This window comes from Harpegnathos saltator, unplaced genomic scaffold (assembly GCF_003227715.2).
Source record: "Harpegnathos saltator strain DR-91 unplaced genomic scaffold, Hsal_v8.6 scaffold607, whole genome shotgun sequence".
Taxonomy (NCBI): Eukaryota; Metazoa; Arthropoda; class Insecta; order Hymenoptera; family Formicidae; genus Harpegnathos; species Harpegnathos saltator.
The window spans coordinates 765-72,853 of record NW_020230435.1 but is presented as its reverse complement, the minus strand read 5'-3'; the positions used below and the strand labels follow the sequence as shown (position 1 = coordinate 72,853).

The 72,089-nt window shown below is 40.1% G+C and overlaps 2 protein-coding genes across 4 annotated transcripts; both read left to right on the top strand.

The window, feature by feature from the left end:
* The first annotated feature begins 54,454 nt into the window (after positions 1 to 54,454).
* On the top strand, positions 54,455 to 55,920 carry LOC109503735 (THAP domain-containing protein 4-like). Of its 2 annotated transcripts, none has more exons than XR_002162712.2 (2): positions 54,455 to 54,919; positions 54,994 to 55,920. XR_002162712.2 is itself a non-coding variant. In XM_019840842.2 (2 exons), exons 1-2 carry the CDS (start codon positions 54,747 to 54,749, stop codon positions 55,144 to 55,146), a joined length of 300 nt encoding a protein of 99 aa, XP_019696401.1. In that variant the 5' UTR covers positions 54,455 to 54,746; the 3' UTR covers positions 55,147 to 55,920. The 2 variants fall into 2 exon arrangements, 1 of the variants encoding a protein (XP_019696401.1); XM_019840842.2 differs by having other exon boundaries at positions 54,455 to 54,893.
* Positions 55,921 to 58,715: 2,795 nt separating this feature from the next.
* Positions 58,716 to 62,556, top strand: LOC112589802 (uncharacterized). Of its 2 annotated transcripts, XR_003113802.1 has the most exons (3): positions 58,716 to 59,308; positions 59,712 to 60,216; positions 61,432 to 62,556. XR_003113802.1 is itself a non-coding variant. In XM_025304409.1 (2 exons), the coding sequence occupies exon 2, from the start codon at positions 61,607 to 61,609 to the stop codon at positions 62,291 to 62,293; it is 687 nt and encodes a 228-aa protein (XP_025160194.1). In that variant the 5' UTR covers positions 59,650 to 60,216; positions 61,432 to 61,606; the 3' UTR covers positions 62,294 to 62,556. The 2 variants fall into 2 exon arrangements, 1 of the variants encoding a protein (XP_025160194.1); XM_025304409.1 differs by lacking the exon at positions 58,716 to 59,308 and having other exon boundaries at positions 59,650 to 60,216.
* Positions 62,557 to 72,089: the final 9,533 nt, after the last annotated feature.

Genomic DNA, 72,089 nt, shown 5'->3' with positions numbered 1-72,089 from the left:
TGTTAATTCACATCCTTCTATAAAATATTCTACAGGAAGATTTTGACCATCAAAAAAGGGAACGGCTTCTACGGCATATCGTAGAGTAGCGAAAGAATTATTGGCTGCTACGTTATCGTTCATTGTTTCTGTGGTTATAATAAGTTCTAAATTAGATTGTTCTTTTAGACTGCCTTGTTCCGTATGATGTTTTACCGTAAGTTTACTGCTAGGATCAAATTCGCTTTCTATGACAACCAGACGGAAGGAATATAAGCAATTATCAAAAGATTTATACTGCGTAGGTTCGGCGCAAAAACTAATTTCTTCGACAGATACTTCTGCGATAGGAGTCGGGGGTTTATTAGTTCTTTGAAGTGAATCGGTTATACCAAATGCGCTAAGAGAGAGTGGGCTATCACTCAAAATTTTTCGGATGGTTGGAGTATCGATGTCAGATGTAGGTGCGGGAAATGTTTCAGGGGTATTAGAGGTAGTTTGTTGGTTGTGTGGCACGAATGGTGTAGATGTATGTTGAGGTTGTTCCGATGATTCCAACTCGCGAGGACGACGAAGTGGTGTGTTCTTGACAACTCCGCGGAAAGATTTTTCCACCTCGTCTTTATTAGATTTAGACCGCGTATTCATACCCTTTTCCAACAGTCACTCTTATCATCCCGGCTGAGCCCCCAAAATTTTGATGTGTTACGTCCTAAAGGAGAAGCGCAACCTTTTCGTTTGCAGGAAAGGCAAAGCTCGTTCGTACACGCGTGTTAGGGAACGGGTCAGGAACCCGACGGGGGTCCCTTTACTCGGTCACTGACATACGACGAGCGGTCCGTTTTTCGGTCAAGGCCGCGAATCCTTTTACCGGGGATAAGACCATGAGTCAACTGTTGGAAGGTGGAGTGATTTTGGAATCAATTGGATGAAAATTAGACTATTAACAGATTTATTAAAATAAAGATGTTAACAAAATGATATTACGGCGTGGTTTAGAATATTACAATTTACTTGAATGTGTGTGATCCCCCTTCGGCGCGTTGCAAAACGTGTCCAAGCGCCCGGGGGCAGCCAAAATATGGCGTCGACCCCGGGGCTTATTTCTATTATTTGCACCGGATAAGGAGGGGCAACGGTGGAGGCCGGCATACATGGACAGCAGGTCTTAAAAGGATAGCAACCTTTGACTTTGAGAGACTGTCAGCTTGTACCACCAGGTACAAGTAACAATGCCTCTCTCTGTAGTCGCCGTGCGCTCGGGATAGCACTAGAGATGTCGCTTCCGAACGACATCTCTTAATGTTATCTGGGGAGGGGAGAGTGTCGTGAGCGTGGAGCGTCAGATAGCTCAGTGGTCTAGAGCAGTCGCCCGGCAAGCGAAAGACCCGGGTTCGATTCCCGGTCTAGCGACTACCGCGCTCTCGATATTTTTCTCTCCTCGGGACGAAAAATGAGATGCAGGTCCCGAACGCACGGCGTCCCGTCGCCACCTAGTACGCCCTCCTTCTTTCACGCATGAAAGAAGAAGGGCGTACTAGGTGGCGACGGGACGCCGTGCGTTCGGGACCTGCATCTCATTTTTCGTTCCGAGGAGAGAAAAATATCGAGAGCGCGGTAGTCGCTAGACCGGGAATCGAACCCGGGTCTTTCGCTTGCCGGGCGACTGCTCTAGACCACTGAACTATCTGACGCTCCACGCTCACGACACTCTCCCCTTCCCAGATACACACTTGATGGTGTGTATATGTATGTGTGAGTGTGTGAAGTGGAAGAAGAAAGAATGAAAAAGGAGAGGAATATGAGTAGAAAGTTAGTCGGGTGAGGGGGAACGAGAGCGGTCAGGTGAATTTAAGGGAGTGGATAATTGGGAAAAAGAGACAGGAGAATACGATATCGTAGGGATAGAAGGAGTGGAAGCGCGTGTAGGAAAAGAGTAAGGAGTACCGGGGGGAAAATGAGGGAGAAGGTAAAGGGGTAGGAGTGTAGGATCTGGGTGATAATCTATTCTTAGCACTATGTTGACTATGGCTCGGAGATAATAAACCTGAGACGCTAGGTGGTCGGGATCGCTGGTGTCAAAAACCGACTCGAGTGTTTGGAAAACGTGGTCGAGGGTTATCCCGATATTATGACAATGGCCCACTAAAACCGGATTTCAATAATAAGGGGGATTAATAAAATGGTGGTAGAAAAGGTAGAAGTAAAGAAAATGAAACTTACTGCTGATTCCTGATGAGTTGACACAAGCAAAAGTGAGAATGGCGCAGATCTGCGTAGGTGTTCTCGTTTCCAATATTTGTATTCCGATTGAGGCACCAAATAATCGTTCACTTGTATGAAGAGGAAGCCCGCACTTTTCTCAAAATCCGAATGCTTGAATACTTGAATATTGAATATTTGAATAACCTGGAATTCTGAAGATTTGAATCTGAGTCCTAGTGCTCAAGATCTGAATATCTGAGTTCTGAATATCTAAGTAAGTGTGTGCCTGCCTTTTTTTCTGAGAGTCTGAGTACGAGTTTGACTTTTTTGTGTCTCTTGCGGAGGCGGATTATCGCGGTTTTTATACCGATGATCGGAGACAGAAGCTATCAGGGTGGGTAGAGAGATGGTCTTTGAGGAAGGGGTGAATTGGTCTTAGTAGGAAAAAGTCTCAGCCATTAGAAATTAAGGATGAGTTTGAAAAATCTCATGGGAGACATGAATATAGAAGGGCTAAGGGGTGGAGCGTGGATGTCTCTTATTTAGGTGGATTGGTTTGATTGGCGGAATTGATTAGGCATGACAAGTGCGATGGTGGTGGATTCCTGAGAGAGAGAGAGAGATGTATACAAGTGGCCGGCTGGAAAAGATAGAATGCCGTAAATCAAGGGTTAGGATAAGATTTTATGACCGTCAATGAAGTAGGCTTTGTTGGTTGACTGATAGGGCACGTATGGTTTTGGATTGGGAAGATGTAAGTTTCAAGTTTTAGAGCAGGAATGCTTTGAGTTGCTTTGTTTTACTGAAGGTTTGTTAGCGCAGAGTTCCAAATTTTATAGCTAGGCTGACGGACACACTTGGCGAACACTACCCAGATATAAACCTTCAACGAAGACGTGTAGATTTTTACAACAGGGCACTGTTTCCAGTTATGAAATTTTCCTAGATCGCCTTTCATTTGGCGCAACGGCTGTTTGCTAGATGTGTCTGTTTCCTATTTTATATATATATATAGATATATATATATATCAGGTGTAGTAAAAAGAAATCCATTATTTTTCCAATAGATGGCTTTAGTTATTTGTATCTCGCGTTGTATAAGTCCGATCGGGTTCCACTAGATGGCGTTAGAAAGATGAGATTTCGTACTAAAAAAATTTTTCTGACAGTTTTGTGATTAGTTGACTCAGTTTTATTTGAGCGCGCGTCAAAGATGGACACTAGCAAAGAGAAAATACGCTATATTTTACAGTTTTTCTTCGATAAAGGCGAAAACGCAAGCCAGGCGGCTGAAAATGTGAATAGTGTTTATGGTCCTGATACTGTAACAGCCAATCACGCGCAATTTTGGTTTCGTCGATTCCGTTCCGGTTTTTTTTCGATGTCAAAGATGCACCACGCACTGGAAGGTCAATTGTCGAAAATATCGATAAAATCATGGATATTGTCGAGTCCGACCGTCATGTAAGCACTGTTTCGATTGCCCAAGAGCTAAAGATTGCACAAAAAACCGTTTGGAACCATTTGAATAAGGCTGGATACAAAAAGAAGCTCGATGAATGGGTGCCACACGAGTTAACGCAAAAAAACCTCATGGACCGAATTTCCATCTGCGAATCGCTGCTGAATCGCAACAAAATCGACCCATTTCTGAAGCGGTTGGTCATTGGTGATGAAAAGTGGATCACTTACGACAACGTCAAGCGAAAACGGTCGTGGTCGAATCGCGGTGAGCCGGCGGAAACGGTGGCCAAGCCAGGATTGACGGCCAGGAAGGTTTTGCTGTGTGTTTGGTGGGATTGGCAGGGAATTATCTACTATGAGCTGCTCCCCTACGGCAAAACTCTTACCTCGGAACTGTACTGTCAACAATTGGACCGTCTGAAGGAAGCAATCGCCCAGAAGCGGCCAGCTTTGGCCAATAGGAGAGGAATTGTGTTCCATCAGGACAACGCCAGGCCACACACATCGATAGTGACTCGCCAGAAGCTCCGGGAGCTTGGTTGGGAGGTTCTTATGCATCCACCTTATAGTCCGGACCTGGCACCAAGTGATTACCATCTGTTCCTGTACATGGCGAACAATTTTGCTGGTGAAAAATTCGCTTCAAGAGAGGCTTGTGAAAATCGACTGTCTCAATTTTTTGCCAATAGGGACGAGGGCTTCTATGAGAGAGGCATAATGAAATTACCTTAAAAATGGCAACAAGTTATCGAACAAAACGGCGCATATTTGACCTAAATCGGATTATTCTAACTATGGTAATTAAAGCCTTCAATTTCATGCAAAAGTAATGGATTTCTTTTTACTACACCTGATATATTCCTATTATATAGTTATATTAGGAGAATGGAAGTTCGAAAGGAGAGGGATAAAAGAAGAAATGATTTTTTAAATAATTATCCGGAGTTCGCAGGACGTAACAATACATATATATGGTTTTCAAAATCGTTTAATATTTACAATTATAGGAAACTTTATATTAACAAATTCCATTTTCTTTGGTATTTACTAGGTGCGCAACTAAGTTTCCGGGTTTTTTTGATCAATGAAAAATGGAAAATTTCAAGAGAAATACAAAAAATGGTTTATTCAAAGTATCGTCCCTCGCTAGCTGCACATTTTTGTCATCTCTCTGGCAATACATGAATACCGCGACAATAAAACGACGCGTCTTTGGACCGAAACCATTCATCCAACCAATTTTGCACTTCTTCGAAATTGGCCAAGTGTTGCTTAGCCAAGCCATGCGCCATCGACCGGAACAAGTGATAATCGGAAGGAGCCAGGTCTGGCGAATACGGCGGGTACGGTAGCAGATTCCATTTCAGCATTTTGATGGTGTCCTGGACGATGGAAGTGCGATGGCACGGAGCGTTGTGCTGCAATATCACTCGTGTCTCGTGTCCTATTCTGGCCGTTTTTCGAGCAATGCATGGTTCAAATTGATCATTTGTTGTCGGTAGCGATGTCCATTGACAGTTTCACCCGGTTTCAGCAGCTCATAGTACACGATTCCTTTCTGGTCCCACCAAACGCAGAGCATTGTCTTCTTTCCGAAGCGATTAGGCCGTGCCGTCGATGTTGATGTTTCGCCAGGTGAAAGCCACGATTTTTTGCGTTTGGGATTCTCGAAATATATCCACTTCTCATCGCCAGCAACAATTCGATGCAGGAAACTCTTTCTTTCATGCCACAAAAGCAAAATTTCAGAAGTGGCTCTTCGATTTTCCATCTGTCTCTCAGTCAACTTATGCGGCACCCATTTTCCCTCCTTTTGAATTTTTCCCATGGCATGTAAACGTTTGGAAATACCTTCGCGAGTCATGTTTAATGCCTCCGCAAGTTGATCTTGTGTTTGCGTATCATCATTCAATAACGTTTGCAGATCGACGTCCTCAATTGTTTTTGGTCTTTCGGAGCGCTCCTTGTCCTCAGTGTCGAAATCGCCACTTCTGAAGCGTTTAAACCAATCTTCACAGATAGTTTTCGATGGTGCATGTTCGCCGTAGGCCTCCTCAAACAAACGACGTGCTTCATCTGCACTTTTTTTCAAGTTAAAGCAGAAAAGCAAAGCTTCCCGTAAATGCTGTTTATTTGGCACAAAACTCGACATCTTCGTTGTTAGAAAAAATATTTTTGTGTTGCGATATGTGTTGGTATTACGACTGGTTGTATTGTTAACAGATGTCCAAGCTATAAATAAACACAGCTTCAGACATGTATGTCGACTACATGTGTCGTTAGCGCCATCCATGTGTGAAACCCGGAAACTTAGTTGTGCACCTAGTAAGCATTGAACGTTTCATCAGATCGATTTTCTCAGAACTCTCTATCAAAAGGTTTTTCGGGTCACTGATTACGAATTTAAATTCAAAATTTATATTTTTAAAATGGCAGATCAAATATGGCGGCCCGAGAATAAAGAAATCGTTATAATTTTGCTAATAATCACTATTAAGGGGTTTTTTGGGTCACTGATTACGACTTTGAAGTTAAAATTCGGAAATTCAAAGTGGTGGATCTAATATGGTGGGTAGGATGATGAGATAGAGCATGATTCAGCCAACTAAAGCAAGATCAATCAGTAATCCAGCCAACTAAGGCAAGAATTGAACAAGATGTCTAGTAACATTCAAAGTGATTTGTAGAATCTTTTCTCTTCGAAGCTTCGAGAATTGGAACGTCTTTATGAGTGACATTAGTTTTATCTCTTTTCAAACACCAGCAATAGTCAGTTAGCATGGTTGCATTCTATCTTCCTTGATATCATTGTTCCATTTCTTTGATATTCTGAAAACGTTCACCTTGCTCCTCACTTACGTCTCTAAGATTATCAGGGAAGAAGTCAAGGTAGGAATGCAAAAAGTGAAGTTTAAGGCTTATGTTGCATCCCAAATTCTTAAAGTGATTCAACATATTTGTAACAAGAATCTTGTAATTTTTCTCTTACATTTCCTAAGAAGCTTTCGATCACTTTCTTGAAACTCATCCATGCTTTTTTCTTAAGGTCTGTCATCGTTTTTACAAAATCATCATCCTTCATAAGCCTTCTAATATCAGCATCAGTAAAAACTCCTTTAATGTTAGCTTCATTTAGAGATGCGAATTTTTTAAGGAGGTACTGGAAACATTTACTGTCTTTCTTTAGTGCTTTAACAAACTGCTTCATTCATTCTAGTTTTATGTGCAAGGGTGGTAGCAATACGTCTCTCGGATCAATCAATGTTTTGTTCACAATATTTCGTGAACCTGGTTTTAATGACTTTTTGGCCAATTTTTCTGTTTCCAATGCAACTCATGCGCTCTGCTATCCCACTCAGACAAGAAACAAGGAAATTTTATGTAACCGCCTTGCTGCTCAAGAATCATGCCAATTGCTTTTAGATCACCACAAAGTTTCCACTTATGATTTTCATACTGCACTAATTAAAAAATGAGTTTCATATTAGTGTAAGACTCGCGTAGGTGCACCGAGTGAAATATGGGAATTGAGGCATATTTATTTCCATTGTGTAAAAGGATACCCTTTAAACTTATTTTAGAAGCATCTATGAAAAATATCTAACTTTTAGGATAATATACTACTCCTAATTCTTATAATAAATCGGATACGTCATTGCAAAATACCACGGAATCTTGCTCAGAAAAAGATTTCAAATATTTTTTTTCACGAAACTTATGTCAATAGGTGGTTGTTCCAGTGGTTTGAAGGAGATTTCTTTCTTGTAACCGAGATCCTAATAGTTCGGCCTTTTCTTTCGATAAATCTAAATCCCTGATTAAATCATTCAGTGCAGCTTGGTCGATCAATTGTGGAGTAGTATCATCACAGTCATACGCAATGAAGTCCTCATTATCAGATGCTTTTTCAGATGTAAGTTCTTCTTCACATTCATTTATTATTAGGAGAAGTTGGAAGAAGATTTGCTGAGGCTACGGGAATAGGTTTCATAACAGATGGATGCTACATCCGAATATTTTATAAGATGTTTATTTTTACTATTAAAACTATTTTTTACTATTAAAACCATGCAAGTTACATAAACAAAAATAACATTCTTCATGACTGGTAGGTTCTCGCCAAACCATTGGTACACTGAAAAGCATATATTCTGGTTTACCTTTACTTCAATATCTCAGAACTATACAGGGTGGGGGGTTATAAGTTTACAACCCGAAGTGTGAAGGTAGATTGAGTTAAGACAAACATAAAAGTCCCATACCGTTTTGCAAGATTCGCAATAATTGTCGAGTTATTAATGACAGAAATTTGAGGAGTGGGAGCGCGCTGGCATAGATGATTGGAGAAGCGTTGCAGCTGCTTAAGCCGCAGCGCGGCCCAGTTGATCCAGCAACTGTTGCCGGTGCGCGGCGAGGGGAAAGACAATGCACTGCTATTCGTTGTTTCATCTCGCCGGATCTACGTCTCGCCGCACGCCGCAGTTGCTAGGTCGAGTGTGGCCTGAGTATCTGCAACGCTTCTCCAATCTTCTATGTCGGCGTGCTCCCATTCTTCAGATTTCTGTCATTAATAACTCGATAATTATTGCGAATTTCGCAAAACGCTATGGGACTTTTATGTTTATCTTAACCCAATTTACCTTCACATTTCGGATTGTAAACTTATAACCCCCCACCCTATATAACAGTTTGTGCACACTTTATGCGGAACCCAATTTTTATCTTGGTGTTGAATTTCACGATTGAAATATTGGTAGTACAACACTTTAATAGTATTATTAATCACATCTTTGTTTCTCAAGGATATACTGACCGCAAATGTAACAGAATTTATTCAGATAGTTTATACAAACTCTGTTAGACATTGTGACATATAACGAAAATACTAAAGATGAATGATGACGATACAAGAAACTAAATAGTGATGCAGTTATTTGTCTGTGAGATGGAATGACTAGTGCACTCCAGAAGTCTGGATTGCCATTTGTAAAACAGAAGATCGCCGCGTGCAGTTAGTCAGGTGTAATTAATTAGCATTTGTTTTGGATGTCGATGCAAGCGAACAGTTTTTCTTCTCTTAAAATATTTGAATTGTGATAAGTGAAAGAATATTAAAAATAAATCATGAGCGTCAGTACAAAACTGGATAAGAATAGTTTATGCAGTTTATTATTTGTTTGTGAAACGAAATTATTAGTTCATTCCAGAAGTGTAGATTGTAATTTGTGAAACAGAAGATCTCTGCGTAAAGTTAGTCCAGTGAATTTTGTCCTAGTTGACTGGCTCATTGGCTTATTTTACCTTATTTGGCTGAATCATGCTCTATCTCGACCTCCTATCTGCCATATTTGATCCGCCATTTTGAAAATCCAAATTCAGACTTTAAATTTGTAATCAGTGATCTGAAAAACCTATTGATAGAGAGTTCTAAGAAAATCGATCTAATGAAGCGTTCGGTGCTTAGGTACCAAAGAAAATAGAATTTGTTAATATAACATGTCCTATAAATATAAAGTGTCCTAGAGTTGTAAATATTTAACCATTTTGAAAACCACGCATATGCATTTCCATAGATTTTGTTATGAGGAATTCAAATCTGTTGATCAAATTAACGAGTATCATCGCGTTTCAATATTATTTCCATCTGAAAATGTCAAAAAACGATCTTTTTTGCATTTTTAGGTTAGAATATCTTAAAATCTTGACGTGCTAGACAAATTCTGCAGCCAGATTCGGATTCAACGCAAAAAGATTACGTAGGGAAACACCTTCAGATCTCCGTGGGGAAAGTCTCGTAGGCCTGTGTTATATGCTGTTTTTATACATATATTTTTTATACATATAAATCTCATAAGTGTGAAACGTACAAGAAAAAGGGCGTGATTGTATGTTATCTGATGTATTTATATGATATAATATTTTAATGTATGCAGTTGCAGTTTTTGTACTTACGGAAGAAATGAGTCAATATATTAAAATAGACTTCGTTAATTTCTATTTAACTTTAGTTTCTACTTTTTTTTTTCAACGAAACATACTAACAAGGAGATGGCAAGACATGTAAAATCGATAATTGAATGAGTCATATTTCATTCGAATGGGGAGTTGAATACATAAAAACCCTAAAAGGGTTTGCGTGTATGGGTATGCGTGTATTCCTTTATTTGCGAGAAATTTGCAATTAAAAAAACAGCTACATGTTTAGTGTAGTAACTTAGAATCAATAAGCGTGAAGCGCGGTAGCTGCGGAAACTAAGGCGCGTGCTACTATTTTGTCGTCTACGTCCGAGAAGTGTTCGAGTCCTTGCAGTAACAACTTTTTTTTTAATGATATTATGTATTACTATATTAGGTGTACAACTTTGCTTCCGCCGTTTTTTTCCGAAATTCGAGGCTTTATTGTAAAAAACTGGTTATACATTTATGATTCAAAGTATTGTCCATCGTTGGCCACTACTTTCTCCCATCTTTCGGGCAGCATACGAATCCCGCGTTGAAAAAACTAGTCATCTTTTGAAGCGATACACGAATCGATCCAATTTCTTACTTCTTCATAAGACCGGAAGTGCTGGTCAACCAGGCCGTGTGCCATTGATCGAAACAAGTGATAGTCAGAGGGAGCAACGTCTGGAGAATACGGCGGGTGGGATAGGACTTCCCATTTAAACATTTCGAAGTATGTCTTGACCACTTTCGCAACATGGGGTCGAGCATTGTCATGCTGCAAAATCACTTTATCGTGTCTCTCGTTGTATTGCGGCCGTTTGTCTTTCAATGCTCGGCTCAAACATATTAATTGTGTTCGATAACGATCGCCTATGATTGTTTCAGTCGGTTTCAACAGTTCATAATACACTACGCCGAGCTGGTCCCACCAAATACAGAGCATGACTTTGGAGCCGTGAATATTTGGTTTGGCCGTCGACGTGGAAGCATGGCCGGGATATGCCCATGATTTTCTGCGCTTGGAGTTATCGTAATGAACCCATTTTTCGTCCCCAGTTACAATGCGATGCAGAAATCCCTTCCGTCTTTGCCTTTCAAGCAACTGTTCACAATCAAACAAACGCCGTTCAACATCTCTCGGTTTCAACTCGTACGGCATCCAATTTCCTTGCTTCTTAATCATTCCCATGTCTTTGAGGCGTTTTGAAATTGCTTGTTGAGTCACTCCCAATGATTGTGCCAGTTCTTCGTGACTTTGACACGAGTTTTCATTAAGTAATGCCTCCAATTCTGCATCTTCGAAAACCTTCCCTCTTCCACCGCTATGCCGGTCTTCGACGTGAAAATCACCGTTCTTGAAGCGTTGAAACCACTCACGACACGACTCACGTTCTTCCACTAATAGCGGCCTGATCATAAGTATTTGAGAGCATTCGATGAGCCTCAGCCGCAGATTTCTTCATATTGAAGCAGAAAATTAAAACCTCCCGCAAATAACGAGAATTTGGCTCGTAAACTGACATTTTCAATCGAGAATAACTTTATGATGCATACACAAATCGATTAATGTTTCTATGGGGTTATGTTGACAGATACCCAAGTTTATTGCATGACATATATGATCTATTTATTTCGACCATTACTGACCGCTAAAGCCATCTAAAGGGTTTTTCAATAAGGGCGGGTTGATGTTGCAATGGAATAAAACAAGCTGTATGTGAGGTATTAACGAAATTCTTTTTTTATTTGAAAGGCCCATGTATGCCATTATGTGTGGAATATAACATCGTTCAAATATCCGCCGCGGCTTCTCACGGTGGCACGGATCCGAGTGGTCCAATTTTCAATGATTCTGCCGCATAGATCCGGTTGAATTTGAGCGATGGCCTAGGTTATGTTGACTTTAAGGGCATCGGTCGATTGCGGCTTATTGGCATAAACCTGCGACTTCAGAAAACCCCACAAGAAAAAGTCTAGCGGGGTCAAATCGCACGATCTTGGTGGCCAATTCACGTCACCTCTGCGAGAGATAACCATACCCTCAAATCGTTCATGCAGAATGTCCATCGTGGCGTCCGCTGTGTGGCACGTAGCGCCGTCCTGCTGGAACCACATGTCGTCCACGTCCATATCGTTCAATTTGGGCCAAAAGAAATTGGTTATCATCGTTTTGTAGCGCTCGCCATTGACGGTGATGGCTTCACCAACGTCGTTTTCGAAAAAGTATAGACCAATGACGCCGCCAGCCCAAAATCCGCACCAAACTAACTAACCAAAGTAACTTTTTGTGGATGCATTGCTACCTGTTGAACCTCGTGTGGGTTGGCGTCGTGCCATATACGGCAATTATGCTTTCTTTGACGTACGGGTGTTGGCTGATCGTTTATCGAACCGGTCATCTCGAATTTGGCCACCAAACATTGGAGAGTCGACTTTGAACGGCCACCGCGTCTGCCGTAAAATGGGCGCAACGCGCGCAACGTTTGCACTAACGAATACTCATTTTGATAATAAAGTTTTATCATTTGGACGTGCTGCTCAATCGTGTAACTTGTCATGGTGATTTGGCATCAGTGACTGAATAATAAACAACAGGTTAGACAGACGCCGCCAAAACAACATGTCCGTCACAGGCTGCCAACATCGACCCGCACCAATTGAAAAACCCTGTATAAGAAAACGACGGAAGCAAAGTTGTACACCTAATATTTTATAATATTTCTATAATATTTTTATTATTTTTTATAGAACAAAAATATAATGCATACATATACAATAATATCTGTCTCATTATATAAAAAATAACAATAATAAACGTTTTAATTATTTATTATAAAATTCATTTTTATAATAAAATTCATTCTTATAATAAATAATTAAAACGTTTAGTATTGTTATTTTTTATATAATAAGACAGATATTATTGTATATGTATGCATTATATTTTTATCCTATAAAAAATAATATAAATATTAAAAATATAGAAATATTAAAATATAGTAATACATAATATTATTAAAAAACAAAGTTGGCATTGCGAGGGTTTTATGCCCTTTTAGGGTTTTTATGTATTCAATTCCCTCCCATTTGATGAAATATGACTCATTCAATTATCGATTTTACATGTCTTGCCATTTCCTTGTAAGACCACTCTTAATTGCATGATACTCTTTATATCATGTATTAATTCTACATTGTAATGTGTATTTTGAGTTTCATTAGTCTATTTAGTTACATTATTAATTTAATTATATACTTTTCTTTATATACAAAATTTTATATACGATGAAATATTTGAGTAATTTAAAAACAATATAAATGAAAATTTTTTAGGCTCAGTGGAGTTGGTCACAGCAATATGGAAGATGCAGAAATGATCGAGATAGGTTAACCATTATGTTGATTTAGTAGATGATTAATGTTTTAATCTAACTTAATTGCTGGATATTCATGATAAATCCTTGTTGTGTCTCAGGGAAGGATTTTATAACATAGAAATATTAGTGTTAGACGATGATGATGAATATGACCCACTTTTGCGTTATTGAATATCCAGTAGTTATATTTAGCTAATTTTCTTCTATTTTATTCTATACATTGTATATAATATTATTTAATATTATGTTTCAACGGTAACGCAGCAATTATCTACTAATGTTTAAGAAGATCGAGTAGTTACAATTAAGATGAACATATTGAAAGATAATTTGCAACAAAATATATTTTTTATTTGAATTAATTATAATATAGATTACTTTAACTCTAAGTAATAGATTCATTAGAAAAATACGTATATACATACATAAATGTGTGTGTGTGTGTGTATAACACACACACACACACACACACATATTCATATATATATAGGGTGTCCCATAATTGTAATACATCAACTCTGTAGGGGCGTAGAGCTAAGCGAAAGGAACGAAAAAGTCCTGTTTTTAGCGATATCGCTGAGTTATTTTAATAATAACCGCGTAAAGTTTAGCGTTTGTCACGCCCATCGCGGCCTGTAGACGCTCCGGGGCGAGCTGTGTGCGTCGAAGCTGAGCGGTAACGCGGCTCGCGCTGATTGTCGCGCGGCGTCAAAGCGCCAAGACGTCATCGTGACAGTCAGCGCGAGCCGTGTTCCCGCTCAGCCTCGACGCACATAGCTCGCCGCGGAGCGTTCATAGGTCGTGACAAACGCCAAGTTTTATGAAGTTATTACTAAAAAACGTTGCGAGATATCGTTAAATAGAAGAGGACTTTTTCGTCTCTCATTTAGCTCTACACCTCTATGTAGTTGGTGTGTTACAATTATGGGACATTCTGTATATACAGGGTGCCTCAGAACTTTGGGACACAGGCTCCGTAGGGACATAGAGCTAAGTGAAAGGAACAAGAAAGTCCTCTACCATAATATGAAAATCGTAATAGTTTTTTAGTAATAACTGCGTAAAGTTTGACGTTTTCCACGTCCATCGCGGCTTATAGACGCTCCGCGACAAGCTATGTGCGTAGGGGCTGAGCGATAACGCGTCTCGCGCTGACTGTCGCGATGGCGTCTTGGCGCTTTGACGCCGCGTGACGGTCAGCGCGAGACGCGTTATCGCTCAGCCCCTACGCACACAATTTGCCGCGGAGCGTCTACAGGCCGCGATGGGCGTGGAAAACGCCAAATTTTACGCGGTTATTACTAAAAAACTATTACGATTTTCACATTATAGTACAGGACTTTTTTGTTCCTCTCACTTAGTTTAAACCTTTATGTGACCTTCAGAGGTAAAATTTGGCAGTGTTCAAGGTCATATCCGAACGTAAAATTTTCCGTTCTTTTCATTTCTGGGGTCAAAAGTATGGGGTCCTATTTAAAAAAATTGACCTGACCTTGAAATGACCTTCAAGGTCATTGTCAAGGTCAAATCGAAGGTCACTGTCAGATAGCCAGGAAAAAATCATAAAAACCCAGTACTTCGCATTTCTTCTAGGACTCATATTTTTCGAGTTATTCTGCTCTTCTGGGACTTTTATAACACCCTGTATATATGTATGTGTGTATATATACACATATATATATACACACACACACTGAGTGTTTGTCTTAACATATACATTTGTTCTTGTGCAAATAAAATTTGTCAAACTAGGCAAACAAGTCTTTTATCGTTTTATAAACAACCACGATAATTATTAAGGTATTACTTAAAAAAAATTGTTGAATTAGTACATGTGATGCGATTGCATGAATTTTTGAAGTCTAAAAAACCATCTTTGGCATGTTAATTATCTCCTAGTAATAATAAATATAGGCTTGCAGCAAAGGGCTGAATAACATTATAAACAACGATTAGTGTAGTTCAACATCGTACGCATGATCTTGAATCATATGTATATATACGCTGTTATCAGGAGATCACTAAATAAACAGACATGTTTCTTCAAATTATCTTACAGAGTTCACCCTACCATCATGTCACGTATATTTATTCGCTAATATTCTTTGACCAATATTTCAATGATTATTTTGGTTGTTTGTAAAATGATAAAGGATTTTTTACTCGATTTTTGGTCCTATCTGCACACGAATAGATGTTATGCATTGTCTCAGGCACCCTGTACATGTATCTCTTCTTCACATGACACTTTTTTTTTAACATAAATGTATAATATAAATATAAATACATCCTTGATTTTGATAAATAGATGTTAACACAAAAACGCTAGTTATTCACACAATAAAATTTATAATTTGTTTTATATGATGTAATTCAGAAATATTTCAGAAAATTGAATACATTTAAATATAATACTGTCGTTAGAAGTTAAAGACCTAATATTTTTACATATGAAGATCTACAATATATGTAAGGTACGAACTTGTTTTATATCTAGTTGCAATCAAGTAACCATCAGTATGATTTATTGATTGATCTTATTAATGATGATGATGATCTTATTAATTATTATTAATAAGAAGAAATTTGGAGAATGAATACCATAATTGTTCTGCTGCTCAAAGTTTGTCCCATATGTGAGCATGTGCGTGTATGTATGTGTGTGTGTGTGTGTGTGTGAGCGTGTGTAGGTATGTGGGGGTGGGGGTGGGCGCGTGTGCGTGTGCATATGTGTGTGTGTGTGCTCGCGCACACGTGCGCGCGTTTGTGCGATTATTTATTAAAAGAAAATATTTTCAGCAGTAATAACATTTCCATGGCAATAATACATTAAATAGTTTGCCTAAATAATCATAGAGAAATACATATATAACACTATAACGGAATTGCACTTATATAATTAAAATTCCTATGTATTGCAAATTTAATTACATTGTTCTTTGAAAAAAATAATATTCGCTTAAATAATAATGTCTATCAATGCCTTGCAATGAGAAATTTCATTCTCTGTCCAATCTGTGAATTATCTTATATAAATTTTCGAAATATTTGTCTTCTAAACTATTTTTACGGAAAAACAAATTATAAAAAATCTAGGATGTAGCGCATTAAATAATAAATAATAATTCATATTTTTCCGAAGCGCATTAATTAGATATATACTAAAAAATTTTATTTTTCTGTTTTACCATTTGATTTTAATATTTACTCTTTCTATTCTAATATTATCTTTCTATTCTAATATTAGTTAACGAAGACAACGTCACCATGAAGTCGTAAAACACACAGACACACACACATACGTGTATAATTTTGAAGTTTACAGTGCTATATTTCACAAACCGATGATTTTATTGAAAAATGTTTCAAACAAAAGTTGTAGGGTTCAGAGGGGGGCATTTGACGGTGACCATGGCTTGACCTTGGATTGTCGTTTGAAGGTCACATAAAGGTCAACTTTAAAATCCTAAATGGAACCCCCATTTTTTATTGCATATTCTTGTAGCCCTTGTCGAAATGTTTTGAAAACATTACCTACTTTTGTCTTTTGCGTAAGCCATTTCCAAGATATGAAGCTTCAAAGTTAACATATCGCCTGCATTTGCATTACCCGATGTACACCGCGGGGAGATTGCTCGGTCAGATTTGTGCATCATAGTTTACTTGCCTTCGGGAATCACCTCGATGCCAGTTTCCCTCATCGATGGATAGGTCGGGATGGTCCAGTTTGGTGGCCACTAAGATCACCCGACCTTACTCCGGATTTTTATCTATGGGGATTTTTGAAAGACGCAGTGTTCTAACAAGTCTCCAATGACGTGGCAGGATATAATGGATCGCATAAAAAATGCGTGCCGAGCGATCCAACAAACGTTCTTCTGAAACTCGTCGAAAGTTTCGAAAAGCGAGTTCGAGTGTGCCGAGCGATAGCGATGTTTTCGAATATCTATTATGAATGAACCCGCCCTCCCCCCGACACACATACACACATCCATACACACAAAATCGGTCCTTTTTAGGACCACTATGATGTACAAATCCGACCGAGCAACCTCCTCGCGGTGTACATCGGGTAATACGAATGCCGGCGGTATGTTAACTTTGAAGATCTTCATATCTTGGGAATGGCTTATGCAAAAGACAAAAGTAGGTAGTGTCTTTAAAACCTTTCGACAAGGGCTACAAGAATATGCAATAAAAAATGGGGGTTCCATTTAGGACTTTAAAGTTGACCTTTACATGACCTTCAAACGACAATTCAAGGCCAAGCCAAGATCACCGTCAGATGCCCCCCTCTGAACTCTACAACTTTTGTTTGAAACATTTTTCAATAAAATCATCAGTTTGCAAAATATAGCACTGTAAACTTTAAAATTGGACACTCTGTATACAGCGTGGGGGGTTATAAGTTTACAACCTGAAATGTGAAGGTAGATTGCGTTATGATAAACATAAAAGTTCCATATCGTTTTGCGAAATTCACAAAAATTATCGAGTTATTAAGTTATTAATGACAGAAATCTGAGCAACGGGAGCATGCCGACATAGATGATTGGAGAAGCGTTGCTATTCAGGCCACAGCGCGGCCCACTCGATCTAGCAATTGTTGGCGGCGTGCGGCGAGACGTAGGTCCGGTGAGATAGAACAACGAATAGCAGCGTATTGTCTTTCCCCTCGCCGCGCACCCGCAACAGTTGCTGGATCAACTGAACCGCGCTGCGACCTAAGCAGCTGCAAAGCTTCTCCAATCATCTATGCCGGCGCGTTCCCACTCCTCAGATTTCTGTCATTAATAACTCGATAATTATTGCGAATCTCGCAAAACGGTATAGGACTTTTATGTTTGTCTTAACCTAATCTACCTTCACACTTTGGGTTGTAAACTTATAACCCCCCACCCTGTATACATATATAGAGTGTCCGGAATGTGATCATTAATATTTTGTATACTGGTAGATTGGTAGATCCGAGAAGAAAAGTCATGTACCATAATGTCAAATTGGCAATAGTTATCGAGTTATTAATTGAAACATGTGAGCCAATGAGCGCGTAGAAAGCGCTGAGCGGCCGCCTCTTGTCGCTTGCGCTCGCTCGCTTATTATTTGCGTTCACTCGCTCCTCGTCGCGCGCGCACGCCTCTTGTCGCTTACGGTTGCCTCTCGCCGCGCGAGATAAACCATCACACAGAGTCCGTTCTGTCGCTTTCTCGTGCGCTCATTCGTTTACACAGTTACAATTAATTAATTATGAAATAAATATTGAAAAATTGTAAAATAGCACAGGACTTTTTTAATTGTTTTAACGAGTTTTACCAGTACACAAAATATTAATGATTACATTCCGGACACCCTGTATACAGAGTCTGCCAAAGGTTCCGGAACGGCTAATTATTTCAAAAAATAATGATTGTTTAAAACAATGTTTGAAGTAAAAGTTGTAGGGCTTAAAAAAAGCTATCAGATATTGATAATTGTTTGACCTTGGAATGAACTTGAGAAACGTTATCAAGGTCGATCATAAAAATCTTAAATGGAAACTCCAATATTTTATTACGCCGTCTTTTTTCACCAATTAATTTGAAAAACTTTTGTCTGAAACATTTTTTTATTTGCCTAATATGTTTTGAGATATTTAAGGATAACTTGGCAACTTTTTTAATATTTAACTTACAATGTCTCGCTAACTGTTTGTCGGGATAAAAAAATGGTACTAGACTTTTCTTTCTATTCTACTTGATCTCAAGAATATATTGTTACAATAGCGCCCTGATTTTCGTTAATTTGATGATTTTGAAATTTCGAAAGATCGATAAATTAACAAAAAATAGAGCATTGATATAAGCAAAAATAGAGCGAGATATAGTAAGTTAAATATTGAAAAAGTTACCAAGTTATTCTTAAATATCTAAAAAAATATTAGGCAAGTAAAAAAATGTTCTGGACAAGAGTTGTTCAAATTAATTGGTGGAAAATGACGGTGTAATAGAAAATTGGAGATTCCATTTAAGATTTTTATGATCGACAAGAGGCGGCCGCTCAGCGCTTTCTACGCGCTCATTGGCTCACATGTTTCAATTAATAACTCGATAACTATTGCCAATTTGACATTATGGTACATGACTTTTCTTCTCGGATCTACCAATCTACCAGTATACAAAATATTAATGATCACATTCCGGACACTCTATATATGTATACAGGGTGGGGGGTTATAAGTTTACAACCCAAAGTGTGAAGGTAGATTAGGTTAAGACAAACATAAAAGTCCTATACCGTTTTGCGAGATTCGCAATAATTATCGAGTTATTAATGACAGAAATCTGAGGAGTGGGAACGCGCCGGCATAGATGATTGGAGAAGCTTTGCAGCTGCTTAGGTCGCAGCGCGGTCCAGTTGATCCAGCGATAACGTTTCTCAAGATCATTCCAAGCTCAAACAATTATCAATATCTGATAGCTTTTTTGAAGCCCTACAACTTTTATTTCAAACATTGTTTTAAACAATCATTATTTTTTGAAATGATTAGCCGTTCCGGAACTTTTGGCAGACCCTGTATATACAGGGTGTCCCATTTAACCTGACAAATCGTAATATCTGGAAAACTACATGTCGGATCAAAAAAAGTGGGTAATGAAATTTGTTCGTCTCGAAGGGGGACATCCAATGATATTAAACTCGACCTTCCACCCCACTCCCGGGGGTGGGGCGCAATTTTGAAATCTTAAATGGGAACCCCCATTTTTTATTGCAGATTCGGATTCTACGCCACAAAATACGTAAGTTTCGTCCGAAACTTCTTTTTTGATTCGTGATAGATGGCGCTGTAATCGCAAAAAATTATATTTTCTGCAATTCTCCAGAAATGATCATTGGATTGAAAAATAAAAAGTACCTGTTCAATATTTTTAAAAATATTTTTAAAAAACATAATAACAGTTATTCCCCCCCATCCCCTCGGGGTAGGGTGGGTGGTAACGTTCAAATCTCAAATGAGAACTCACATTTTTCATTGTAGAATTAGATTTTACGTGAAGTTTTTATGGAAAAAATTTTTTTCATTCGTGATAGATAGCGTTGAACTTTTCCGAGAAACTACTTTTAGCGTTACCCAGGAACAACGACGAGGACGTAGTAGCTTTCTGTTCTCTTCAGGATGCTTGTTTTAGGTGAGTTCCCTCGCCTCTCACCATCTTATTTTCTTCACAAACAGTAGCTCTAAGCGTTCTTTTTTTCAGTTGTACACTTCCATCAGTATAAAACTGTGTAACAACTCTAATGAAAGAAGAACGTGATCGTACTTTTTCAGGAAAACGCTCAGCATACAAGTTGACAGCATCGCCAAAATTTCTCCTACATTCGCCATAAATGAAAATCATTTCAATTTTTTCTTGCACAGTTACATAATCCATGATGCAAAGTCAGAAGAGAATGATAGTGGCACGGAACACTCTTCAAAAATTGACTAAGCACCTCTCCTGATTATAAAGGTAAGTGTCTAATAATGATCGTCTCTTAAGTTGTATGGGCGCGGACGATGGAGAGATGCCACTAACAAATTAATTATGCAAAATCACCTCGATGGTGAGAGGCGAGGAGACTCACCTAAAACAAGCACCCCGAAGGGAACAGAAAGCTACTACGTCATCGTCGTTGTTCCTGGGTAACGCTAAAAGTAGTTCCTCAGAAAAATTCAACGCTATCTATCACGAATGAAAAAAATTGTTTCCATAAAAACTTCACGTAAAATCTAATTCTGAAATGAAAAATGTGGGTTCTCATTTGAGATTTGAACGTCACCACCCACCCTACCCCGAGGGGATGGGCGGAATAACTGTTATTATGTTTTTTAAAAATATTTTTAAAAATATTGAACAGGTATTTTTTTATTTTTCAATCCAATGATCATTTCTGGAGAATTGCAGAAAATCTAATTTTTTGCGATTACAGCGCCATCTATTACGAATTAAAAAAAAAGATTCGGACGAAACTTACGTATTTTGTGGCGTAGAATCCGAATCTGCAATAAAAAAATGTGGTTTCTATTTAAGATTTCAAAGTTGCCCTCACCCCCACCCTCCGGGAGTGGGGTGGGAGGTCGAGTTTGATATCATTGGATGTCCCCCTTCGAGACGAACAAATTTCATTACCCACTTTTTTTTATCCGACATGTAGTTTTCCAGATATTACGATTTGTCAGGTTAAATGGGACACCCTGTATATAGGGTGTAAACGAGTAAGTGATCCAACTTTTTACCACACGATTTAGCATTACTGACAACACTGTAATTATTATAGTCGTGTATAAATGCTGCACACATCATGTCGTTATCGGCATGTTGACTTTTCGGCTATTTAAGTTAAAATCAAGTATGAAAAAGTTTAGATACTTAACATAGTAATGCATTATAAAAATGTGATGTATTACCACATTAAGTATCTACACCTTTTTGTATTTGATCTTAGCTTAAATAGCCGAGAATTCAACTATCTAAACTTGCCAATAACGACACGATGCGTGCAACATCTATACGCGACTCCATTAATTACAGTGCTAAATCGGTATTACACAGTAAATCGTGTGGTAAAAAGTTGGATCACTTAGTCATTTACACCCTGTATATGTTCCTGTATATTCCAGAATAGTTAGTTTTTACAGAGCTCGTGAAAACACAAAATAGGTTAAAACAAACATAAAAGTCCTATATTATTTTGCGACATTCACAATAATTATCAAGTTGTTAATGACAGGAATCTGACGGATGTGCACGCGTCGAGATAGATGATTGAAGAAGCCTTGCAGCTGCTTAGGCCACAGCGCGGTCCAGTCGATCCAACAATTGTTGCCAGTATAGGAAAGGACAATGCGCCGTTATTTGTATTTTATTTCTCCACTTTTACGTCTCGCTGCACGTCGCCAACAGTTATTGTATCAAGTTGTTAAGCTGCGTTTTTGCTCGAGTGGCTGCAATGCTTCTCCAATTATCCATCTCGGCATACGTTCACTCGTCAAATTTCTATTAATAATTTGATATTTATTGCGAATATTGCAAAAAAGTATGGGACTTCTTTGTTCATTTTAATCCGTTCTACATTCTCACGAACTATTACGAATAAATTGTTCTAGGATATCCTGTGTATGTATACAGTGTCCCATTTTAATAGTGCACCTCGATTATTATTATTGCAGGGAGCGGCCATAGAGAAAAATGTTTCAGACAAAAGTAGGGTACAGAGGGGCTCATCTGATGGTGACTTTCATCTTGACCTTGGGGTCAAATTTGAAAGTCATTTGAAGGTCATTCAACATAAAAGTTTTAAACGGAAATCTCTATTTTTCAGTACATATTTTTATAGCTCAGCTCGAGAGCTTTCCAAAACACTATAATGAACTATTTTTGGAGTTACAAGGCTTGAAACAATACCGCCGGCATTAGCCAAGGTATACCATGTGGAGGTTGCTCGGTCAGATTTACATCTTTTTTGTTTTGTGTGTGTTTGTGTTTGTGTGTGTGCGTGTGCGTGTGCGTATGCGTATGCGTATGCGTGGGTGTGCGTGTGTGTGTATGTGTGTGACAAGCTATGCTTGAACACCAGCTATACTTGAAAGAGTTCGTAACAATTTTTACGAAAGATTGTGTTTATGTATTCAAAAAGGGGGACGTGTTTTCGAACACTTTCAATAAAATATGTATTTTACCATACTTAGGTATCCACAGTCACACGCAAGCATGATCATACACACACGCACACGCTCACACGCACGCGCTCACACATAAACACACACAAGACAAAAAATGTGTAAATCTGACCGAGCAACCTCTATGTGATATACCTTGACTAATGCCGGCGGTATTGTTTCAAGCCTTGTAACTCGGAAAATACCGAATAAAAAATATTTTCCATACTTTCCAAAACTACTTTCCAAAAATACTTTCCAAAACACTATAATATAATTATAGTGTTTTGGAAAGCTCTCGAACTGACAAGGGGAGAACGCATCGACCGGGAAACGGTTTGGACCGAAACTTACGGAGTTAATAGTACTTGATTACTAATAACTCATGGTAATAGCATACGACGCAATACGTCTTCGTTTTCGAGAAAAAACGGTCTAAAGAAAAGAGCCAACAAAGTGTACGAGTTAGTAAAAAGGATATTCAACGAAGCGGCGTAGCGCAGCAGCGAAGGTAACGGACTACCGAGCTGACGACTGAGGTTCGATCCCTGCTATATGGTTTTTTATTCTATAAGTATAAAAATGAAACAGAAAACATTAATAAAGAATAAAACTGCGTTTCTTAAATATATTAGTGTTTGTTATATACAGAGTGCACGATTTATCTGAAGACATTGAAATATCTCGAGAACTATGCATTGGATAAAAAAAGTGGTTAATGAAAGTTGTTAGTCTCGAAGGGGGACATCCAATTATATCAAACTCAACCTCTCACCCCACCCTCTGAGGGTGGGGGTTGGGGGCAACTTTGAAATCTTAAATGGAAACCCCCATTTTTTATTGCAGATACGGATTCTACGCCACAAAATACGTAAATTTTGTCCGAAACTTTTTTTTGATTCGTGATAGATGGCGCTGTAAACGCAAAAAATTATATTTTCCGCAATTCTCCAGAAATGATCATTGGATTGAGAAATAAAAAATACCTGTTCAATAATTTTAAAGAACATAAAAGTTATTCCCCTCCATCCTCTCGGGGTAGGGTGGGTAATGTTCAAATCTCAAATGGGAACTCGAATCGAAGAGGGAACTGCTCGACGCGCCACTGTGGGTGTATGGCGAGCTACGGCTTATTATAAAAGGCAGTGCAATTCCTACGGTTTATTATAAAAGGCAGTGCAATTGAGATTTGAACGTTACCACCCTACCCCGAGAGGATGGGGGGGAATAACTTTTATTATGTTCTTTAAAAATATTGAACACGTATTTTTTATTTCTCAATCCAATGATCATTTCTGGAGAATTGCGGAAAATATAATTTTTTGCGATTACAGCGCCATCTATCAGGAATAAAAAAAAAGTTTCGGACAAAATTTACGTATTTTGTGGCGTAGAATCCGTATCTGCAATAAAAAATGGGGGTTTCCATTTAAGATTTCAAAGTTGCCCCCAACCCCCACCCCCAGGGGGTGGGGTGGGAGGTCGAGTTTGATATCATTGGATGTCCCCCTTCGAGACTAACAACTTTCATTAACCACTTTTTTTATCTAATGCATAGTTCGCGAGATATTTCAATGTCTTCAGATAAATCATGCACCCTGTATATTATTAATGATTTAAATTGCAAAAAAACCGTAAATCTTATCTATAAAATATATAGTGTATGAGAGAATATAATAATTGCAATGGAAATAGGAATAAAAATATTGTTATGAAATATATAGGAGTGCTATTAACCCTTTGTGGTCGATGCCGCCACTGTGGCGGCAAGTCGTAGTAGAAGTCGGTGCCACCAGGCTGGCATTCATGATCGCCTAGCGTGCGGTACGGCAAACGAGGCTAGCGATAATGAAAGAAAACTATCCTCCCGATGCTAGATCAAATGTTTAAATCAACTTACAGATATCAATATTTATCGATCTCTTCGGTCGACCGCAAAGGGTTAAACTAGTATGAGATAATTTTTCGTAATCTTATATCGTATATATAAAATATTTGTTTCTGTTACAACTCTCTATGTTGTGTTGAAGTCGTGTTGTGTTGAAGTTGTGTTGTGTTGAAGTTGTGTTGTGTCTTTATCTCTTCTGGCAATCCCCCTCCAAAAACTTCTTTGTGTTAGTCTAAACGATCGTTAAGAATGACGAAATGATTCGAGCATCGGAACAGTCGTCAGTAGAGCAAGCAGCAGTGTGCGTTTACTAGTGATACAGAGCAGTCCGGTGATCATATTTATTATAAATTACATATATCATAACAATGTCAGAGAATCCTTCAACAAGCAAAATAGTTGATGTAGAATCGCTAGAAGAAAGATCTTTTGAAAATGAAGATTTTAAAGGTGAATTCACTAATGTTCTCGTATATGCGAATTCTATTTACGAGAGTAATGAACTATTATCGAAAAATCCTCCAGCGAAAATATAATATATTTTTACTCCTATTTCCATTGCAATTATTATATAAAAATTTTCTCATACACTATATATTTTATAGATAAGATTTACGGTTTTTTTGCAATTTAAATCATTAATAATATATTTAGCAAACACTAATATATTTAAGAAACGCAGTTTTATTACTTATTAATGTTTTCTGTTTTATTTTTATGCTTACAGAATAAAAAAAAAACCATACAACAGGGATCGAACCTCAGCCGTCAGCTCGGTAGACCGTTACCTTCGCTGCTGCGCTACGCCGCTTCGTTGAATACCCTTTTTACTAACTCGTACACTTTGTTGGGGCTTTTCTTTAGACCGTTTTTTCTTGAAAACGAAGAGGTATTGCGTTGTATGCTATTACCATGAGTTATTAGTAGTCAAGTACTATTAACTCCGTAAGTTTCGTTCCAAACCGTTTCCCGGTCCATGCGTCTTTCCTTTGTGAGCTACAAGAATATGTACTGAGAAATAAAGATTTCTGTTAAAAATTTTTATGTTAACCTTCGAATGACCTCCAAATTTGACTCCATGGTCAAGATGACGGCCACCATCAGATGACTCCCTCTGAACCCTATAATTTTTGTCTGAAACATTTTTTCTCTACAACCGCTCCCTGTTCTGATAATCGAAGTGCACTATTAAAAAATGGGACAGCCTGTATACAGGATGTCCGGTAATTAGCTGCCAACTCGAAATGTGAAGGTACATTGAATCAAGACAAACATAAAAGTTCCATATCGTTTTGTGAGATTCGCAATAATTATCAAGTTATTAATGACAGAAATTTGAGGAGTGGGAGCGCGTCGACATAGATGATTGGAAAAGCATTGCAGCTGCTCAGGCCAGTCAATCCAGAAACTGTTGCCGGTGCACGGCGAAGGGAAGGACAACGTGCCGCTATTCGTTGTTTTATCTCGCTGCACTTACGTCTCGTCGTACGCCGCCAACAGTTGCTAGGTCGACTAGACCGAGCGGCTACGACGCTTGTCCAATCATCAATCTCAGCGCGCATTAATTCGTCAGATTTCTCTAATTAATAACTCGATAATTATTACGAATTTCGCAAAACGATATGGGACTTTTATATTTGTCTTAACCCAATCTACTTTCATCATACTTTGGGTTGGCAGCTAATTACCGGGTACCCTGTATATGCACATACACATGTGCGTGCGCACGCTCACACATATACTACTGTGATCAAAAAATAAGATGAATTTGTTTATAAAATGAAAAATCTTTATTCTTCCAAATCAATTTCATCGCCTTCAAAGTACTCCCCGTCCAACACAATGCACTTATGCCAACGTTTTTTCCAATCCTCGAAACAGTCAGAGAAGTCTTTTTCCGGGATGGCCTTCAATACTTTCTTCGATTCGGCTTTTATCTCCTCAATCGAGTCGAAACGGTGTCCCCGGAGCGGTTTTTTGAGTTTGTTGAACAGCCAGAAGTCGCACGGTGCTAAATCATGCGAATACGGTGGTTGTGGAACGATATGGGTCGAATTTTTGGCGAAATGTTCTCGAAGAACCAATGCAGTGTGGGACGGTGCATTATCGTGGTGCAAAAACCAAGAATTGTCTGCCCATAATTCTGGCCTCTTGAGGCGAATAGCTTCACGCAAACGACGCATAACACTCAAATAATATTCCTTGTTAACAGTTTGGCCTGGCGGAAGAAATTCATAATGCACAACACCGCGATAAGAAATTTCGAAGAAAACTGTCAACATGACCTTGATTTTTGAGCGACTTTGGCGTTGTTTTTTCGGTCTTGGTTCACCTTTTGCACGATATTCGCTTGATTGGTCGGTTGTTTCCGGGTCGTATGCATAGATCCAAGTCTCATCTCCCGTAATGATGCGTTTCATGACGTCCTGGTAGTCAGAAATCACTGTTTCACAGATGTCAACGCGACGCTATTTTTCCAAAAAATTGAGTGTTTTTAGAACCAATTGAGATTTGACGCGTTTGAGGCACAAAACATCTTTTAAAATGGTTTGGGTTGATCCAAATGAAATGCCCGTAGCATCAGCAAGGTCTCTAATTGTCAATCGACGATTTTCGAACAGCAAATCTTTGATTTCCTTGACGTGGCTTTCATTGGTAAATGTTGATGGTCGTCCGGGGCGCTGTTCGTCTTGAACTCGTTTTCGGCCTTCTTTGAAGTCTTTGTACCACTTGTAAACATCTTTTTTTGCGACATAGCCTTATCACCAAAGGCCTTCTGTAACATCCTCAACGTTTCCGCGGCAGAATATTCATTCCGCAAACAAAATTTAATGCAAATTCTTTGCTCAACAAAATCAGACATAGTAAAAATCGAAAAATTCACTTTTGTATGTTTACAAAAACACGTATAGTTCTGCAACAATTGAATATATTGACATGAAACTCTGCATAGATGTCAAAGACAGTGCTACCAACCCACCAAAAAATAATTTCATGATTTTATAGTACCCGCGAAGTTTAAATGAAAAATTCACCTTATTTTTTGATTACAGTAGTACATACGAAATATTTGTTTGTAAGTCATTTTTAGCTCTAAATCGAAAGTCATTCTTGTTGTAAGATTTTAATATTAATAGTGAAGTATAGAAATCTGTATAAATTATTTGATATTCGAACAAATTGAGTTATGCATAAAATATTTTGATAACGAATTACCATTATTACCGAATTATCAATATTTTGAAAACAAATTATTATGGTAACAATGTTACTGCAAGACATTAACTTTCCATCTGATTGTAAATATCTTGTTCTTACGTTACGTTAATGTGACTATTACATGCGTATACAAGTTGTCCCATTTTGATCAATGCATTGAATTTCTTGGATACCATATGAGATTCAAAATTCATTTTTTTTTTACGAAATTGTTTAGTATCAAAAGGGATATATTTTGATAAAAGGTATTTGATTTTGGGTGAAGGCATTAAGGTCAAATCGAGGTCAATTTAATTTTTTTAATAGCGGCATTTTTTATACACCTACGTTTGTAGTCCTTCTCATTACAAACTCACTGTGATCCAAAGTCATCGAAGCTCAAATTACCAAGTGCGAGTTTACAATACGCCGTACATAGAGATGGGAACTTGTGTTATTTTCTGACGAAACGACTTTTATTAATATAGGACTTGTGAATCGACATTAATTCTCATTATTGTGCAGCAGAAAATTCTTATTCTTATAAAAATCCCATTAAAAAGATGATTGATAATACCTATTCACAATACTGTACCAAACATTTACTGACCACCGCCTCTAATATAGTATAATATAATACCAAAGATGAGGATTTTCTGAGAATGGCTACAAACGCAGATGTTTAAAAAAATATATTGTTATTTAAAAAAATTAAATTGACCTTGACGCTTCCCACAAAGTTAAATCTTTTTTTATCAAAATATGTTCCCTTTGATACTATATAATTTCGTAAAAAAAGGATTTCAATATATCTCATTTCATGATATAGTTTCCAATTTTGATTAAAATGAGATATTCTGTATATATAGGGTTATTCTCTAATTGGTAGTATAATTAAAAAGGAAATAATACTGTAAGAAAAAATAATTTGAATATATCTTTTCTTTTATATAAAGATAAATTAAAAATATGTATACAATAAATTTTATATAAGTTTCATATAATTTTGTTTTATATAAGGTTTTGTTTCCGAGAAAATCAATTTTTTTTAAATTGAAAGATGAATAATTGTTTCGTTTTTATAATTTTTCAGTATTTTCTAATTTTATGAAAGCACTTACTAGAAAATATGTGGAAGTCTTTTTTCATGAGCTTTGGATATATTGTAAAGAAGCTACAACTAAACATATGTTTTTTATGTTTTCTCATATGTTTAGAAACAAAACAATGTTTGGAATAAAATTTGTTAAAATTGGTGGTTGTAAGTGAATAATCAATTACATCATAGCTATAAGTTACATGACAACTGTTTTAGACAAAAATTTTATGATACTTGAAGCTTTTTAATAACTTGAAAACTTTTTATAACTTGATAACTTTTTTATAACTTTGAAAACTTACATATTTCAACAATATTTATGTGTTAATACTTCGATATGTATTACTTTTATAAATTTCAAAATTTTTATAAGAACAAAATTAAAGAAAACTACGCCAAATTCAGCTATACAGGGTGTCCCCTTTAACCTGACAAATCGTAATATCTGGGAAACTACATGTCGGATCAAAAAAAGTGGGTAATGAAATTTGTTCATCTCGAAGGGGGACATCCAATGATATCAAACTCGACCTCCCACCCCACTCCCGGAGGGTGGGGGTGGGGGGCAACTTTGGAATCTTAAATGGGAACCCCCGTTTTTTATTGCAGATTCGGATTCTACGCCACAAAATACGTAAGTTTCGTCCGAAACTTTTTTTTTAATTCGTGATAGATGGCGCTGTAATCGCAAAAAATTAGATTTTCTGCAATTCTCCAGAAATGATCATTGGATTGAAAAATAAAAAAATACCTGTTCAATATTTTTAAAAATATTTTTAAAAAACATAATAACAGTTATTCCCCCATCCCCTCGGAGTAGGGTGGGCGGTAACGTTCAAATCTCAAATGAGAACCCACAATTTTCATTGCAGAATTAGATTTTAAGTGAAGTTTTTATGGAAACAATTTTTTTTCATTCGTGATAGATAACGTGGAATTTTTCCGAGAAATTACTTTTAGCGTTACCCAAGACAACAACGATGACGTAGTAACTTTCTGTTCCCTTCGGGATGCTTGTTTTAGGGGGGAATAACTGTTATTATGTTTTTTAAAAATATTTTTAAAAATATTGAACAGATATTTTTCATTTTTATTTTTCAATCCAATGATCATTTCTGGAGAATTGCAGAAAATATAATTTTTTGCGATTACAGCACCATCTATCATGAATAAAAAAAAAGTTTCGGACGAAACTTACGCATTTTGTGGCGTAGAATCCGAATCTGCAATAAAAAATGGGGGTTCCCATTTAAGATTTCAAAGTTGCCCCCCACCCCCACCCCCGGGAGTGGGGTGGGAGGTCGAGTTTGATATCATTGGATGTCCCCCTTCGAGACGAACAAATTTCATTACCCACTTTTTTTATCCGACATGTAGTTTTCCAGATATTACGATTTGTCAGGTTAAATGGGACCTCCTGTATATAACAATGTATACTTCTGAAATCGCATTTTTAACAAATGCAATGTAAACAATTGTTAGTACGCGCTGTTAGTACGCGCTGTATATACAGGGTGTTATAAAAGTTCCGGAAGAGCATAATAACTCGAAAAATATGAGTCCTAGAAAAAATGCGAAGTACTGGGTTTTTATGATTTTTTCCTGGCTATCTGACGGTGACCTTGGATTTGACCTTGACAATGACCTTGAAGGTCATTTCAAGGTCAGGACAATTTTTTTAAATGGGACCCCGTACTTTTGACCCTAGAAATGAAAAGAGCGAAAAATTTTACGTTCGGATTTGACCTTGAACACTGCCAAATTTAACCTCTGAAGGTCACATAAAGGTCTAAGCTTGTTTTAGGCTGAAAACGCGAATATCTTCAAAAATGCACCTGCATTTTCAATGCATATACAATGCAAAGTATCAATCAAATTTCACTCAAGAAAGTCTAGACTAACACTATAGTATAACTGTAGTGTACTGTTGAAATAGCATTTGCTAAAATTGTAGTTTTAGATAGCAGCATTGTTATAAGTAGTTGAATTTCACATTTAACATTTTCAATAATCTGAACATACACAGTTAATATTTTTTATGTACATGTAAATTAAGATTAAATATATATAAGAACAAAAAACAAAATTGTATGAAACTTTTATCTAAGAGCTTTTGTTGCATATAGTTCACAATTTCTAAGATTTTTATTTGCATCTAATTTTATCAAAATAAATATAATTAATATCTTTAATTTTCTCGAATTTCGTTCGTATTCCAAATTCTCTAAACATATAAGAAAACACGAAAAATACATATCTTTTACCTTTATCTGCTTCACAAAATGTTGAAAATAAATAACGGATTAAAATCCGTGAGATATGTATGTTTTTTTTTGTTAGAACTTTATTTCATTTCAATAAAAAGCGAGTTTCTGGAGAACAAATCTTTATATAAAATAAAATTATCTTTTTTATAATATAACCATTTTATAGATGCTTTATATACATATTGATTTTATTCACAAAGTATGAAAAATAAACATGATGCATAAGTAAGAGTGACTGCAAATCACTCACAAAAGCTCCAAACTATCCAAGTGTTCATAGGCCATGTTAACCGTTTAATTATTTACAACAAATATTATAGTCGAGATGTAAGATTGTCTGGCATTTCTCTTTTATCTTAAATCGTATTTTTCCTCCGTATGGAAATATTCTTTCATAGACAAGTTGTACTTCGACTATGTATGCGTAAGTAAATGTGTCTAATATACGTTACAAGATCATGTTACTCTCACAGGTGTATTATATTATAAAGAAAAAATATCTACTCTAAGAAATAATGAAAATATCAAATCATTTTTCTTATATGTTTCTAAAACCGTGTATTTTCAACGTTAAATCGGAAATGTGCCTACAAAGTTGTCAAGACGCTATATGAGATATATAATAACGCTCGATCGAATATTGTATTAAAATTTATTACACATAAATGTAAATGATACCAATTATATGTGCGTGTCTTAAGTTACCCATTGTTAAATTTTGATATATCAAAAACGCTGTATAAAGAATTATCTAAGATTCGCTTTAAATTAAAGCATGTCGGAATTATATGACAAAGATGCTACTCAATCATTGCCTCCTACAAAATACGCGTTGCTTATCTGGGTAATACGTAAAACAATTTCCTTTACGAGTCAAGTCATTTTTTTAAGGAAAGGTACCAGGTATACGTTCAATACAAGCAAACAGAACTTTATAGATAGATTTCTTATATTGGCATACTTTCTTTTAAAGAAATTTTAATGTTGCGTATTAATATCATTTTTATCGTAAAAGAAAGTTCATATGAATTATCTTTATTATTGTTTTAATAATTAAATTAGACATTTATTGCTATACAATAAGACAATTGGCTCATTTGTAATATATTAATTAAGTTCCCTGTTAATTAAATTGTATATGTATGATTGCAATAAGTATAGCTACATGCAACGACATTATTTTGCGCTAGGAGTTACTGTTTGCACATCTTCGATTACTACTGTATTAGTACATTATGCTGAATATCCGACAACGAAATTTGACGTTTTCATGCGTAAAATAAATTGGATTCGACTTATGCTAAAAAGACGAAATAAACTATTTGATAATTGTTTTTACGTTATAGTGTGAAAACAAAAAATAAGAATATTTATTTCAGATATAAGTATATTAGAGTTAGTTGACAACTTGAAAATATCATTGAATGATGCGTAACGAAGTCTAGCCATTAGACAAGAAAGTGATAAATAATTTATGCTTCCAGTTTAGACTAAATGTAGATTCTTCGAATATTTTATCACTATTATGGTTTGTAATCCTCCAAATCGTATCTATAAATAAATATATAATAATTTTTTGACATATCGTTATTATAATATATCGTTTCTCTAATGTTATACGTAATAAATTATATATATTGGGTGTGTGAATATGACTCCGCCCTTTCCCAACAGATGTTGCTTTTAGTATTGTTAACGTGTACTAATAACTGGCAACACTTGTATTCGATAGTACTTCATGTCAACTTTCAAACGCACTACGTGAAATTTGGTTTAAGTGTAAGCAACAAGCGTTTTACCCTACTTGAAAATGCCGGTTTTCGCTCCAAACAAACATCATTTGCGGGAAGTATTATTACACTATTTTATTGCAAAGAAAAGTGCAGCGGAAACTTATCGTTTGCTTGTGGAGATTTGTTCGGTGATCATGTTCCATCTAATACAACTTGTAAGGAATGGTTTCGACGATTTCAAAATAATGATTTTGGAACTGAGGACAGAGAACATGGGAAACCATAAAAAAAATTTGAAGATGCTGAATTGGAAGCATTATTGACAGAGGATTGTTGCCAAACTATTAAAGGAGAAGTTTACCGACGACAACTAATGCGTTTGAAGCGAGTCATAGAAGAAAAACGGCCAGAATGGGTGAATAGGCACAGCAAATTAATTCTTCAGCATGATAATGCCAAATCGCATACCGCAGAAGTCGTGAAAAGATATTTAGATGGACAGGACTGGGAAGTGCTACTCCACCCGCCATATTCGCCAGACATAGCTCCTTCAGATTACTACTTATTCCGGACGATGCAGTCAGATTTTACGGGAGAACGGTTCACTTCATACGAAAGTATCAAAATTTGGCTTGATAATTGGATCAGTTCAAAAGACCAGGACTTCTTCAGGCAAGGAATACATAAATTACGTGAAAGATGGGCGAAGGTTGTAGCTGCAGATGGAGCATACTTTCAATAAACTTTTCTTTAATTTTCTAAACAAGCAAATGTGTTTTATTTTAACAAAAAAGGGCGGATTCATATTCACACACCCAATATAAAACTCGTTCGTTCTTCATTTCTAATGAGAATTTAATTAGCATATATTTTCCTGTTTTATTTTTCTTTAGAAATTTAGGAAAAAGATAATTAGGGCGAACTTAATTAATTTTAACGATTTTAAGATACGTTAAAAAATGAGGACACTGTCTTTGATACAAAATTAAAAGCTCATTATTTATAAAAAAATTATTTCTTGGTTTTGACTTGAATTTGGTAGTGACTCTAGGTCGTTCAAGAGATTTAAGGAATCTCTTCACCAGTCTAAATGGAGTCGAAAGATATCTCCCAAATGGTCTAAGACAGAGCTCGGCAAAATGTACACGCGACGGCTGATTTTCGACTATCTCCGCCCACCACTATTCCCTTTACCTCGCCGTTCCACACGCTGCTTACAAGCTGCTCGAGCCTCAGAAGCGTGTTTCCAATAGTTTTCACGTCACCCATGAGGTACTATTGTTGACGCGTTTTTTTTTAAGTGGTATCCCCAGTAGGCCTCTTCATTTTTCAAAAATGAAGTTTATAAAAAATGAGAAGTGTTCTTCTTTAAGGGGTTAAATGGGTTTTGAAACTTTGAAAAATCTATTTTTTTCATAATTTTTTATATAATAGTACAACATGTCAAAAATATTTTCCCAAAGTTTTAAGTCAATCAGAGTAAAACTCTAGGAGAGAGAGACTTTTGAAACTCCTCCCATTCGGCTCGACCGGCCGGAAGCGTCGCAGGTTCATCGAGGCAGCTGAGCTGTTGTTTCTCTCTTTTTCTCTAATCGCTATGAGTCACCTTTTGTATACATCTTGGAAAATAAGCTTTGGGATAAATTTTAGCGTTACAAACAAAGAGAAGTAATAGCTGGGCTTAGTTTATCGTTGCTTGTTGAGCCGCGTTGTTATACGTTTGCGCTGTGATCTTTTACTCATTTTTTTGTAAAATGAATCCGCATAAAGTTACGAGAGAAGATCGAACAGAGGGTTTACGAAAAGATAGGCCAAGGAAAAGGAAACAAACATTTAATCCTAAAACAGCAGAGATCGACGATGTATCTTTCGCCAGCACATCGGCAAAAAACTTAAAAATCTAGATGGGATATATGTGTCAGAGGACGCTACTCTTCAATATGCAATTATAGATTTTTTTTTTAGTTTTTTCAACACTTTCCAGTTTTGTGAAGTGCTCTAATGTTATAAATGAAAATGGAGAGGAAAAAGTGTGTGATGGGAAAGTTGAATTTAAACAATGTGCAAAATTAGGTCTTGGTTTTAAAATTATGGTAGAGTGTGAAAAATGTAAGCCTAGCTATATTTTATCGAGTCAAAAAATAGATAAAATATATGAAATAAATCGCAGATTTATTTTTGTTATGCGAATATTAGGCTTAAGTCTTGCCGGATATAAAAAATTTTGTTAATGGTTTAATGGCTTAATGGATATAAGTTGTTCTTTCTTAAATCAATCAACCTACGATTTTTATATTAGTAAGATACATGAATGCGTAAAGACGGTTGCCGAAAAACTTTTTTCCTTAGCTGCTCAAGAAGAAAAAAGTTTAACGTGCGAGGAAAACAGTGTTGAAGATACGACAGATGCTACTGTATCAGGCGGTGGCACTTGGAAAAAGCGCGGGTTTTCATCATTATATGGCGTGGCCACGTTGATTGGCTGTTATTCTGGAAAAGTTTTGGATGTATTTGTAAAAAGCTCATATTGTAAATTATGTGAGACTTGGCAGAAAAAACTAGATACGGCAGAATTTGAAGAGTGGTATGCGGATCATTTGAAAAAAAAAAGAATGCAGTGCCAATCACCAAGGACCAGCTGGTAATATGGAAGTTTTATCAATTGTTGCAATGTTTCAACGCTCGTTAGAAAAATATAGCCTAAGGTACGTTTATTATATTGGAGACGGGGACTCCAAAACATATTCCGGAGTTGTAGGTTCCAAACCTTATGATGAAAATTTTCAAATAAACAAAAAAGAATGCGTAGGACATGTGCAAAAGAGGATGGGCACCCGTTTACGCGATTTAGTGAAAAAAACTGTAGAAGAAAAAGAAATCAAAGGGAAAACGATTAGAAAAAGAACTCTTTCTGGCAATGGCAAGCTTACAGCTAAACTTATCGATAAATTAACAGTTTATTACGGACTGGCTATAAGAAGGAATTGTGATTCAGTGCAAAAAGTGAAGGACGCTATATGGGCAACTTACTTCCATTATAATTCAACGGACCAAAACCCACAGCACGAAAAGTGCCCGAGCGGCGCTAACTCATGGTGCGCTTGGCAGCGTGCTTTGGCTACAAATGCTCTGTACTCATTCAAGCACGATTATGCTCCATTGCCGAGTGATGTTTTATCAGCTATCAAGCCCATTTATGAAGAGCTTAGTAAGAATGTGCTTTTAGAGCGGTGTGTTGGTGGCTTCACGCAAAATAATAATGAGAGTCTGAACCAGTTCATTTGGAAAATCACTCCAAAAACACTTCCTGCTTGTTCAAAAATAGTTGAAATTGCTGCATTCATCGCTGCCTGCACTTTCAATGAAGGAATCTTAGCTCTATTAACTTTTTTGCACGGTATAGACGTCAAACTTGGCCGAAATAGTCACGAGTATGCGCGGAAAGAAGATGCACATCGCATACTCACAGCCGAGAAAAGAGCTGAGGCTGGGACTCGAGAGACAAGAATTCGTCTCAGGCAAGAGCAAAAAGATGCCGTGGACATTATAGCTGCAGCAGGACCTTTACTTTATGGGGCTAGAATCAACGATTCCATATGAGTTAAAAAAAATTTTTTTCCTCTATTTTATTCCTACTTAAAAACTTTAAACGCGTTTTTTTTTAAACTGTATTTTTGAAGTCGGTGGGCACGATTTCTCAAAAACTAATGCACCAATCTTGTTGAAATTTTGCACACTTCTTTTAAATAAGATTGACTCGTGATTGAACGAAGGATTTATTCTTTCTTTGATTACAACTTATTTTACAAGCCAATACATGGCGTAGTTTTTACCGAAAATCGTACTGTTTGCATACAACTTTGCCAAAAATTCAAATTTCAATTTTTTTTTAAATCTTTCGTTCAATCACGAGCTATACTCACCTACTAACAGAAAGTATTTGGTTTTTTTATTTTAGATAAAGTTATCACGAGTTATCCTGGTCACCACGAGAATATTTTTTTCTACGTGGTCTCCGAAAACCAGCTCTCAACGGCTGAATTTTCAATATTTTTTGATGAAAATTTTATGAAATTTTATTGAAATGTTGTTCTTTCATGTGCTAAAAATTCGAATAAAATAATTCATTTAGTATGTTAAAGAAAAATTAGAGAAAATATGCTTTTTTTGCCTTTCAAAACCCATATAACCCCTTAAGCGATGATTCCTTACCACGTCTTATACGGCTCGCTACATGCAATATCCAATTCATGTTCACATTTCCACTCTTACCAATAAAAGACGCCGAAAATCGAATTGAATATTCTTCATTTAACATATCTTATTTCGCTTCTGTTCAATTAGTTACGGGTTGTTACAGTCATCAGTGGATTAGGCTTACTGGGGATACCACTTAAAAAAAAACGCGTCAACAGTAGTACTTCATGGGTGACGCGGAAAACTATTGGAAACACGCTCCTGAGACTCGAGCGGCTTGTAGGCAGCGCGCGGAGCGGCGAGGTAAAGGGAATAGCGGTGGACGGAGATAGTCGAAAATCGGCCGTCGCATGCACATTTTGCCGAGCTCTGGTCTAAGAGAATCGAAAATCAGCACGGATTTGCCCCGTCCGAGTGATGGTTTTCGATTCTCTTATACCAGAGTTCGAGAAGATCTGCACATTTCGGGCGAAATTCAAGAGGTGACACCCACCGTCCCCCTGCCACCGCTCTGCGCTCAGCGGCCGAGGCGACGATCGCAATGCATTTAGGTCCATCGCTGTATAAGAAATCAGTTAGAGTGCACCCTCGCGTGATAATATGACACGAGGGTGCGCTTTAGCTGATTTCTTATACAGCGATGGACCTAAATACATCGCGATCGTCGCCTCGGCCGCTGAGTGCGGAGCGGTGGCAGGGGGACGTTGGGTGTCATCTCTTGAATTTCGCCTGAAATGTGCAGATCGTCTCCAGCTCTGTCTTAAACCATTTGGGAGATATCTTTTGACTTAGACCGCTGAAGAGATTCTTTTTAATTCTGACGCCTGTAGCTAGCCGCGTCTTTTATAAACGGCTGTTCCGCCACTGTAGGTGTCAATTGAGCGTCTTTTCCGAACTTATGATGTAATATTTATAATATAAAAAAAATAAAATTCCTACAATCTAGTTCCTAAAACTATATATAGTTAAGAGTAACTATAGTTAACTATAGTTTGGCAGAGAGGCTCAGAGGCTCTCTGTCTGGGGCGGCGGTTAGCCGTCCCGAGAGGAATGGAGAAATGCGTCTTACCGGATTCGACGAGGCAACCACTCCGGAGGGGCTAAGGGCAGCCCTTGCAACGCTCGCAGGATGCGCAGCGGACGAGGTCCGCCTCGGTCCCCTGCGTTGGGGCCACCGGGGGAGGGGAGCTGCATGGGCGCGGCTCTCTTTGGCGGTCGCAATTGCGGCCGCCAGAACGGGAGAATTAGCACTTAAGTGGTCGACTGCCCACATTGAATTGCTGGGTGGTCGGCCGCTCCAGTGCTTCAAATGTTGGAAATTTGGCCACACGAGGGCTGGCTGCCCCGAGTCTGTCGACCGGGGCGGCCACTGTTTCAGGTGTGGCTGGAAGGCACCCACACCGCGCGAGAATGCGTGGAAACTCCGCACTGCGTAGTGTGCGCGGAAGCAGAGCGCGCAGCCGTTCATCGCATGGCCGGTCCGGCATGCGAGGCCGTGCGCCGATCTGGGGAAAGCGACCACCGGCGCAGGAGTCGTTCCCCAGCGCATCAGCAGGTACCGGCGTTCTCGCCGGTAGTAGTACGAAGCCCTAAGGCTTCGCACTGACGGGTGGAAGGGGTTGCCGGCGGACGGAAAGGCGGGTTGCCCCCCCCCCCTGTGAGTTCCGTCCGGCGGCCCCATCTTCCCCGCGGACAGGAAGGCGTTACGCCCCTCGTGTGTCCGCACGGGGAAGTGAGGAGCGGGGTAGCCCTGTTGGGGCCGGGTCTCGCTCCTCAACCACCTCTCTAACATGGAGGCGGGCAGAGGGAGAAGGTGGGTGTCCCCCCTCTCTCCCGTTGTCCATCGGCGCTGGTCGGCACCGACGGACACACCAGGGACCCAACCCAGTCGGGAATTCCCCCTCACGGAGGAGCAGCATCAAGGCGGGGGGTCGCTACCGAGTCCCGGGGCCGGAGGACCCGATGGGCCGGGGGGAGAAGGGAATATTAAGTTCTTGGACGTAAGAATATATGGACGGAGCATAGAGCTGAGGGGATGGTCCATGAAGCGTAAGGGTAAAGAAATGTCTATTGTAACGGATATGAGAGACCAAGATGGCGACAGTCGCTAGTGTCACGGAATGTTATATATTTCAACATCTTAAAAGAAATAAAGCTTTTTCACTCTTAATACAAAAATACATTTTACATATATATATATATATCAGTGTTTTATATATATATATACAGGGTTCTCAAAAAATTTTCGAACAATAAAATATCGAAAACAATCAGTCTTTAAAAAAAATGTTTCAGGCAAAAGTTGTAAGGTTTAAAATGATCTATTTACTGATCTTATCAGTTTGATCTTGACTAGCGTCAACAAGGTCAGGGCAAAGTCATCTTGAACTTTTCAAGTGGAACGCCCTACTTTTTTTGACATATTCTTATAACCTATTTCAAGAGCTTTTCAAAACACAACAACAAAGTATTTTTTTGTTAAGTACATCCCGAGTTATGAAACTTCAAAGTTACAGTACCGTCGGCATTAGCATTACCCAAGGTGTACCACGTGGAAGTTGCACGATCGGATTTATATCTCGTATGTGCGTGCGTGCGTGCGTGCGTGCGTGCGTGCACAATTTTTCAATTAATTGAATGTTCAAATTGTCTTCCTTGTACCATTTGACAATGGAATTATGAAATACTACGGGTGTGACGAACCGTGGGGTCCTTGTTCCTGTTACATATCATGCAGACGTACACACACACACACACACGCATACCCACACGCACACGCGCACACATACACACACACACACACAAGAGGTGTACATCCGATCGTGCAACCTCCACGCGGTACACCTGGGGTAATGCTAATGCCGACGGTTCTATATCTTTGAAGCTTCATAACTCGGGATGTACTTAACAAAAATATACTTTGTAGCAGTGTTTTGGAAAGCTCTTCAAATACGTTATAAGAATATGCGAAAAAAGTAGGGCGTTCCATTTGAAAAGTTCAAGGTGACTGCCCTGACCTTGTTGACGCTAGCCAAGGTCAAACTGATAGGATCAATAAATAGATCATTTTAAATCTTACAACTTTTGCCTGAAACATTTTTTCCAAAAACTGATTGCCTTCGAAATATTTTATCGTTCGTAGATTTTTCGAGAACCCTGTATACAGGGTGTCCCATTTAACCTGACAATCGTAATATCTGGAAAACTACATGTCGGATCAAAAAAAGCGGGTAATGAAATGTTCGTTTCGATTTGTTCGTTTCGAAGGCGGACATCCAATGATATCAAACTCGACCTCCCACCCTACTCCCGGGGGGTGGGGCTAGGTGGCAACTTTGAAATCTTAAAGGGGAACTCCCATTTTTTACTGCGGATTCGGATTTTACGCCACAAAGTACGTAAGTTTCGTCCGAAACTTTTTTTTTATTCGTGATAAATGGTGCTGTAATCGCAAAAAATTATATTTTCTGTAATTCTCCAGAAATGATCATTGGATTGAAAAATGAAAAAATACCTGCTCAATATTTTCAAAAATATTTTTAAAAAAGAGCAGTTATTCCCCCCATCCTCTCGGGGTAGGGTGGGTGGTAACGTTCAAAGCTCAAATGAGAACCCACATTTTTCATTGCAGAATTAGATTTTACGTGAAGTTTTTATGGAAACAATTTTTTTCATTCGTGATAGATAGCGTTGAATTTTCCCGAGAAACTACTTTTGGCGTTACCCAGGAACAACGACGAGGAGGTAGTAGCTTTCTGTTCCCTTTGAGATGCTTGTTTTAAGTGAGTCCCCTCGCCTCTCACCATCGGGGTGATTTGGCATAATTAAAATGTTAGTGGCATCTCTCCATCGTCCGCGCCAATACAACTTAAGAGACGATCATTATTAGACACTTACATTTCTAATCAGGAGAGGTGCTTAATCAATTTTTGAAGAGTGTTCCATGCCACTATCATTCTCTTCTTACTTTGCATCATGGATTATGTAACTGAAATGAAAGTTTTTCCAGATATTACGATTTGTCAGGTTAAATGGGACACCCTGTATATATATATATATATATATTGTTACGACCCGTGGCATTTTATTGGATTCAATAGAATTTATTTGATAACGTGGATATGACTATGAGGAAAGCGCCCCTGTACGGAGAACAATACATGGTTTGCGAAATACATCGAACGACATAGAGGAAGACGAATATTGTTTATTAACTTGGATATCGAAAGGCTTACTGTGATCGGATGGCTGGAACGTCACTGTTTAGGCGTCCGACGGAACGGGAGAAGGAGCTCTCGTGCGTGCCCGCGTTCCTTCCAGCTGAGATGACGGAACGTCGAACGCTCGCGATATCACACTCTCGGCTTCCGAAAGTCGCGTCTGTCTTTTCTTGTACGAATTAATTAAGAAGATCGTGAAATTGGTTGAAGTCACGAATACACTTGGTTGCAACAATTGCAATGAGAAAGAAAAAAAGGAGATATACGAGAATATGAGAGACCGTCACGAGATGATGGAACTTGAAGATTCTCTAAGTACAATAGTTAAGGAGAGACTTGTGAGCGTCCGAAGCGTGTGACGGCCTCAACGAGAGTGAAGAAGTGGGCGGTTCGCCGACGGGCCGAGGAGTCCTTTGTGTCGGAGCAAGACGCGAGTTACTCGATCTCCGGATCCAACAACGATAAGAATCCCGCCAAAGTGTCGCCTAAACAGTTCTGTTATCTTAGAATAAAAACGTTTACAATTTTATAGTCAACCGCGGGTGGACAATAATACGGCAATCGCGAATTTAGGTACGACGCGATACAATGATAGGCCAAGGAAGCGTTCCTGGCGAATTCGGCGCAACAAGTTTAATAATTTTAACGGAGAATGGCAAACGGGGGTAGTACAATTTTATAGTGATAGGTTTTTACTTCTTTACACTACATTTCTAACTTTGATCTAATAACCGGATAATACATAAAGTTTAGCGAGATGTCGGATGAAAGAAGCAAGGTGGAGAATTACGACGCGATATGCCTTGTCTTCCAACCGGGATTCCTGAGAGCGAAGCTGGGCCGTGCTGCTGACGCAAAACAGTTATGAGATTCGTAGAATTACAATGCTTATACTGCAGAGTTATAAAGATAACGATTAGAAAAGTTGTTAACGGTTATAACACAACTTTCCCACACTTAGTGCTTATTTTTATTGTTAAGAAGCAAGAGATGGGGAAGCTTCATAGTCTGTTCGCTATGATAAAAATAATTTGGGTAATAGTAAGAAATAATAGCCAAGCCCTCGCGCAACCGGGCTGTTATTCTTGAGACTACGTAAGCAATGATAAACCATACGCGCGCTGTAGAAAACGACGTGTCAAATTAATATAGAACAGAAGTGCCGAAAAGAAAGAAAGCAGAAAAGAGTAACAATTCATACGTTGAGTCTGGCACATAAAATGTGTCATCCAAAATCGATATATCAAATTAACACACGCCGATGTCGGAAATTTAACACAAGGTTTTCCATATACAAAGGAATAGTAAAAGGCATTAAAGTTAACGCATTAACTTAAAATAAAATGCTAGTCACAATTACAGATCGCCGTTACGAGTGTCAACATAATATAATCCTAGTCCATATCGAACGAGGGAGGGGAGAACCGGAAGTTTAGATTGCAAGATGTACCGCTCGATAAGGATAAAAAAAGAAATAAGAAAAAGGGAAGGAAATAGGAGCTGAGACGTAACATCTCTCTCCTAAAAAAAGAGTAACGATAAGTTACGATCTATCCCGCTCAGTATTCGGATCTGCGCCAGAATGAAGCAATGATAATGTCTGCGTACGATGATTTGAATGAGCGAAAAAGGGAAAATATTTTGAAAGAGAAAAAAAAGAGGGAAAAGAAAAAAAAGAAGAGGAAAAAAAAGAAGGGGGAGAAAAGGGAGGAGTGGTGGAGGAGAGAGTGGTGTGCCCTTATGCCAAGTATCCGGTTGCTTGTTCATTCTTGGATCTTCTTATCGTGTGACACATGACGGCTAATTTCTTCCTCCAAGTTGACGAAGGAGCGACGGATCGTAGCCAATTCGGATTCCAGTTGCGGATAGGTGACTTGCAGAGCGGTGTGCGTTGAAGTACTGGCTCGAGGCGCTGGTTTGACTACGGCAGCTTCTACATTGATCGTATTGTTTTGTATACAGAGATCTGGTTCCGATTCAATGGCTCTTCGAGAATCCGTATTCCCGTCACGGGGAACAGATGTGGATGTCGTGGGCCTCTTGCCTAGATGAAGTAATAGACTGGTTACAGAGGAGAAAATGGCTCCCAGGATGTGAATACTCCACCCATAGACAGAGTGGAGGGCATAGCCGTGTATAATGGTATCTGCGACAGCCTTAAGAGCCTTGACAATAATTCAGACGCCTATCAAGCCGACGCTGAATGTTCCGAATTTTGGAAATCCACCAAAAAGACGTTGAGTGGCAGATTCTGTTATCAAGTTGATAGCGTCGTTGTCCAGAAGGTTAATGATGGAAAGCCCGGCCACAAAGCCCTGTGACCTGCTGCTGCCTTGGCAAAGTTGTTGATGAGCGTGGGTTGTTCGACAGGGAACATGATATGCTCCCTGAGCCTACTGAGATCACTGGCTGAATATATTCCACTCTCTGCAAGGTGTTTGGCGTCCACAAAATTCCAAGTTGGTTTCGTAAGAGGTTTCAGCGTTTGAGGTGGTAGGATAGTTGCTGGCTTCGGCGTGAGGCTCACCCACCCTCCCTTCATGTGATACATAACAGGAATCATCGGATTACAATCTACAGGGGTTCCGGTGGTGACAAGAACACGGGTTTTCGGAGTCAAAAACATGGATTGGTTAACATAGAAAACGGGGGTAACTCGAGAAAACAATTTTCAGTTGGGCGACGCAGTACTTCCATCGGTACGCACTTAATAATATGAGCTACTTCTCCCGCGATAGTAGCTACATAACCGGGACCTTTCATTAACGTATACGCAAATAAATCGGGTCGAACATGTGCTAATGAAACGGCGTTTCTCAAGACTTACTGTTCCAAGGCGCATTTCTGAGAAATAACGTTTTGGTATAAATTTTGAATTTGAGCCTTGATATGCTTTTCTACGTACACAAATTTAGAATTTATATATGCAAATGAATCTAAATTTTCCACTAGAATCTGTGATTGTTTAGCAAATGGGTTACCTCTTAAGGTTTCCACAATAACAAGTTTCGGATGTTCTGTTTGTATCAATGTATATCCATACAGAGTGCGTTCGGATTTCTTGGATAATGCAAACGTCGTTTCATCAGAAGTGAGAGAATATACAATAGGATATCGAGCGGCGTAGTCAAAGATGCGAGTGGCGAACCCCAGATATAAGACGTCGTACGAGTGGAATTTACAGGTGTCATCAGGTAATGGTGCCCAATATACGTTTGATCCATCCTCATCGACGCAGCTGAGATCGGAAGCTCGGCAATGAGTCCCTGATCGAAGGACGATTAAGTCTTGTGCTGGTTTGACTATGGTGTAATAGTCCTTGTAAGAGATGTATAGCGAGGCTTCCACCACCACATCGTTCCATGTGCCATAGTCGGAGAATTGCGTCCCTTTGCACGTTCCGTCCACAGAAGCGGTGCCGGCCAGTGTGAGCGTTCTGTAGTTAGTAGCGTTGGGAAGAAGATCAATTACTGGAGCGTTGGGTCCGTATGAAAAGGATCGTGTGGCGTGCATCTTGGTACAAGAACTCTGGTCTAAATCGATGATATATTTCCAGTGTCCTCCTTGAACTAGAGAGATATGCGAATGCATATCGCAATAAAAAATGTGACGGTCAATTTCCACTCGGCATGAGATGATTCTGATGCGAGAGTATTCAGCGGTTTGAAGAAGCTGAATATAAGTCGTGGTGGAATTGGGTCTGTCCTCAGGTGGATAGCATTCTTCTATATCGAGGATATAGTGATATAGTGGTCACATTGAGCGACGCCACAGTCGTATCCTAAGAGGCAGAATGCTTCGTGTACGAAGGGCAATACGAGCAAGCAGGAGAATCGCATCTGCAATTATATGCCAGTTGCATATGATGAAGAGTGATGTACGACGATGATCGCATAAACCCAGCAACAGACAAGGGCACCCAAGCTGAAAAAGGCTCGCTAATAGCTAGCGACGGTTACAGAAAGGGGTACAGAAGAGGAAAAGAAATTGCAAAAGGGGGAACCCACCAAAAACGTTCCCCTTATTCTTTTGTTTCTTGTAACTAGTAGCAAAATTCTTAAAAGTAGAGCGCAGCGATAAAGTAGCATATATGATTACACAAAAAAAGCGACATATGTACAGCAAGGCAAATGAGGTTTGTTCTACCTCCTTTTTTTATACATTTTTTTATATTTTTTCTATTATTACTTTTTTTTATTTGAAAAGAATAAGTACTTTTATATTCTAAAATAATCCATGCCTTCTGGCAATGTTTGATTATAATATCTTATAGGTTGTTTCTAGTGAGCTTTCCCTCCGCGAGGAAGCATTCGCCTTACAGAAGAACAGCAACACATCTTAGTGTGCGGTGTAATGGCTAATGCGAAGACGATTGGGATGAACTATTCTTGAAGAATTTCGTATACGGATTCGAATATTACCCTTATCGAGAACTTGTAGAATTTCATGGGGGCCAGAGTACTGGTCAGCCAATTTGAGCGGTCCATGAGTAAGTAGGAAGACGTAGTCTCCCACTCGAAAATTTTGTTCGTTGATTCGTCGGTCATAATAAGCCTTAGATCTAATCTTAGCTTTTTCTAAATTAGCTCGTGCAGCTTCTTGAAGGTCGCGAATTTGATAGAAAAGGTTGGTTACGTATTCTGGATAAGTTTCAAGCGGAGATTTATCAGATGTGGAGGAGGGCAGCCTAGCGACCCGGCCGAAGACCAACTCGTGAGGTGTAAATCGAGTTCCTTCGTGGACACTAGTGTTATACGCGAAACTGGCTCTTTCGATCATAGCATCCCAGTCGCGCTCCTTCTCAATGAAGCACTTAATGTATTCGCATAGAACTTGGTGTGATCTTTCAAGAGAACTATTAGACTGTGGATGAAAGGAAGTTGTTTTAAAATGACGAATTTTAAATTGCTTTGCTAGCTCTTGTATCAAGCGTCCGGTGAAGTTAGTACCTTGGTCGGTTAGAATTGCTCTAGGACATCCAAATCGGCAAATAAAATTACTAATAAACGCGGCGACTGTAGCCTCAGCAGTGAAGCGTCTTAAGGGTATCGCGACTGAATATTTAGTGAGTACATCTTGAATAGTTAATAAATAAACTTTCTCATGGCGAGTCTTCGGCAAAGGCCCTAAAATATCTAAAGCAACCTTGTCGAAGGCGGCTCCCGGATTATCCGTTAAAATTACAGGTTGTCGAGTTTTTAATCTAACAAGTTTTTTCAATTGACAGGTTCGATACAATCTAATATATTCCTGAATTTTGCGCTTTAGGTGTTTCCATCTCAAATTTTGACGTATTCGCCGGTAGGTTTTGGTAACACCTTGATGTCCGCTCACCGCTGAGGCATGATTCCTGGTAATTATGCGTGGTCGGTCATCTTCAGGTGGAATACTTGTAAGATTTAGACAAATGGTTATAACTATAGTCTGTTCGGAGAATATGTTTTTTAGTTCAGCAATCACGGAATTCCAACTAATATCGTCAATCATCTCTGTTTTATAAATGCTAAAGGAGGTTAAATTTATTTCCAGAACTATGTCTAAAAGAGAACGAAAACATTCTTGCAAGATACAGTAGTCGGTTCTGGTAGAGGGCTGTTCCTTAACGGTTAGCACTATAAGATGTTTACCGCTGGGCAAGGGAAATATTCGTGCCTGACCGAGAGTCAAATCGACCAAAGGCGGTACCATATTTGATTTTACCAGAATTTCGGCGCCCTTGTCAACGGGTTTTGTGTCCAGGGAAAAGAGCGCGATTAGGTTATCGCAATGAGCCAGAAAATCGTCTCTGCTTTCTTTGATTATAAGAGTGTTAGGACGAACAAGTTGCACTGCGTCCCCCTCAACATCCGACAAGTTCGAGTCTTCGGAAAATTCCGACGAATGTTCGGAACCTAACGGAGAGTCAAAGTATGAATTTGGTGCAAAGCTGGGGGGTTGATTTGGTGGCAATCGAAGTAACCTTTCAGCCAAGGACATGTCATCGAGTGAGGTATCAGCGGGACCGAGAGATGTAGAATGATTGGCTGGGTTTAGTAGAATTTCGGGGAGACGGACAGGAGAGAGAGAAAGTTGACTAATAGGTATAGGAAGATCGTGAATTTCTGGGTTTATTCGTTGCTGTCGAGTGCGTACTTTAGATTTCATAATAATTAAGCGGTCGGAATCAGGCACAGGCTCGGAATCGAGCGAATCATCATTTTCTGAAATTCGAGATTGTGCATTTAGTCGTCGTTTTTTCCTAATTCGAATAGATTTATTAGAAGCTATCGGATTAGTGTTTTCAGTAAACGCGTTGTCGTCATCGTTATTCACATTGATCGTTAACTTCCCCAGAGTAGGATTCCGAGAGAGTGCATCTGCATTTTTATTTAAGGATCCTTTTTTATAAATTATTTTACAATTATATTCTTCAAGTTTAAGGCGCCATCTCATGAGCCTGGAAGTTGGATCTTTAACACTGTATAGCCACGTAAGAGGCTGATGGTCGGTTACTAAAACGAATTCACGTCCATATAAATAAGGTCTGAAATGATGCACACAATATGTTATGGCCAAAAGTTCTTTTTCGATTATAGTATAATTTCGTTCGGCTGAATTTAAAATACGAGATGCGTATGCAATGGGCAGATCTTGTCCGATAAGACCCTGACTAAGAACTCCGCCTATGGCAAATTTAGAAGTCCGTTGTCAAAATGAAAGATGTTGAAAAATTCGGATATTGGAGTATGGGTTTCTTGCATAAAAACATTTTTAGGAGATTAAAGGCATCTTGTTGTTCGTTGGTCCATGTAAAAGATGTATTTTTCTTTAGAAGTTTAGATAAGGGACTAGCTATGTGGGAAAAGGAGGGGATAAATCTTTTATAATAGCCGGCGAGGCCGAGAAACTGCTTAATATTTTCAGTAGTTTTAGGACAGGGAAAATTCTGGATAATAGAGATCTTATTAGGATCGGGTTTGATTCCATCCTCCCCGATGACATGGCCCAGATATGCAACCTCTCTGCGCAGGAATTCACACTTATCAGGTTGTAATTGGAGATCAGCTTTGCGGAGGCGATCGGTCAGAGTTCTCATTTTACGTTGTTGTTGTAAAGAGCAAGCGTAAACAACAATATCGTCCATGTATACAAAAAGTTCAGTGCCTTGTAAGCCGGATAATAACTGATCCATCAAACGGTGAAAAGTGGCCGGAGCATTTTTTAACCCGAATGGCATCCGCTCAAATTGGAAATGGCCATATGGAGTGGAAAATGCAGTTTTATGAGCGCTGGGATGCATAGGAATTTGATGAAATCCGCTGGCTAGGTCTAAAATTGAAAAGTACTTAGCTCCGCCAAGTTGGTCCAGAATATCGCAGATATTCGGCAAGGGATAGGCATCGCCAATTGTTTTTTCATTCAAATTACGATAATCGATTACCATGCGCCAACGCTTGGTTTTCTGGGAGTCGGGTTTTTTTGGCACAATCCATATCGGAGAGTTGTATGGGGAAATAGACGTTCGGATAGCATCGTTCTTTAACAAATTATCGACCTGCTTAGAAATCTCCTTGTGAACGGGCGAGAATCGATATTGCTTCGTGTGAACAGGAATTTCGTCAGAAGTGAAAATTTGATGAGAAGTGAAATTAGTTTTTCCTAATGGTTCATCGGGCAGATGGAAACAATCTGCGTGGTTAATCACTAGAGAACGAATATTATCAAGTTCCTCGGGGCTCAAATGATCTAAACGAAGTAAATTTAAGATGCGTGTTGCTCTAGCGTCTGTCCGAGAGTTAGAGATGGTTGGATGTTCTCCTGGCCTAGGAGGTGGTCTGTTAGAAGGCTTATCGACGATTAACTCGAGGGGTGCTAGAACGGACGAAGCGGTTGTGTAATTAGGCGAGATTGAGCAGTTTGAAGTTCACTATCAGGATCGCCACGTTTAGAATTAGGAGAGGGTGCCTCATTAAATTCGGACTTAGTATCGAGATAGGATTTAGAGTTAGAGTTAGGAAGTAGAGAGGCAAGACTTGGAGATTCAACGAGTGGCGTCCTTGATAGCGCAAGATTTTGGTCGAATTCGGAAGTGTTCTCATCCGAAAATTTGATGAGCGCCGGATGAGCAAAGGAATCAACAAAATCGACATCCTTGAACGGATGTGCTGGTAATGATTTAGAGATTTCGAGAGCCTCGGTAGCGGGAGGTGATTTGGAAGATACAGTTGAGGCTAACTTTTATTTTATATTTATTTTTAAGCGATCTCGAGGAAAGCGGGAGTACGATTCCTCTTTTGTTTTCATTAGCTTTTGTTTCAAAGGTGGATTTAGATGCAATATTTGGTATCGGCACAGTAGACTCAATTTCGTGAAAACGCGATTTTAACATGATATTATCTAGTGAGAAAAGAGACTTAAGATCTTTGAGAACATTATCGTCAAAACAAAAACGAGCTGATGTTTATTTAATTTAGAAGTTTTGGCAGAATGTTCGATAGAATTAATATCATTTTTTATGTGACAAGAATAAATTTTTTCGGGCGTACGAATGGGCTGTAGGGAAGGCGGATTCAAAGAGATATGGGATATTTCTTGAAGTTCTATTGTAGGAATTAGTAGCTCCACTTTTCGCTCCGTTGTATTAGTCACACGCAGAAACGCTTTCCATTGTCACAAGTGACAAGAGAATCGCCTGCATATATGCTGTCGGCTGAATATAGGCGCGGTAAATATCCGGTTTTTACTTTAGGATTAGACACACGAACCGTAAATCCGACGTTCGAACGACTCGGTACAACGATACTTTCGTGTAATTTAAAAGGAAAAATTCTATTACGCCAATAGATACAATTTGAACGGAAATCGATGCGCGCCTTGTGTGTATAGAAAAAGGAAGAGCCGAGGATACCTTGCTGAATAATGGGAAAATCGTCTGGGACGGCGTGGAAAAGAACGGGCGTATTAAAAAATATAATTTCAACAGCTCCAAGAGTATTAACGACATTGGTAGTTATTCCAGTGAGTTTCAGAGTATGCAGCGCGTTGATAACCGTATCAGAACGAAAGATACCGATTTTTATAGGATTAGGTTGGGTGCCGGTATCGACCATAAATGAAGTGGGCCCAACAAGGAAACGAGAACAAAGTTCTACTGTGGGGACGTCCCCGGTGGAGAGGTGGAGGACGTGGATGGTAGAGGATCGGCACTCAAGGAGAGAAGGGGGCGCGGAACAGCTAGACCTCGGCTCCTGCCCACGGCCGAGGCCCCAGGAGTGTTTCCCTGTAGACTATTTGCACTTGAATCTAGTTTATTATTGTTATTAAATTGCCGTTTTCGACATTCTGAAATTACATGCCCCATCCTCTTGCAATAATTGCAAATTTTTGTAGGAAAAATTGCCGAAACATGTGGGTTAGGAGCTTGAGAAAGGGGTGCTAACGGTTGAGGTGAATTGCGACAGGAACTGGAGAATGGTGACAGGTCTAGAGACGGGGGTTGAGGATTTTGAGGAGGTATACGATTTAAAGACCGCGATCGAGATCCCCCAGAACGCGTTTGATCACGTTCCAAACGTTTGCTTATAAGAATAGCTTTATTGTAAGCTTCTGTTAGATCTCGGTATCCCTCAAGGCGAATTTCGGCATGGTATTCTGGCGGTAGCCCTTCGAAAAATGAAACTAAAGCATCGGAATCTATTAATGATATCTCTGTACGGGATAGTTCTCGCCCGAATATATTTTGGTCTCCCTCGATTATAGCGGTTCTCAAATCCTTTACGCGTCCAATGTAATCTAAAATATGCTCATTAGGCCTTTTATAATTATTTCCGACGATTTTACTAGCAACCATCCTAGCACGCGCTCCCTGCAGAGGATCTGAACACTCCTTCGACTTCTAGAATACGAAGTAATCTCGATGCCGACGGTAAATCGACCGATCCTTCTAATACCGCCGGCCTGAATCCTCGCTCTTCCGCGGACGCTACTGCCGACATTCGCGAATTGTCTAGGAGAACGGCCTCTCTCGAACTACTCATTATAATATTATAATATTATAATATATAATAACCTCACTACATCTTTACGCGCGCTGTAGAAAACGACGTGTCAAATTAATATAGAACAGAAGTGCCGAAAAGAAAGAAAGCAGAAAAGAGTAACAATTCATACGTTGAGTCTGGCACATAAAATGTGTCATCCAAAATCGATATATCAAATTAACACACGCCGATGTCGGAAATTTAACACAAGGTTTTCCATATACAAAGGAATAGTAAAAGGCATTAAAGCTAACGCATTAACTTAAAATAAAATGCTAGTCACAATTACAGGTCGCCGTTACGAATGTCAACATAATATAATCCTAGTCCATATCGAACGAGGGAGGGGAGAACCGGAAGTTTAGATTGCAAGATGTACCGCTCGATAAGGATAAAAAAGAAATAAGAAAAAGGGGGGGAAATAGGAGCTGAGACGTAACAATATATATACTACATGGGCTGAAAAGTCTTTAACCTGACATATAGATGGCGCCACAAACTAAAAATCCTTATATTTCCTATAGAGTACCAACCTTAACTTAGATGCTGTAAAAATTTCATGATATTTCGTTGACTCGTGTACAAGTTATAGCTTTCGAAGTGACGTTACCTCTGAATTTATCTTTACTATGGAAAAAAGTGAATTTCGTGTTTTGATTAAACATTGCTTCCTGATGCGAAAAAACACTGTTGAAGCAAAGGCATGGCTTGATAAATGTTACGGCACATCTGCCCCACCGAATTCAACCATCAAATATTGGTTTGCTGAATTTCGTCGTAACTGTACGAGCACAAATGATGCACCACGTTCAGGAAGGCCAAATGAGGCAGTTACTCCAGAAAACATCCAGAAAATCAGTGAAATCGTGTTGAATGACCGCAAAATGAAATTGAGTGACCTAGCTAACATCATAGGCATCTCAAAGGAACGCGTTGGTCATATCATTCATGAATATTTACACATGAAAAAGCTTTGCGCGCGTTGGGTGCCGCGTTTTTTGACAATTGAGCCAAAAGCGCAACGTGTTCGACTTTCAAAGCAAAATCTGGCCCTGTTTAACCGCAATAAGAAGGAGTTTTTGCGTCGATTTGTCACAATGGATAAAACATGGATCCATCACTACACACCGGAGTCCAATCGGCAGTCAGCGGAGTGGTTATTGCCTGGTGAAAGCCGTCTGAAGCGCCTGAAGACACAACAATCAGCCGGCAAGGTTTTGGCCAGTATTTTTTGGGATGCGCATAACATAATATTCATTGATTATCTTGAACATGGTAAAACTATCAATAAAGAATATTACTGTACATTACTGGATCGATTGGACGACGAGGTCAAACGGCCACATTTGGCAAAGAAAAAAATTTTGTTTCACCAAGACAATGCTCCAGCTCACTCGGCTCGCGATATGACCGATAAATTAAAGAAATTGCGCTATGAATTGGTCCCGCATCCCCCGTATTCTCCAGACCTGGCCCCCAGCGACTATTTCCTTTTTCCCCGACTGAAGCAGTGGCTCGCTGGTAAAAGATTTTATTCGAATGAGGAGATCAAGTTGGAAACAAATGCCTATTTTGAGGGACTTGACACCGAGCACTATAATACCGGCATCGAAATGTTACCGTTACACTAAGTGCATTTCTCTAAATGGAGATTATGTCGAGGAATAAAAGACTTTTTTCATTAAAAAATCGTTTTTTCATTGTTGAGCCAAAGACTTTTCAGCCTATGTATAGGGTGTTGACCATGAAAGAAGGAGGGCGTACTAGGTGGCGACGGGACGCCGTGCTTTCGGGACCTGCATCTCATTTTTCGTTCCGAAGAGAGAAAAGTATCGAGAGCGCGGTAGTCGCTAGACCGGGAATCGAACCCGGGTTTTTCGCTTGCCGGACGACTGCTCTAGACCACTGAGCTATCTGACGCTCCACGTTCACGACACTCTCCCCTCCCCAGATAACGTTGAGAGATGTCGTTCGGAAGCGACATCTCTAGTGCTATCCCGAGCGCATGGCGACTACAGAGAGAGGCATTGTTACTTTGTACCTGGTGGTACAAGCTGACAGTCTCTCAAAGTCAAAGGTTGCTATCCTTTTAAGACCTGCTGTCCATGTATGCCGGCCTCCACCGTTGCCCCTCCTTATCCGGTGCAAATAATAGAAATAAGCCCCGGGGTCGACGCCATATTTTGGCTGCCCCCGGGCGCTTGCGTTTTTTTTTTTTTTTTTTGCAACACCCCGAAGGGTGTTTGAAAGCTTAACATGCAGACGAAAGTTGGAGATAGATTGGGTGTAGCCGAGAAGAAAAGTCATGTACCATAATGTCAAATTGGAAATAGTTACCGAGTTATTAATTAAAACATGTAAGCCAACGAGCGCGTAGAGAGCGGAGGATGGCCGAAGTAAGCACGTAGACATTTGATACAGGCGGAGTCAGCGAGTTGCGGTAGGCAAGCGCGCGCGGCGAGGAGCAATGTAAGCAACAAGAGGCGAGCGCGCGCGACGAGGAGCGAGCGAGCGCGAACGACGAGGAGCGAGCGAGCTATTTCCTAATCGCTCGCTCGCTCCTCTTCGCGCTTGCTCTCCTCTTGTCGCTTGCGCTCGCTCACTCCTCGTCTTTCGCGCTCGCTCGCTCCTCGTCGTTCCCCGTCGCTCGCTCCTCGTCGTTCGCGCTCGCTCGCTCCTCGTCGTTCGCGCTCGCTCGCTCCTCGTCGTTCGCGCTCGCTCGCTCCTCGTCGTTCGCGCTCGCTCGCTCCTCGTCGTTCGCGCTCGCTCGCTCCTCGTCGCACGCGGTCGTCTCTTGTCGCTTACGTTGCCCCTCGCCGTGCGCGCTTGCCTACTGCAACTCGCTGACTCCGCCTGTATCAAATGTCTACGTGCTTACTTCGGCCGTCCTCCGCTCTCTACGCGCTCGTTGGCTCACATGTTTTAATTAATAACTCGGTAACTGTTGCCAATTTGACATCATGGTACATGACTTTTCTTCTCGGCTACACCCAATCTATCTCCAACTTTTGTTTGCATGTTAGGCTTTCAAATACCCTATATATACAGGGTGTCCGGAATGTGATCATTAATATTTTGTGTACTGGTAGAACTCCTGGTTAAAGCAATTAAAAAAGTCCTGTGCCATTTTACAATTTTTTGAATATTTATTCCGTAATTAATTAAAATGTGTAAACGAATGAGCGCATGAGAAAGCGACAGGACGGGTTCTGTGTATAAGAAGATGGCTTACCTCGCGCAGCGAGAGGTAACCGTAAGCGACAAGAGGTAAAATCACTAGATATATAAAGTACCGCAATTCATGAAACCCATGCTTTAGCAGATTGGACTGAAAATGGCGTCGAAAAGTGTATATAGTGTACACTTTATGTCATAGATATACACTTAGTATAAGTCGCGTAATGTATCGTGACAGTTATTATCGTATGCGACTGAAAGGAAAAAGACATGTGTAAAACGTAAATAATCAACGAACGAAATGTCAGCGTGTTGTATCGATAATTGTAACAACCGTAGTGAAAAGGGATTTCGACTTTTCGGTGTTCCATCAGCACAGAAAAGGCGAGACGAATGGATGGTACTGATTGGGAAAAATACATTACCGAAATGGGCTGCAGTTTGTGAGGTATAATCAAGGAAGTATAATTGCATGTAAGGTAATTTTACGTAAGTAATGTAAGGTATATTTTACAGTAATATTTATCATATATGTGCGTATTTTGCAGGTGCACTTTGATGAAAATCAATTTGAGCAACATAGACAAGATGGAAGAAAATTGCTTCGTCCTTTTGCTACACCGAATCTATTGCTGAAACGCATAGTTGCTACAAACACAATACATACATCCAAACATGAAATATTAGATTGGTACAGATGAAATGGCCATTTTTTAATTCTTAATTTAAATTTTTATTCGATTCACTTTATATACATCTCGTCAATCGAAATAGTCTCCCTCCACCTCAATATACTTCCCCCAACGTGATACAAGCGCATCAATGCCTTGTACGTAGAAATTAGAAGAGCGAGATGCAAGAAATTCGTTGAACGCATTTTTCACGTCGCTTTCTGTTTGGAATATCTTTTCACTTAAAAGTTATCCAGATGTTTAAATAAATGGTAATCAGTTGGAGAAAGGTCAGGAGAATAAGGAGGGTGAGGGAGAACTTCGCATTTGTATTCTGTTAATGTTTCTACAGTTTTTTTTTGCGGTCTAGCATTATTATGGAGCAATAACATACCGCGTCTATTTAATAACGCCGGCTGTTCAATACGCAGTTTTCCCAGCACAATGTCAATTTCTTGTCAATATCTGTCAGCATTTATAGTTTCACCTTTTTTCAAAAACGAAAAATGCATAATACCCTTGGCAAACCACCATACAGATACCATAACTGTACGTGGATGAAGACTCGGTTTCGGCATGTGTTTCGGAGTTTGATCAGCATCTAAGCACTGGGCAAAACGTCGACGATTGTCATAAAGAACCTACTTTTCATCACACGTTACTATTCGATTCAATATTCCTTCATTATTGTGTCGGGAAAGCAAAGATGAGCTGATTTCCATACAGTGAAGCTTGTCTCTCTCACAAGTAACACTACCTAACTGATACTCACCGATTTGAATGAAACCTAACATACTTATTAAACACCGAAAAATATTAAATACGTATTTTTTTGTTTCGGCTAAATACGCTTTTTAGGAGTAGAAAGCACCACTCAACTCCTGGAGGTGAAAACAGTTATGGCTCATTATTTCTGAAACGATACATTTTCTGAAAAAAGTGCTTAGGACCAAAGTTGTAGAGTTCAAAGTGATGCACTTGATGGCGACCTTGAAATCGACCTTTGTATCGTCTTGCACAACTTCCGAAACATCTTCTGAATTATCTTCAACTAAAACAGCATCAGGAATCACAGTAGCATCAATACAGTTCAAAGTATCATAAGTCTTTTTAAATATATCAAAATTGATAGCGTCTTTTATCAAATCTGCAAGTTGAGAAGCGATTGATCTTTCTTCATCTATTATTCTAGATTCTATATTGTACACTGGGTCCTCGAAAGTGAGGCATAATAACTTTAAAATATTTTTGGGTTTAATGACTGCGACGTAATTTCTTTTCGCCGTCGTCAAATTGCCGTCGGCCCACGCGCCCCGGCCGTGCGTACTCTCACCAAGTTGTTGGACGCCAGATGCAGCGGGCTGCACCGATCACCAACACCAACGAAAAACCACCAAATGGCCGAGACACGCGAATCCGACGGGACCGGTAGCTCCTCGGAAATTAAAGTCGGTAGACGGGAGGATTCGATCGGGAAGTTATCAGGAAACAAAGAGTAGCACTGAGCGTTCAGATTATCTCCCTTTTATTGTGTCACGGGAATCGGTACGGTCCGACCCCTCGATACGATACACCTCGCTGCGTTCTCTCGCGAGTTCGAGACTTGCTCTGCGCTCACAAATAGTAGCCCAGACACGGTACGCACGGGACACCGAAAGAGAAAAACAGGTGGACGGTCTTACACAGTCGGGAACCTCCCGGCGGTGTGGTCCTTCGTCCTCCTTCCTCCGCTCGCTCTGGTGCAACACAGCCACCGACGGTATCTCCTTGGGCGAGTGGAACACCAAAACTTTTTCTCTCGCTAACGGCAAAAATGAATTTCCTACACAGCGATATTCGGTAGCTAATTATAGGCGATCCGCAATAATCGGAAGCAGACTGGCGATATCAGAGAGTGCGAAAGCGGTAATCCTCTCTTTTATTTTCACAAAACAGCTTTCCTCCTTTCTTCCTTGTCTCTCCTTTGTTTTGTCTAGAGGCTCTTCTCTCCCCGTTCCTCGTTTTCTCTCCCAATACGGGAATCCTTCCGCGGATCTTTGTTTTCGATCCGCGGGACAGATGCTCGGTCTCACTCTCGCGCGCTTTCTCTCTCTCTCTCTCTCTCTCTCGCGCGCGCTTCCGCTGTCTTCGCGTGCGCCTAGGCCAGGTTTTTCTCGCACTCGGTCACGCGTCGAGCATGGGAGCGACGGTATTTTCGTTCGATATTCCTACTGGCCTGTGGACAACGAAAACGGCAACGAAAATTTTTTGAGACGATACGGGAGTCGATAATAAAAAAAGATAATGGGAGCATTCACCTGAGGTGGCTGTCCTGGCGATGGGTGATGTTCTCTTCTTCCTCCTGGCTCCTCCGGTCTTGATGGTCGGCGTAGGAGGTCCAGGAACACAAAGTCCCGCTCGGGGACGCGGGACCGTCACACCTGCGCGCTCTTACCACTAATAATAACTAATCACGATTTCGGGGGAGAGTCCTTTGTATTCGCGCAACTCTTAGGACCTCTTCCCCCCCCCCTCGCCTCGCGGTATAGGGATCGCCATCTTGTGACGGGTGCCTCCGGGCTGCCACGTCACATGACATGAAATTTTACAGATTAACAATGCTTTAATAATATTATAACAGAGATTCAATGTAAATTCATAGAAAGCAGAGTTTATGATTGTATAAGCCTAAATGAAATTAACACAAAAAATAGTCGTAGAATCAAATGATGGAAAAGTACTTGCAGTAAATACTTTCCGAAAGAATTTTGAAAACATTCACAAGAAACAGCAGTCGTAAGAGCAATTAACGTAAAACTATAAACAATGAACATTCGCCTAAGTACAGATGTGGAAATGATGGTTGATGGTATATTCGAACGAAATTCACGAGCAAGATAGCTCATAGCAAATAAGTGATCAAGAAGTAATTTTGAAAAATGCTTGCTCAACGACAGTCGGGAAAATAATAATTGATCATGTCCGAATGAAATCCTAATACAAAATAAAGAGTAAAAGGTATTGTGGATAACTCCAGAGTAGCAATAAAAATTTTAAAAAATTTGAAAATTTCTAATATAGCATGAAGGTAATGTTTAACTTACAATTAGAGTGACATTTTATGTTTTCTTATCTTTACTTCTGAACTTACTTACAAAACTTTTTTCTCCTTATTTTTTTCTATAAATTTGTGCCTATTTTCCCATTACGTTAGATTTTTTTCTTTTTTTAGGAAAATAATGCAACAAATCAATTCTGAAGACAGATTTAGTCAACGCATAAAATTACTGATTATATATACAGGATGTGGTCGAAGTCCGGCAACGGCTAATTATTTCCAAATTTAATTGACCTTGAAAATCGACCTCAAGGTCGACTTCTAAGTCGCCATCAAGTGCATCACTTTGAACTCTACAACTTTGATCCTAAGCACTTTTTTCAGAAAATGTATCGTTTCAGAAATAATTAGCTATAACTGTTCCCACCTCCAGGAGTTGAGGGATGTTTTCTACCCCTAAAAAGCATATTTAGCCGAAACAAAAAAACACGTATTTAATATTTTTCGGTGTTTAATAAGTATGTTAAGTTTCATTCAAATCGGTGAATATCAGTTGGGTAGTGTTACTTGTCAGTCAGTTTATGTGGTACCCATTTGTCAAGCTTTTTCACTTTCCCCATGGCCTTTAGGTGTCGGGAAACAGTGGAATAGTGAACGTTGATGCTGTGTGCAATATCTCGAACTGATAAACGCGAGTCTGCTTCAACCATGTCTTTCAAAACACTATCATCAATCACTGATGGTGCATGGTCGCGAGGCAAATTGTCGAAATTTGTATCACCAGACCGAAACTTTTCAAACCAACGTCTAATGGTTCGACCACTTACAGAACCTTCCCCAAAAGCAGTGTTTATGTTTCGCGTTGCCTCGACCGCACTATGACCAAGTTTGTATTCGTACAAGAATATTATCCGCATTTCCTTACTTTCCATGTCGAAGAGACAGCGATTTTCAACGATATAAACAATGTGATAAAAGTAAAGTTATGCGTGCGAATTTACGTGTGGGGCATATACTTTTCAAATATCACGCATGCAACGACAGCTGCATGAAAAGAGCTGAACTACTCGGCCGGGAAATTTAAATTTTGAAAAACGGCCATTTCATCTGCAACAACCTAATTTTTAGTCATGTCGAAGATTTAGATAGAATGTAGTAAGTATGACAGAATACAAAAACACATTGAAGTAAGAATGTAAATGATCTGAATTGCGTTTTTGTATAAACACAAATGTTAGGGCTTGAGCACAATAGACATTAGGAATAAATATTAATAATAAAGAGTCTAAGTTCCTCTTCAATCTAGCATCATCATTCTATCCTTGTTGTTGGATCACTGAATATTGCTTGTATCACTGAATATTTAAATATTAATAGGTTTGAAAATTTTAATAAGTTTGAACGATCGCGAGCATCAAATACAACTTAACCTTCTTCCTAATATTTGTATTATATCTTCCTTTAATATTTATTTCTATTTCTAATATGTTGTCTATTGTGCTCAGACCTTTATTTTAATATACATTACTTAAATTGAAACATATTTATACATGTGCAGACGAACATACAACACATAATGCAATTGAAAATACTTTCCATATCGATGTCGAGTGTAACAATAAGAATAGTGAACTGGATGCAAGAACACTCATTGAAGCAGAAGTAGTACAACCTACCAAAACAACCAATTCTGGAGACATTGCAGTGAAGCGTAATATATATGATGAAACAACTGTTAAAAAATTGAAGCAATCATTAAAATAGATGCAACAAAAAAATCGTCTATTGAAAAAACGGTTGCAAAAAAGGAATGCACATTTTCAGACATTGTTTAACAAAGACCAAACGGATTTTCTCGCACGTAATACACAAAGGGGACACACATGGTCTGCAAATACTATAAATAAAGCATTGAGACTATATGTGGCCTGCGGTTAGGATATGAAGAATTGCGCAGGCAGAATCTACCATATCCAAGTATCCGCACTTTACAGCATCGTATACAGGGCTTACACTTTAAGCCAGGTACTTATGAAGAGATAATGAACCTTATAAAAATAAAGGTAGTGTAAATAATAATTGCTGTCATAAACATAAACATTTGTTTATAATTTTGTAATATAATACTCACAAGGAGATAACGCCAATTAGAAAATCGTTTTTCGAACGAGTGATAGTGCGTTCGATAGCTTATATGTAGGTATGAATTATGTTGTTCACATACGCATTTTTTATTATAAATATTTGGAGGACAGCATAGTTGGTTAACATTTAAAAACATTTCTCTTTCGTCAGCTAATTTGGACGCATACCATGCATATTGAAGCATACATTTAAATCCAAGATTTAAATCCAAGATTTAAATGTATTCCATCCAAGAGTTCCAAGAGTTCCATCCAAGAAATCCAAGAGTTAAATGTTAACATGCTTTCCTTCAAATATTTATAATAAAAAATGCGTATGTGAACAACATAATTCATTCATAAAATGTTCGTGGTGCGACAAAGTTTTATGTTTCCAATGTTTCTACATGAATTTTCATCCACTATACGCGAAGCGATGGAAACATTTTATAATATGTAGACATTTATAAAGTTTGTATTTGATTTTGACATGTATAAAATTTATACGTTGCTTGAAAAATATATAATCAGTTCATACGATTTATATATTTTTTATTTCATATTGCGTTCAAATATCCCGAAATGTCCTTATTTTTTTATATAAAAACGAAATAAATTAAAAAATAAATAAATAATTATTAATAACATATTACTATATGTCGAAAATTAAAAAAAAAGAAAAAAAAACCATGAAGTGAAGCAGTCGTCGGTGGGATCCGAACGCTCGCCGCTGTTGCAAAAATCTATGTGTGGGAGCCTTAGCTTAAGACTCCATGCATGCAGTGAGCTGCGGCAAATGCTGCGGTGACCAATCAGGAGGGAGGCGCAAGTCCGGTTGCGACAAGCTCCGGCATGCGTCTGTCTCCTGATTGGTCACCGCAGCCATTTGCCGGAGCTCACCGCATGCATGGAGTCTTAGCTTTAGTCTCCTCAGCTACGCCGCTTACTCGAAAGAGGTCGTAAAGTTTTGCTTATGTGGGACGTAGTTGCGTGACCCTAACTTTATCTTTTAAATTCTCTTAAACAAAGGCGCATTGACACGAACGGCTCTAGGGTTTTCATCATCTACATACAAGCTATCGAACGCACTATGACTCGTTCGAAAAACGATTTTCCAATTGGCATCATCTGCTTGTCAGTAATATATAATTATAGATACAATCTTTTCGACCAGAAGAAAAACACGCAGTATTATTAATAGACGAAATGTCTATAAAACCGGGTTTACAGTATGATAGTTGTACGGCTTCAATTATTGGACGACCAACAATGAAATTATCAGGTGGATTAGATTGTAGCAATAAACAAGCTACTCATAACCATAGTGTTTATGCTGTGTGGTGTTTCCACGAAATGGAAGCAAACTGTTGGTTACGAATTCACAGCCAATTCATTTTGTGCTAATGAAATAGTGCAGAAGATCACAACAATAATTCAAAAGGCACACGATATTGGACTGACAATCAAGGTAATAATATCCGACATGGGCGCACTAAACAGAATTTGGTGGAAAATATTGAATATTACGGCTAGCAAATTTAGCAAAATCAATAATTCTATTCAACACCCATGCGACGACCAAGATAGATTGTTTGTTATGGCAGATACTGTTCACGTATATAAAAATGTTGCATGCTCACTAACATCGGGAAAAACATTTTATGTGGATGAAACAATAATGAAAAGATATAACTTGTCACATAAAGCAATTTCCATTGTGCCTATTCGTGAAGTATTTCATTTAGACCGAAACGAAACATTGAAATTGTGTCTACGTCTCACAGAACATTGTATAAATCCATCGCATTTTGAAAAAATGAATGCTGCATTAAGTGTTGCAGTATTGAATAATAATGTTGCTGCTGCAATATTATATCATATAAATCACGGCCGCATTGCTGATATACATAAGACTACTGCTTGGTTCTTAACAATAATACACAAGTGGTTCAAAATTATGACAAGTTATGAAAAACTTGCGTTATCTCATTCTAATGAATATACAATGATCATATAACGTTTCTAAAAGAGTTTATGGATATTGTGAGAGCAATAACAGTCGATGCTGGTAAATGGCAACCATTCCAGAGTGGTTTATTATTGTGTACACAAACTGCTCTGGATGTACAAGTAGAATATTTAGAGAAGTATAAGTTTAAATATACAGTCTGTAAAGTAAGAGCGTGCACGGCATAAATAGCAGTTGGCTTCAAGTATCGTTCTAGTTTTTTTGTGAGCCGATAGATGAAATCTTTGTCATGAATGCTTTGTCACAAAAGATTCAGTTGGCGTCGAACTCTAACCTGAGAAACACGTTAACCGCCATGAGTGCCGCATACGCATCGCGCTACGAGGCTGTGTTCCTCTGTTCCCACCCCAGAGGACCAAAAATGTCATATGCAGTGCCTGCTAACATGGGAAAGTCAAAATCGTTCGTCGCTAAGTGGGTTCAGCAATATAAGAAGATAAAAAATGTCGATGACTTGCCAGAACGTGGCTCGATAGGCAAAGTGACGCCGAATATGGAAAAAAAAAATTGTGAATTTATTTAAGCGGAACCCGACCTTAACATTGCGACAAGGAGCAGCAACATTAAAACGAAAGAGTATAGAAGTATCACATACAACTATTCGAACTCATCTCCTTGCGCTTAACCTCAAATATCGAAGCACAATGAAGAAACCACTGTAAGGCGAAAAACATGTGACGAAAAGACTCGCTTAGGTAAAGGAGAATTTGGACCGAGATTGAAGCAACGTGATCTTTACGGACAAAGTTTCTGTTTGGGGATATACTGCCATTCGACGTTAAGGTCAACTTTGACAAATAGATTAATACAACGGACTGTTAAACACCCTATAAAAGTTCATCTTTGGGGCTGCTTTTCGAAACAGGGTTTTGGAGCATTACATTAGTTTACATACAATTTAAATGCTCCGAAAATGCTTAAAATTTATGAGAAGTGGTTGTTACTGACTGCTGAACGATGCTTCATAAAAAAGAACGAGGACTGGATCTTACAGGAAAACAACGACCCAAAACACCGGAGCAAGCTTTGCACCGAGTGAAAAGAGCAGTCTGGCATCGTCACACTTGATTGGCCATTGCAGTCGCCAGATGTAAAAATTGAAAATGTGTGGGCATATCTCAAGCACAAGCTTCGAGGAAAAAGAGTGCACTTTGAAGCAGCTGACACGACAAATTCGTCTCATTTGGAGGTCTTTACCGAACGAATACGCAGTCAACTTAGTGAAAATTATGCCTCGGAGATGCCAAGCAATTATCAATGCCGTTGGTGACTGGACTTATTATTAATAGTATAGCATTTTTCTTCTCATGGAGTACAACAAATCCATGTACTTAAAAATCATTAAAAATAAATTTTTCTACACATTAACCCTCTTACTTTACAGACTGTATATTACTTGGACGACTTACACAAGACGCCTTGGAAAATTTATTTCCATTAATCCGAGGGAGACAACCTGTTCCAAATATACGTGATTTCAAACATGCATTATGATTAATTTCCTTATCCCAGTTCCAAGCAAATATTGATCATGGCAATTACTCGATGTGATTTTGATCATCTCATTAAATATTGTACTACATTAAAACAACTTCAATGCAAAAAGATTGCTGCAGAGGTACAATTTCTGGATAATATTGATGAAGACAGTAGGAACTGAAACAGATTTCAGCGATACTGTACAGACAGTTTTATACCATTTAACAGGTGCCTTATTATTTAAAATAAAAAATTTTACTTGTAAGAAATGTTTCACACCGCTTATAACAACTAGTAACACTGATGATAATAATAATAATAATTTACACTATTTTCCGAAATTAAGACAATTTAAAAAAAACAGTATTATTTCCAACTGCAGACATATTTGATGTTATACAGGCTGAAGAAAAACCCCGGGACCCCTGAAAATTTCGAAAAATATACATTTTATAAAAAAAATGTTTCAGACAGAAGTTGTAGCGTCGAAAAAGATCTATTTACCGATCTTAACAATTTGACCTTGAGTGGCGTCATCAAGGTCAGGACAAAAGGTCACCTCGGATTTTTTAAATGGATCCCCCAATTTTGTATTGCATATTCTTATAGCCCTTCTTCAGACCTTTTCAAAGCATTACGGTTGTATCCAATTTGAATAAGCTGTTCCGAAGTAATCTAGTTTTTTAAAGTAAGATATCTAGCCAACTAAGGCAAGGTCGGAGTGATCAAATCAACTAAGGCAAGATCGGAGGGTGATCCAGCCAACTCGTAAAAATAATTGTGCGACTAACTTCCATGCGTTGGCTCCTATTGGCCAATTTCTGTCTTAATTTCGTTGATTGATTTATTTCAGTTATTTATTTATTTTAACTATTCTGCTGTTCGATGTTTATTTCTTCTATTTACTCATTTAATACTCATTACAGTTTAGTGAATCGCAAACTCGACTGAAATTCCTCTATTTTTTTGAAAATTATTAAAAGTTTGAAAACAGTTTGAAGCTAGTTGTAAGCTGACTTAATTGCACTTCATTCCGTGCTCATTATTATTCTTCAGCACTGTCTTTAGAAAAACTTTGAATTGATCCAAATATTGGGTATGGGAATAAGTTTTAATCGTTTCCCCATAGATGGCATTAATAGTATCGCTTGCATCTTTTCTAACCTTTTGATACATTTAAAAGGTGTATATGTAAGCTGGTAAACGCGGTATAAGACTTTTGTTTGGAGTGCAAACAGCAAGTATTCATATCGCATCGAAAATGTCGGAATTTGTTCCAAAAAAGCAGCATTTGCGGGAAGTTCTTCTCCACTACTATCTTTTGAAGAAAAGTGCTGCGGAAACGTGCCGTTTGCTTGTGGATCTTTACGGCGACCATGCTCCATCGGAGCCAACTTGCAGATATTGGTTTTAACGCTTCAAAAGTGGTGATTTCGATGTCAACGACAAAGAACGCGATGGTGCCCCAAGAAAGTTCCAAAATGAGGAACTTGAGAAATTGCTTGATATTGATCCATGTCAGACACTTGAAGAATTGTCTGCAGTATTGGATGTTGATCGATCCACCGTTGGAAAACGCCTACATGCGCTGGGAATGGTTCAGAAGGCAGGAAATTGGGTACCACACGAGTTGAAGGAAAGGGACATTGAAAGGCGCTTGGTCACGTGCGAAATGTTGCTTCAACATTAATACGACAAGAAAGAAAGAGTTCTTTTGCATCGGATCATCACTGGCGATGAAAAATGGATTCACTACGACAATCATAAACGCAAATTAGCATGGGTGAGGCCAGGTGAACCAGGTCTATCAACGCCAAAGCGCAATATTCACGGGTCAAAGGTCATGCTCTGTATCTGGTGGGATATGCGGGGTGTAGTCTACTATGAGCTGCTGAAACCGTCTGAAACTATCAATTCCCAACGTTACCGACTTCAACTAATGCGTTTGAAACAAGCTATTCAAGATAAACGGCCGGAATGGCGCGATAGACACGAGAAGCTGATTTTGCAGCACGACAATGCTAGGCCATATGTTGGTCAACCCGTCCGGACATACCTAGAAGGGGTGAAATGGGAGGTCCTACCTCACCCGCCGTATTCACCAGACATTGCCCCTTCAGACTATCATTTGTTGCGGTCGATGCAGTCGGCACTTACTGGAGAGCGCTTCACCTCATATGACAACATACAAAAATGGGTCAATGACTGGATTGCCTCGAAAGAAATAGAATTCTTCACTCGAGGAATTCGTTTATTGCCCGAAAGATGGGCGAAGGTTGTCGATTCAGATAGAAAATATTTTTAGTAAAATCATTTACTATTTTCATATTCAAACTATGTTTTTTGTCTACGTAAAAAACGATTGAAACTTATTCCCATACTCAATATTAATTTAGTCGATTAGACTAAATCTTACCACTTCTGCTTGTCAATATGGCAAGTCTTTCAGAACGAGAACGCATATCTCTTTTGATGATGAGAGGATGGGGTGATCGACTAAGGTACAATGATGTGAGGCTGCTTTTTAATGAAACTTTTCGTAATCAGGGTAATACCATTTCAAAATCTACCGTTGAAAGAACGATAAGGCGTTTCCAGGAAACTGGAAGTGTGAAAAATCGTGTAATACCAGGTAGGCCAGTATCAGCAACAAGTGTAGAAAAATCATTAGATGTTCTACAATCCTTTATCGAAAATCCGCATGATTCGACTCGCAAAGTAGGACAGCAACATGAAATAGATCAAATGTCTGTGCTTAAAATATTGAAAATGAATAAATTTCATCCTTATAAGATCCATCTTGTACAAGAGCTAAATGAAGATGATTTTGATAGGCGCATAGAATTTTGTGATTTGATGATGGAAAAAATAGCCGAAGATCCTAACTATCTATCAAATGTAGTATTTTCAGATGAGGCAACATTTCAGTTAAATAGCCACGTTAATCGACACAATTGTAGATTTTGGTCAGAAATCCTCACTGGATTGAAGAAACACACACACAGTATCCACAAAAAGTGAATGTTTGAGTAGGCATTTTGAATAATATTCTCATAGGTCCACTCTTTATTGATAATATTGAAATCTAACAGCGATAAAATATGAGAATATACTAAGAAACGAAATAGTTCCAGCGAAGCAATCATGGATGACAACTTCGAGCATACATGGTTCCAACAAGATGGTGCCCTCCCACATTACAGAAGGGACGTCCGTGATTATCTGGACACAGTGTTTCCCCATCGATGGATAGGTAGAAGAGGACCTATAGAATGGCCTCCTCGATCACCCTATTTATCACCTAACGATTACTTCCTGTGGAGCCATTTAAAAGATAGAGTTTGTGACGGTAACGCCCGCGGGGTTCGGTGCGATCGGTCGCCCACCATCGCGCCTGGCTCGTCGCTTCCGCGACGCTTCGCTCGCCGCCGCGCCGGTACGTTACTCGGGTGAAGGGGGTCGAAGGTAGATTCTCGCAGAAAATGTGCGTCCGGCGTTTGGTGTGTTAACAAGTGTGGTGCGTGAGGCACCCCGTTTATTTAAAAAAAAAAACAACGATATTTCTCTATTTATATATGTACTACATGGGCTGAAAAGTCTTTGGCCTGACATATAGATGGCGCCACAAACTAAAAATCTGTGGGGACTTTGAGCTCCCCAAAGCGCACGCATCCGTTTTTCCGTGCGGCGCTATAGAGCGCGCGCAAGTGTCACTCGTGCGGGGAAAAAAGAGCAACGAATCAGTAACCGTTGGAAGCGCTCACAGAGTTAACGGATAATACGATCGCTAGTCAGCTTGAGTATTTGTTTTTTGTCGTGTGTGACACCGCGATTTCTGCACGCGGTCGCGATTGTGCGAGAGCGGGCAAGCAGGAGCATCGGCTCCGTTCGGCCCACACACATATACATTGCGACGCGATTATCGCTCGCCGTCGGCAAACTGCCGTCGGTCCGCGCGTCTCGGCCAACCTAGCTCTCACAAAATCAGTTGGGCGCCAGGTGCAGCGGGCTGCACCGTTCACCAACGCTACGCGACACCTCACCAAAGGGCCGAGACACGCGAAGTCGACGGGACCGGTAGCCCTTCGATATTTAAGTCGGTAGACGGGAAGGGTTCGTTGGAAGTCGGGAACGACCGGGAAAACACAAAAATAACGAGGCGCGTTTCGACTATCTTTAGCTTTATTATTTCGGGAATCGGAACGGTCCGACCCCCTCGATACGATACACTCCGCTCGGGCTCTCGCGAATTCGAGATTGCCCGCTACGCCGATAACTTTAACGAGACTTTCTACTCTCACGACACCGAAACGATAATGCAGGTGGAAGGTCTTACACAATCGGGAACCTCCCGGCGACGTGGTCCTCCTCTCGTCTCCCTCTCACGCTCGCTCTGGCACACGCTGCCACTGACGTCTCCTCCGCTTGCTGACGCCAAAAACTTCACACACTAAATCCCTCGCTTGTATTTCCCCTTTTTCGGTAGCCGATATTTCTCCGGTACTATATCGAAGCAGGTCGGCGATATTAGAGAGCGACAATAGGAGTCTCCTCTTTTTATCTCCTTCTCCCCTGACAGACTTTCTTGTCCGTCGGTGTTGTCTCGTGCTACCCGTCTCTCCCCGTTCCTCGGTAAATCTCCCTATACGGGAATCCTTCCGCGGATCTTTGTTTTTCGATCCGCGGGACGGGTGCTCGGTCTCACTCTCTTGCTCACTCTCTCTCTCTCTCTTGCTCACACTCGCCCGATCTCAGTGTTCAGGCTGGCTTTGTTTAGCCGGCGTTCACGCGCCAAGCACGGGAACGCCGACCGTTCGGCGCGATATCCTTGCAGGCCTGTGGACAACGGAAGCGACAGCGAGAACCTTTCACGACGATACGAAACCGATACTAGCATTATTAAAGGAGTGCATTCACCTGGGGTGGCGGTCTTGCCGAGGGGGTGTCATCCTCTTCCTTCCTCCACCGATCCCTCCTCTCCTGATGTGCGGCGCCGGAGGTCCAGGGGCACAGAGCTCGGGGACGCGGGACCGTTCCACCTGCGCGCTCCGACTACTAACACTAATTATTACGGGGGAGAGCGCAAGGCGACCCCCCCCCCCCCCGAGAGTCTCGCCTAAGGGCCGAAAGGTCGGCCTGTGACGGGCGCCTTTCCGGCTGCCACGTCACAACTCCCCCCTCCCCGACGAAGACCTGGAAGGTCTTGTGCCCGCCGTCCACGCCGCGGACCATCCACCTGCTTCTCATTCGGTCTCTCTCGCGAGTCTCGATACGGCACGCGATGGAGAAACCGCGAGCCCCAGACGGGGCTCCTCCCGTCTTCCGGGGGAGGGTTCGCACAAAAAAAAAAACCAAAAAAAAAAGAAAGGGGAAAAAAAAAAGGACGGAAGGGGTAGGAAAGAGAAATGGCGTGACGGCTCTTACTATCTTTTTTTATTTCATCGTAATCCACAGGAAAAAAAAATTTTCCCCAGCCCCAAAAAAAAGAAAAGAGAAAAAAAAAACCCGACACCAAAAAAGAAAATCCCCGATACATAAGATCTTCCTTTCGGGAGCGGTACGCGGGAGTGGCCTTCTCCGGCCGAGCGGCCCTCTAACCGCTTCTTCGCCACTCCTCCCGGCAACGCGGGCAGTCCCGAAGGGTCGCTCCCCGTTCTCCGCACCGATAACAAAATTCTTCCCCGCGGCTATCAGGGCACGCGGAGTATCGGTGCCCGGGGCTGCCACAATTCCAGCAGCCCCCAGCGCGGCCTCGAGACCGCGGCCTCCGCGCCCCGGGCGTCCCCCCTCGCGATCCGCCGGCCCCCGAGGTTGATCCAGCCGCGGGTCGGGGTCCAGGCTCTTCGCGGACCGGCGAGCGGCTCCCCCTCATCTCTCGCCCGGCCTCCTCCCTCGCTTGCACCAACAAATCATCCCAGAGGTCCCACCACCCCTCCGTCTGCGTCTGCACATATTGCACGACGCGGGGTGGAGGAACCGTCTGGGTAGCGGCGTCCACCATCAGAGGGATCTCCCGGACCGACGGCCCCTCGTGCGGTAGTCGTCTCACCCCGGTGGGTCTCCCAAACGTCCCCCGCTCCGGCCCAAAATCCGGGATGCTCCCGGGCTATGGTCCGGAAAACACTGCGATAGCGACGACGGAAGGCGTCCCACTTTCTCTCCGTCTCGGACATGCCGCCCTCCTCTTAGCGCGGTACGGTACGGTAACCTAGGAGGCAAGCGGTTCTACGTAAGGTTTTAGTTCCTTGACGTGTACTTTTCCGATAAGGCTCCCGTCCAGTCGCGCGAGCTCACACACCACCGCGGACCGTACTCTAGAAACCTGAAATGGGCCGTCAAACTTCGGCGCTAATTTTGCGGCCGTGTGTTGAGCCGCGGACGACAGCACGTGCTGTCGCTTCCACACCAAAATCGCCCCTCCTGTACGCGACGGGACGCCTACGTAAATTATAACGCCTCGATTGGCGCTGATACGCGGACTCTAGATTTTCCGCAACCCAGGAATGTATTGTCTGCAACCGACGCATGCGGGCCTACCACTCGGCCGGATCCCGCGACGATATTTCAATAATTTTTTCCCCTCGACGCCTCGCGGAACTCAGCGGGTCTAATTCGCGTCCGAGGTTGAGGAACGCAGGAGAAGTCCCGATCGACGGGTGATGCGCGGAATTATACGCGAAACGAAAATCGGTAAGGTGCGCATCCCACTCGCGGTGGTCGTCTCCGAGGAAGGCCACGATCATTGTTTTTAAAATTCGGTTCACCCGCTCGACCGGATTGGCCTGGGTGATACGGCGGTACGGTACTGTGATGTATGCCGTTTTCTTTTGCGAATTGCTCGATATCCTTATTCACGAACTCGGTACCGTTGTCTGTCAACAAGACCTTCGGTGTTCCCCAGCGCGAATTACGAGATCGTCGAGAGCGGCCCGAATGAGCTTTCCGTTCGCGCTACGCAAGGGCCGGCACTCCATCCATTTGGAAAATAAATCCTGGATCACTAAAAGATAGGATAACCGGCCCGGCTGCGCGGCAACGGGCCCATTATGTCGGCCGCGACCACTGTCCAGGGCTTCTCGACGACCCTCCGACCCATCAGCCGGCAGGGGCCTGCTGGTCCACCTTGGTCCGCTGACAGACCTCGCATCGTCTAACGAAATTTGCGGTATCCCGAAACATATTGGGCCAATAATAGACGACGGCAAGACGATGATAAGTCTTCTCGACGCCCAAATGGCCCGCCTGAGGATGATCGTGGGATTCCCCGAGCGCCTCGCCCCGCGATTCGCCCGGCAACACCAACTTCCAACGATCGAGATCCTCCACCAAATCGGAAATTATTTTCGCGGGCCGCAAGAAATATAATTTTTCCTCAATAATTCGCCAAGTCGGGAACGCTTCGGGTCCTTCGAGACCTCACGATAACGCTTGCGGTATTATTTGTCGGAGGTCTCCGTTACCTCCGACTCGACATTCGCTTCGAGATCGCTTCCGCCTCCCATTGCCGTGGCCGTCATGGGGGTCTCGGAATCCCCCTCATACATGCGCGATAGCGCGTCGGGAACATGATGCAACGCTCCCTTACGATGTATGATTTCGTAATCATACTCTAGTAGCTCTAACGCCCAGCGTGCAAGTCGACCCGTGGGATTGCTCAAATTGTGTAGCCACCTTAAGCTGCTGTGATCGGTAATCACGGTAAAACGGTAGCCTTCCAAATAAGGTCTGAATTTCTTATCGCCCAAACGACTGCTAAACACTCGAGCTCCGTGGTGCTGTATTTTCTTTCCGCGTCCGCGAGCACGCGGCTCGTGTACGCGATGACGCGCTCGACCCCGTCGATCGTCTGCGTCAACACGGCCCCACGCCCACCGAACTCGCATCGGTCTGTACGATAAATGGTACTTCGAAATTTGGGCACGAAAGAATCGGAGCAGTGGTCAAATCAGATCGTATCCTCTCAAAAGCGGTAGTTTGCTCGGTAGTCCACTCCCATCGCCTGCCCTTCCTGAGCAGTCGCGTGAGCGGTTCGCTAATAGATCGCGAATTTCGGTAAGAAGCGACGATACCACGACGCCATCCCTAAAAAGCGGCGCAGTTGCTTTAAATTGGTCGGCGTCGGGTATTCGAGAAGCGGCTTGACTTTCTCGTCGTCGACCTTTAAACCGTCCCGGTGCACTAAAAACCCGAGATATCTCACTTCCGAGCGGCAAAATTCGCATTTTTCTAAATTCACGGTAAGTCCGGCCGAGCTGATCTTTTCGAGAACGCGCGATAACCATTCGAGATGCTCTTCGAATGTTTC

Excerpts from the sequence above, each read along its gene's own strand:
- LOC109503735 (XM_019840842.2), top strand. The coding sequence starts at position 54,747 with ATGTCAGCGTGTTGTATCGATAATTGTAACAACCGTAGTGAAAAGGGA. Across the intron at positions 54,894-54,993 it reads AATGGGCTGCAGTTTGTGAG|GTGCACTTTGATGAAAATCA; the intron begins GTATAATCAAGG and ends CGTATTTTGCAG.
- LOC112589802 (XM_025304409.1), top strand. The coding sequence starts at position 61,607 with ATGCTGTGTGGTGTTTCCACGAAATGGAAGCAAACTGTTGGTTACGAA.